Source organism: Teleopsis dalmanni, chromosome X (genome assembly GCF_002237135.1).
Source record: "Teleopsis dalmanni isolate 2A chromosome X, ASM223713v2, whole genome shotgun sequence".
In the NCBI taxonomy this organism is placed as follows: Eukaryota; Metazoa; Arthropoda; class Insecta; order Diptera; family Diopsidae; genus Teleopsis; species Teleopsis dalmanni.
The window spans coordinates 66,498,164-66,570,252 of record NC_051848.1 but is presented as its reverse complement, the minus strand read 5'-3'; the positions used below and the strand labels follow the sequence as shown (position 1 = coordinate 66,570,252).

Here is a 72,089-nt window from a genome sequence, read left to right as displayed (position 1 = left end):
GAACCCTTAGAAATTAGATAGGTTTAGAACTTAAAATGACCAATAATTATAACATCCAGAATGTAATATAATAATAAATGTATGTATGTAATGTGTAATCTATATACATATAATACAATAAAATATCTTAGAATCCCCAAGAATTAAAATTTGCATAGAATGCTCTGAAAATAGAACTTGAGCTTTTGATCTGAAAATGGAAAATCACCATACTCATATCATCTTCTGCGACTGCCAAAAACATTAAAAATTTAATGCCAATATTATTATAAAAATTAATCTAAAATGTCACGGATTACTATATATACTATAATCAAAACCAGCGGCTTACGCAGGTAGTCGGTGGTAATAAGAGATAGAACTCACTTTTTGACACTATAATACATAATTCAAAATTTTAGTTACTTTAAAAACACTACCAAAAAAATATTTTTCCTAACACGAATATATCTTCTCCTTGTCATAACCCTGGCTTAATCATTATGCAAAATGAAGTATTATTGTAAATGTAAAAAAATTATATCAGAAATCGACAGCCCCAATGTGGGACATTAATCCACCAAAACCATCTCTTAGGAATAAATGAAGATGATTTTCTACGCAATGCAGAGACTTTATTCACGTGATTAAGAGGGCGGGGGAAGATATGGTCGAGAGGTTTAATAACTAGAAATCTAAGTTTATCTAAATCAGAAAGCATGAACGTGGTACAGGTGAACGGGGAGTATATAGAAGGAGTGTGGTTATTGCACAAGCGCGGAGAAAACTCTGTGACCAGGATCACAAGAGTTTCGATAATAGATCGGGATAATTGAGCCATTGGAATGCCTCTCATCGAAGTATAGCGTGAAGTATTTGGGGACCTTTAAGCACATGATCGGGGGAAGCGTTACCCAACTGGATGAATTAATCTTATTAACTAATTTTATCACTCTACATAATCAGAGGAAGTATTTTCGATCTCGTATAAGTAAAGAAACACATAGCATAATATATTGGGCCCACAATCAGCAAAGAAAATATAAGAACTTTTGTAGTTACAATAGTAAGGCCTATGAAAAACAACACTAGAGAGAAAAAGAGGCAAAATGCAGTTTTGTTGTAGTGATAATTTGCATATACCTGTGATCTATCATAAACTGGAAAAATAACGTTAACCAGGTAATATATCGGATGGTTGTCTTCAAAACAAAAATTAAATACAGTATATATATTATATATATAATAGATATGTAATAGATATGTAATAGATATGTTAAACACCTGAAGAGTCAATATTTTGATAGACAAATAAAAGAATAATATAAAAATATAACTCATTCCACTGATGAAGCACCACTGGGAGTATTCGAGGGAAAAGTTCTTCGTAAGATTATTCGTTCTCTACAAGTTGGCAACGGCTACCGTGTCTAAATGAACCACGAGGTAAAGGCTTTAGATTTTATCCAGTTTCTTACCATTTAACAAGTAAAAAAATGTTTCTAGTAAACTAGAAGACACCACATTCGTATTGAGAAAAATATAATGATTGTAATTATCCTATTCATGAGGTCGTATTATCGTAGCAAAGAATTATCCGTCTGTAGCGTTTGGTTAAGTTGGATATGAATAATCTATTTTTAAACTTCTTTTTGTAAGCTATAAGTTATAATAAGTTATAATAAATGGAAATTGTCTGATAGATAACAATACTCGTCTAATAGCCTCTAAGGCTTCACACTTTCGTCGTAACTTATGAGATGAAAAAGCTGTATCAATGTTCTTCTCTTACGATCTTTACATTATAAAATCTGTAAATGCTTTAGACAGATAATCTACACAGTCTTACTTAAACTCTTTTCGAAAATTGGCGTAAATTCATTTAAAATAAAAATGAATTGTTCAATGAGGAAATTAAATCTTTATCCAAATGATATCCTATTGGGTCAGCTAATGGCGTAAATGTGTTCATGTCGATTGCATGTAGTATATTTAACATAATAATAATACCTGAATAATACCTGAAATGTGACTGTTAAACTTATTGGTTGGATTCAGATTCATAAATATAATTTTTGGATTTAAAAATGCACGTAATCCCGGCTGTTCTTATTTCTTACTCTTTTCATACTTTCATCTAACTTGATCTCTCTGTCATTTATGAAAATATATACTTAAGATTTCGATGAAATTTTATTTTACTACATTGAAATATTCGTTCGAATATCATTTACAGAATAGCTCACGGTATTGTATCATTTTAAATCAACTTTTCAGTATATTGTTAACTGTAGTTTGGCCATAGGTCAATATAGGTTAGGTTGTATCGGCGACCTAAAGGGTAGTTCATCCACAAGTTGACAGTCAAAATGTAAATGAGAGTAAATAATGCTTACATTAACATGATCTCTTGCGTACCTCACAAAAGAAGTTTATTCTCATGTTTCGGAAAAACTTCTCGCACAAGTAAGACAAAACAGGACATATTGTATAGCTTATGGAATATGGTAAGCTATACGCTGAAACCACATATATTCCCAATCCATTACTCAATTCAAGCAAAACAGAATTGGTCACATTGTGGACTTTAGCGACCCAAAATGACGGTTTTTTTACGAGCATATCACAAATTCTAACCAAATTTCATTATTTGCTGCGATTTGTGGTGACTGAAATTAGTTTTTAAGCAATTACTTGTGGATTTGCAACACATCCGATGCTACAATTTTGATTTTTTATATATCCACCAAAAAAAAATGAGTTTTATTACTACAGAAAATCTGATATGAAAAAATATCACCACTCTTATAGGAAGTGTCGCGTTCAAATAGTTGAAATTTAGGCGATAGTCTATGAATTTATTGATATGAATTGTTTGTTTTTAATTAAAAATCTTATAGTCAAATGATTTGATGATTTGAGACTACAATTCTAAAGGTGTATTTTATATTAAAACTTAAGAAATTTAAACATGTTCTGCGGTTGTTAAACATTCCACATTGTAAAATGGTAAGCCTTAGACTAATCATATGATGCCTTGGATGATTGCTCTTTTTATTCATTATTTTGTGTGACGCATAGACAGAGTACTACTATATCTGGAAAAATAAATGTATAACCATTTGCATTTACAAAAATTTTTTAAGGGACTTGACTATAACTAAATATTGCAACAGTACAGCAAGTAGGAATATCGGGTTTTTTTTACATATGTCAGTGCAATGATTCACGTAGGATATTTTAGTAGGTATGACAATGTCTATTTCGTATAACCCAACAATTTTGAAGTGAGTTTGGTCTTTTGGGATTGTTGTGATATGGATTTGATTGTAATACTTTTCAATGTCTGCACTATACTGTTCAAATCTATGTCGGTATTAATTTTGTAAAATTGTGAAAGGAATCTTTATAGGTCGCAGATATATTCCCATAAATAAAATAAATATCATATATAATCTATATTAGTTAAAGCATTTTTCCCCATAGGCTTTAATATAGCACTATAGAGAAATCACCACGCATATCCATATATTTAGCCTTAGAACTATGAGAGAATGTGTCTATGGATACAAGTTCGTCATTGTTTTTGTTATGCTTTGTTTTTTCTAATTTATTCTTCCACAATATCGGATATGCTCTGCACTCTATGTTAGTGCAAATAACGTGCGTGCCCTCAGTCTCATATCGAACGGTCATCGATAAACTTCTAAAGAAAGTAGGGAGCTCTTCTCTCAAAAAAAAATATTTATTTTTTTTTTGTGCTTCGTCGTGCGCGTCGTGTTTAAATTATTTTTCGCCTAAAAATATAAATTTTCCGCAAACTGGAAAAATGTTTCAAGAATTCTAAATTCTTTAAATTAAATGCAAATAATCTGTGCAAAATTGAGTAAAAATATATAAAAATGCTATATAATTGGTGAAGAAAACGCGAACATTGAAAAATCTTAGCAAAGACGTACCGAATCTAAAATATGATCGCGTTCATTGCTTTTTTCAATTTCTGAAATCTCAAAGAATATCGGAAACTTCGTAAAAAATGAATGTTTTTGTTAATGTTATCACAGCTATGGACGGCTTTTGTTTGTTTTGATACTCGTATATCTTTTTGGCCCGCTCTTTCCACTTTATTAATGGAACGCCGCAGCTGCTGATTCTGCTTTCAACTGACGAAATCAATGAAATATTCACGCACGTGTTCTATTTATTGCACATTATATATACAATTCACCTTGAGCTAACCTCATCCCATTTCCCCACCTTTCTATCTGTTATTTAACTCAGAACTGCAAAATGCAAATTCCTCAGAAAAGTTTGCTCAGAGTAATTTTCGTGCTGTCAGCAATTGTCACAGTAACAGGTGAGCATTCAGAAATATCATTAATTCTATATATACATATATATTTATTATATATACCTATATTCTTATCTATATATGTGGGTATACATTGAACAAATTTGCATTGGAACGAGATGAAATTCTCTTTTGTTTGTTGCATTTCGAATGTTATTGCATGATTTTCTATATATGATTCTCCTTTCTTCATTTTTCCGATTTGTTTTCTGAATCGGAATTTGTTTTTTATTTGATCAATAATTTCATTTTATACCCTTCATACTTAGTTTAGCAACATATATGTATATCAGTAGCGCACAATAGAGTGTCAGTGTCGCAATGCATAAAGGCCTTAGCCTAACCCCATAAACCATACCCTTCATATGGTACTTAGTTCACCATCATATATGTCATGCAATGAAAAAGGCTTACCGATTATTTTAAAATCTATGGGTAAATAATTGAAGATGATAGAAATCTGCTTTGCAATGGTGATCTGTCTCTCTGCCTGTACGTCTACCAATCTGCATAATATCTATGGGTTTCTCAATATATATTGTGATTATTATTTATTGGGTCTTTAACATTTATCACAATTATTAAAATCGGATGACTTTATACTATACAATTAGCTGCTAGTTAAACTGAACAATCAAAACTAATCTTTATACATTACTTAAAAAGTAAAGTTCCGCAGCTGTAGTTTCTCAACATATAGTAGTGTTAATTAAAACGGGTCTTGAACATTTATTGGAATTATTTAAATCGGAGAGCTCAATCCTGCAATTAGCTGCCAGTTAAACTGAACAATCGAAACTAATCTTAATTCATTACTTAATACTCTTCAGCAGTAGATTCTGATAGTGTTTATTGGAAAAGTGTAACATTTATTAGAATTATAAACAATTGGACATTTGGTACAATTGGAGCGAATATTTCTTAATTACTTATCAAAGAAAATAATGTAAGTTAAACTTTCGTATCTTGAATCTTATCGTCATAATGAAACTGGTATGAGAAGGTCTGTCACTGTCACTTTTTGGTGACAGTTATTAGACATTTAAAAAATAGTTACAATGCTGCAGGCTGACATAAAGCCGCGCTAACTACCATAACAATAGACGATAAATAATCTCCTAGATTTCTACACTTCAACCGCACAGTAACCGACACGATCACCAGAAGCAAACGCCGTTGACTCTTACTATTCTAAGTGTAGAGCATTCGCAGGCCTAGATTACCACTAAAAAATATCTGGGTGTCAATAAACTGCGTATGCAGAAAAATTGCAATTCAATTCATTTCATTTTCATCCATATTTATGGTATTTACCGCTTTCAAACCATCATCCGCAGTTGATACAACATGTAAATTCTGGTATGAACCTCAATTTCTTCCATTAATGTTGCTTTATGGCTTCAGATTTGTAAACAAACAGAGACATATTGGTCCGTATGTTATGAATATATTGGCTGATTGTTGATATTTATAGTGATTGATTACAATTCTATAAGAAATGATTATGTACCTATGTAATAGTACACAATTGAAATATAAAATCTCTTAATTCTTCTTCCACAATTCTGGAAGTTTTTGATGATTTTTTCAAGTGAACACTTCAATAAAATGGAATTATATATTTAATAAATAATATCGTGATAACATGTTACACAATGGAAAAATGTTGCGTAAATACTCGATGAGAATTGATCTAGATAGCGGTTCATGATATAGTGTTGAAGGAAATCTAGCACTAGGATGAATACTGTGCTAGATTTCCGCAGCCCTATTTTCAAAGTTGAAATTACCTCTTTGAAAAATTGGAAAATTTGCTAAAATCGTTGAAATTCATACATCAATCATTCAATGAAAGTTGGTTTGGATCAAATGGTAGCATTGTTGTATTTCACTCGATGAACCCAACATTAAAGTCAGCGAAATTCGATTTTGATTGATTAACAAGCCTTTTGTGTTTTTTTTTAATAATAATTAAGAAATCTCTGTCAACTGTAACTATATGTTTCTATAGTTTTATCCAATTGGCTAACCCTAACATTCCTTCTCCTCTGGACATTCCTGGTGACACTTCTAAATCCAGATGTGCAAATTATCAATGGATGATGCTGACATAATGACAAATCAATAGCTCAGGTAGTATTTCAGTGTACTCCAAAAATAATTACTCAAAATGTTTTTAATACCAAGATGTCGGAAAACTATTTCACAGTTGTTAGGAGGTTTCGAACCAAGTTGGTATTTGTTATTTTCTTACCAAGGTGTCGAGATACTCTTGTTTCTCTCTTTACTATATCCTAGTTATTTTTACTTTCTCAAACCATACACATAATTCATTTCTCGATTTTTTTCTCACATTATTTTACTCTATAAAAGTGTCACTACTTACTTAAAGTTTACTTACCTACTTACTTACTTCACAACCCATTACCAAGTTTCGGCCTGACACAGCATATCTCTCAGCCACTTCTGCTGCGGCATTCTCCAGTTTCATACATTAAGTTCGGTTAATGCTCACTTAACATGATCACTCCGCCTGAAAAATACTTCAATGATCAGAAAGAAAAAAATCTGCAGTAAGTAGATTTACTTAGTTCTTTCAAGAAAACTCCACTGTCTACACCACTACTTGTTTTAGATCCGGCGGTAAAAATCCTTACACACTCCCCTAAAGAAGATCGTCGCGACAATCATACGTCTCTATAAGGAAACTCAACACTTAATTTCCTTTCGAAATAATTGAGAATGGGAGGAATGTAAGCAGTGTTATTTGAAGTAAAAGATTTAGAAAAGATTTAGAATGGAGCCGTGGTCTTAGTCTCTAGCTTTCCATTGTGAAGTAGCTTAGAGGTTAAGAGCAGATGATTTCCCAATAATTCCTTTATAAAATCAAGTGGCATCAAGTGAAATATTGGTATAACGCAATGGATGATGTGATACATAGGGCACCACTGATGCAGAGTTCAGCTTTAAGCTGAAATCTGTTGAGTACCGTGCAGTTGGAAGACTTGTCTACGACCGTCCATTATACGGTCGATATAATGATATCACAGAACAATATAGATGTTATGACGGCCGCATAATGCATTGAATTATGCGTGGTTGTAGTTGCCACGTTTCACCAATGAGTTTTTGACATAGAAGCAGCGCAATGTTTGCTGTCCTAGGGCACTAGAAGTGTTTCCATCGGAGATAAGGTCTACAGTAGTCGTCGCCAACTTGTAGGGAACCAAAGTTCTTACGAAGAATTTCTATCTCGATAACTCCCAGTGCTGCTTCATCAATAAACTATTTATAGTTTATTTATTTATTACATATACATTTTGTTTAAATAAGTTTGGAGTATATTTAAGCGAACATATCTGTGTGTTGCAACTGTAACCAAATTACCAATCAAGTATATAGGTACAAATCAAAACTGTTTTCACAAAGATCGTTTGATATGATATGAGATTTATATTAGATTTTAGATTTCTTATTTCACACCAAGCTACATTTTTTGATTCCGCCATTTAACTTACTTATATTTTATTTTTTGTTAAACACAGATCTGCCATTAATCTAACAGTTTGGAGAAATTATTTTATTTTTTATATCGGATATATAATTCCCTGACATATTTCATTAAATTGTTGCAGTAATAATTTTTGAAACTTGTGTTAAAAAGACACCTTCTGACTAGGATACATAATTTATGGTAGTACTTCTATTTCTCTAGAAGTACTAGTACCATTTCTAACAATTTCAACCGATATTTGGATTTGTAACTACAGTTTCATATATATAAAATGAGAATATTGTGTATTTAGGCAACAACAATTTTTTAATCATTGCTTATTACTCCTAATCCAAATTTGTTTTTAAAATATCTTTATAAAATACCATATTACTATGTTCCCATTTAAAAAATTTCCTAATTATTTCGATATGGTTTCAGATTGTTGTTCAAGCCGAATTCTACTCTTAAAGGAACATACTCTTCAAGTTATCCATCAACAAAAGTTTCATAATCAAGGTCATCATGAGGAACAACAGAAACAACAACTCACCAATCAAAAAATTCCTGAACAACACGTCGATATTGGTATTAAGGTAGATTTCAATATATTGTTTTCAACTGAAAGCACTCCCACAACAATAAATTCCGACGAGAGTAACAACAGTACGAACAGTGAGGAAGAAATTTCAAATGATTTTAAAAGCACTGATACGTTATCCTCCACTACACCTTACTCCGAAGACGATAAAACAATAATACCAGAGACGTCGATATCATCTCAACCAATAGAAACGTTGAAAACGTTAAAGACTACAACGATGATACCAGAGACGTCGATACCATCAGAGACAGAGACAGAGACAACACTGAAAACAACAACAACAGATGTTGTATTTAATTTTGATTCAGTCACAACATCAACAGAAATTTCTGATAGTTTCACGATGAATCCAATAACCCACAATAGCAACAATAGTAGTGATAGCAACAATACAACCACTTTACATGGATTTTTAGTCGCTGATAACAGCTTTCAATTGAATTCGTCCATTGAAATCAACATCTTATTAAATAAATGCGATAGAGAGTATAGTTTGTATTTTTGCTTTAATAAAGGTCGTTGTTTTCTTTACCCGATTGGAAATGATACGATATACTCATGCGTATGTGCTGAAGGTTATGAGGGGGAACGTTGTGAATCGAAAAGTATTAATGGTAAGTATGCATATCATCTAATCAAATCAATTATATCACAATTGACATTTCTTCTCCATAGGTTCCTATGTACTGGCAAAACCACAAGATATACCAAGACAAAATATTCTCAGCGCTCGCATCATATTTTCATTTCCAATGCTTATATTTTTGTCCAGCATTTACATTTTTTTCGCCGCGAATATTGTCTTCAAATGCCCACAAAAAAATCAAGCTGCCGGCATGCTTGGGGGCTGAAGAACCGTCCGAGACTCAGCTTAAACGTATATTCATAAAAGCTTCGATTTCAAAAAATAAATGCCAAGCATTCGTAAAAAAATAATTCGGAATATCCTCACCAGCACAAAAACTTCGCAGTCGATTTGTAAAGAACTGTGCTGAATCGTTTTGGGGAAAATTTATTTTCTCACTTGCTCCTATGCAAATAATGTAGTTGTTACTTCCCCATTTTTGTTATATATTATTTATAAATATATATATAAGTAGGACTCATCTCATTCAATTGGGTTTATTCAAAATAAAAACGCGCGATTTGCTTCATAAGCAATTTTTCAACGTTATTTCATAAATAAATGAAGCTTCGGTTTAGTTAATCATTTATACATATATACATTCAATCGTGTATATATATACAATATATATATATGTACTACTTCTTCTATTTAGTACAATTTGTATGTTTGGCTTTATTATTGTAGTACCCAACTACCAATTTTCCTCAATTACTTTGTAATTAGATATAAAAATAAAAATTGTTGACAAAAAACTGTACTGAGTTTTTATTATTGAAATATTTAGGGCTAATGAAATTAAATATAGATTAAATATATCTCTATTGTAACAGGAGATACCTAGGTAACATAATCCCCGGTACAACCTAACCTGATGTATGTTATGCTTAATTAAGTAGTTTAAATCGGATGGGGAGATCATGTTACTTTTTTTGCATATTTTAGCTTTAAAAATAATTCTAATATTGGTCTACTTTTGCAGTCTGATTCGATCTAACTTATTATTCGGATAAATAGAAACCTAAATTATATATTTAATTGACTTTAGTTTGATGTTAATATAATCTAATATGTTTAATTAACTGTTTTCATTGATATTACCTTATAAAGCTGTTCGTATATTTAAAACGATATATAAAAGTAAACAAAGTACTTTTATCCTTTATCCGATATTTATCAGTTATAGTACATAACAGTTATATATGGTAAATATCAGAGATATTTATATATTTCAATTTTATATTTTAAAAACTTCTGAGTGTTTACGTATAAAAACATAAGTAATGCTAAACAATGTAATTTAGTGTTAATGTTTGCAGCTACAAAATTATTTAAAATTCTCATTCGGTTTAATTTATCACTCCATTAAATTTAAATGTAAATGTGTTATTTGTTAATCTTATTTTAATGTGTATTATGCTTGATTAGGTGGTTTTGATCGAATGGGAAATCCCCAGACGGAATGGTGTTGAAGTTTATGGAATATTTAGAAGAATAGGAAAGTTATATTGTGCATATTCCAAAGAAGTTGAAAATTTAATGCAAAACCAAATCCTGTCTTAAATTTAAATTAATTTTATTGATTTGGAGTATAGTTATGCTGTGCTTAGAATATATTTTTGTATTTAAAATATCCTTTAAAGAAGATTGTAATGCGTCAAATGGGTTGCATATTACCAAAACACAGTGCTAAGGTACTCGAGAATTATGTATTGAAAGCATATTTCGACGTTTTACTATTGCAAGCACTACTAGATTGTGATAAAGTGAAAAGAATTTTAATTGTCATTAACATTGGTTAGGTTAGATTGTACCGATGATCCAAAGGGAACCACTTAGTCCTACTGTGTTGCCGTCTAAGAGGCAACTGAGAAGTTTGAAAACCAGCTTGAACCTTTGACAGACCTGAAAATGGTATTTAATGAGAGGTCTTGCAGTTGACGAGAGCGCCGCGCACTCGTTGAAAAAAAAACAAAGCAGATGAGATTCACTTTTATCGGTCTCTCCATAACTGCGACAGAAAGGGAATAATTGAAAGGAAATTCAATATTTTTCCTAATATGACCAAAGACCTGTAAGTAAAGCAATGACCTACCACAAGACTGATATGTCTGCGGGGCTTCTTAAAGAGAGAATTGGGTTTCCTTTTAATGGGACGTGATTCACTTTTATCGGTCTCCCCATAACTGCGACAGACATAATTGAAAGTGAAATTCAATATTTTTCCTAATATGACCAAAAACCTGTAAGTAAAGCAATGACCTACCACAAGACTAATATGTCTGCGAGGCTTCTTAAAGAGAGAATTGGGTTTCTTTTCAATGGGACTAGTCCAAATTGCATATCGATCTCTATATATCACTGAGTCTGTTATTAAAAAATTCAGCATAAAAATAACTCAGTAACAGTTTGCATGCTGTCAGTAATATTCCCACATTGTTTAGTTGTTCCTAGTAATTACCTGAACCTCCTCATGTGGTTAGTTCGTCTGCTCTGCAAATGTCGAAAATATCTTTGTGACCGGGGACCCAGATTAGAACTGCGTTGTCATTTTCTTTAGAAATATGTAGCATTCAGAAACCGTCCTAGAAAAAATTTGGACTGAAGAAAAGGATTTTAACGTAACTGGACTGTATGATAGCGTGTATATATTCTTTATAAATATATCATCTAGTTTTAGACAAACTTTAAATACCCTAATAGCGGTCACCTCCGCCTGAAAAATACTACAATGATCAGAAAGAAAAAAATCTGCAGTAAGTAGATTTACTTAGTCCTTTCAAGAAAACTCCACTGCCTACACCACTACTTGTTTTAGACCCGGCGGTAAAAATCTTTACACACTCCCCTAAAGAAGATCGTCGTGACAATCATACGTCTCTATATGGAAACTCATCACTAAATTTGAGGAATGTAAGCAGTGTTACTTGAAGTAAAAGATTTAGAAAAGATTTAGAATAAAGCCGTGGTCTTAGTCTCTAGCTTTCCATTGTGAAGTAGTTTCCAATAGTTCCTTTATAAAATCAAGTGGCATCAAGTGAAGTATTGGTATAACGCAATGGATGATGTGATACATAGGGCACCACTGATGCAGAGTTCAGCTTTAAGCTGAAACCTGTTGAGTACCGTGCAGTAGGAAGACTGCACTGTCTACGACCGTCCATTATACGGTCGATATAATGATATCACAGAACAATATAGGTGTTATTACGGCCGCATAATGCATTGAATTGTGCGTGGTTGTAGTTGCCACGTTTCACCAATGAGTTTTTGACATAAAAGCAGCGCAGTGTTTGCTGTCCTAGGGCGCTAGAAGTGTTTTTACTTAGAACTTATTTTTCATTTTATTTATTTTAAAAATGTTTAATATTTCTTTGCTTATAAATTATTTATAAAATAAAATAAAAATTTTAAGAATTTATAAACAAAATGTTGGAATTTAATTCATTGATTTTAACACTATGCGTCCCTTAAGTATATTTTTTTTACTGGCATTATTTTTTTGTTGATGTTTTTATTTTTTTATTTTTACTGAAAAAATATATTTATTATTCTTTAGTATATATCTATTATTACAATTTGTTCAAATATACTAACAAGAACTATTATTTTAGAGTACTCAGCACTTAAAAACAAGAAACGGCTAGCAGAGCTGTTCTAGTAAAACTCGAGTATCTCATAGGTTAGAACTAATGTTAAGTTTTCATTCAGTTTTCATTCAGTTTTCTTTGGTTAACATATGGTATACGGTTAGAAAGAGTACTCTTATATTCTCTTAATTTGCCCTTTTTTTAAGACATTATTTAAATTTTCTCTTTTTGTGCAGAAATTTTATAACAACAACAATTGAAAATGTTCCATGCAGTCTGATAGGATTTTTATTGACCCGGTTGTTTGGTGATACACGAGGCACAGGGGAAAATTATTATTCTTACCGGTTACATTTGAAACTCACGAAAAATCGTTGCCAAATCACAGAACAGCTGTTGATGTGGATTTTTCCTACCAAAATATACTAGACTTTTAGGTTTGAATGGGTGTAGCTGTGCTCACACGTACGTACACCCAGCGAAACAAACATAGCGGATGAAATGGGTTGGTTGGTGCGGGTGTTGGATTGAATTAATGCAATCAGATGAGCACGTGATTTTTATGAACGTTTTCTTTATTATAAGAAAAAACGAGGAAGGGTTTGCCTTAAGTTTAGTTGGGTGCAAGGAAAAGTAGAATTAAAAATAAAGCTTTTATATAAATTCGTTTTTTTTTATTTAGAAAGAACAGGGAAAAATATTTGTAAAAGCGGAAAGTATATTTGGCCCATGTTAAACTAACATATTTGTGTTATTAGTATTGTTGTCATAGAAAGTGGAAAAGGAAAGAGAGATATTTGTTATATAGTTAATATTTTGATATACATACACCCTGCTTACGCTAGAATATTTAAACCTGTCGGAAAACGCACCTTACATATAAGCTAAATTTACTTTCACGACAACACCATGAAATTTACTATTTTTACCTCACTAAATGATTATGGGTCTCCGAAAATAATTTAAAGCAACTATGGCACTGTCATGGTCAACTGTGACACCTCCCTTTAAGTAACATTATAAGTTTTGGCAAAGGTTTTCAACCTTTCGAGTTTTTCTTTATACAGTGACTGATTGGGCCTATACACCTCACTAGATCCCTTTGGATCACCGGTATAGCCTAACCTGCCCTAACTAGGGTACCGCAGGCTCATATCAACAAAATGGGTTTATCTCACAAATTTTGTTTGAATGGCGTCTCTGTTTGTAAGAAAAGGAGACCTCTGTTCACATTCTCTCTCACTGTTTGAAGATTGTTGGGTTGACAATTCCTTTTTGCTTGTCCAAAATAGGAATGTCCTCAATAACTGATGTTAAGAAACTCATTTAAATGACGAAGTATTTTTTGAAAAGATCAATCATGGTGTTAGTGTTCCGTTTTCTGGAAGCCAGCACCTCGTTTATTTCCTATTAGTTATATTCAATCGTGAATAAATATTTTTATTAAGTTATAAGCTTGCGTTTTTCTCCGAAAATGAATGTTGCTTTATTCAAAATAATTCAAATAAAAATAAAGAGATATATCCTCTCCCGATAATGTGATCTGAATGTAATAACAACTACAATATTCTGATATTTGTTTATATTTTAGCAGTAATACTGACTTGAAATTTTTCTAAATGTAATTTTAGAAACGTTAGAGAATCTTGTCGATAGAGCTTCTTTTTAGAAAAGTTAGCTCTATAAACCTAACTATTCTATAGTTAGTTTGAGTTTCTGTGAAGTGATTAAACAAATGCTTTTGAAAACAGCGGCAATTGGAACTGTAGTATGTTTACATATATGCAGGATTGGCTATATCAGGTAGACCCACGACTTTATATCGACAGTCCACTTAGACCGTTCACTTAATATAAAATGTTGTTGTTGTTTTAGCACGGGGAGATCTATATAGCAGATAATATGAACGGAATTACAAATACGAATATATGGATATGGGTAAAATATGGTTAGGTGAACAGATTTTAGCATGAATGAAATTCTATAATTGAAACTAGCCTAAATTAAGGTGGAGAAATCCATTGATCTACGTCAATGAAATCTGATAGTTATTTCTGCACGAGCAAGGTGTCATTCTCTTCTAGAGATATCAGTTGGGTGGCTGTTCCGAACTTTGTTAAAATACAGTAAAGTAAATTGTTATAACTAAAACATGAATTAGTAGAGTAATGGAATATCTGCGAAAAATATGTAGTCAAGTTGGAAAGGATTACATCTGGAGCTTAGCGAACTGAGACCGAAGAGAGAGACCGGTTTTGTTAAACACAAAAACCGTTCTGGTAAGCTGTCAATTGTTGAATAACGCATTAAGGAAATTCAAGATTCAGTGATTAAAAATCATTGATTGACACTTAGAACTCTTGCTGATATTGTTAAAATTATATTTGCATTAGTCATGACTGAAACCTCGATTGATGTCAAAAAAATTAATTTTTCGACAAAATAGCATCAGAAACAGATAGAACACATAATAACAGAAGATAATACTTCGACCCATGTATACGATCCAAAAATAACTCACCGATTAAAGATCCCGACCAAAGTCATTGCTCACTAAGGCCATGTTAACATGTTATTTTAATTATCGTGCGGTACATTGTTATTTCCTTCTGACGGATCACTTTAACATGTAGCCATTTGCAAAAGAGGCCATAATTATGGGCAGACAGTTCTTGGTTTTTGCTCCACAATAGTATACCATCTTACACTGCATTGTTTTCTCGAGACAATTTTACTTGAATTCAATTCATATCATCTAAGTGCCATTGTATTCGTCGAACTTAGCACCGTGTGCCTTTTAGATATTCCATGAACTTAAGAAACCGCTTCAGAAACACCATTGTTTACAAAGACCTCACTGAAGATCGTCTTGGTAATTGGAAAAATTGTTTTCAGGATCGAAGTAACAGAAGCAGTAATAAAACTGTATTGTATACGGGTGAGGCATACATTGAAGGCGACGAAATAAATGGAAAGGAATAAATAAAGGTAATGTGGTTTACGTAACAGAAGCTTTATTAAATTTTTGTTCCTTTGTACAATCAAGTAATAAAATTAATTCATTTGAAAAATATTGACATATTCGTACTTCAAGCCAAATACTTAATTTGTATCGTATAAAGGTTAATTTTAAAATTCATCTACTGGGAAGATTTGAAGTCTGCACAAAAAATGGTTGTAGTTTATAATAGCAAATAAAAAATAAAAATAAGGAAGTTTATTATAACTTACGATCAAAAAAGAACGAGAATTAAAAAAAATCCAGAATTTTGATTTGTAATAATTAATTTATTATCGCCTTTAAAGTACGCTCTTCCTGCGGCAATACATGCATGTCAACGCTTGATCCAATTTTTCATACAAGTCTTATAGGCCCCCGAAGGTATGACCTTTAGTTCACGCAGCGAATTCTGTTTTATGATGTCAAATTCATGGACCCATGTCTCATCACCAGTTATGATGCGTTCGATGAATGCCGGGTCACTATGGACACCAAACAAAAACTAATCGTACGATATGCGTTAAACTTTGACAGAATGTGTATAATAGTGTTGCCAGCGTGAAAATAAAAAAAATTTACCGATTGGATTAGCGCGGGAATTCAAAAATTAAAATTCTCGTTCTTTTTTGATCACAAGGTATATCTGTCTTACCTTGTAAAAATTTAAAGTTTTACACAAAAATTCAGAAATTCCTAGTTATAAATGCCAATCCTCCGAAAAATATCAATTTGAATAAAGAAAAACAAAAATTTCAGCGAGAACAGATCGTTCAACGGGCGCTGTCAGCCCTAAAATTTTGGTTAAAATAAATTACTTTCAAACGATCATCAGTCACTTTGTGGAGGTCTTCTATGGTAGTATTTGTATTCTTCTTAATGTGGGAGTAGCGCTACAAGTACAAAATTGTTTAAATTGTTAAAGTATTTTTTTAATGAAGTATTTTACCTTTATCAATCCTTTAGATGGCGGCTCACCCATTTTTCTCAACTTCTGAGCAACATTCTTGTCAGGATTATAGCAGTAATCGACTGAAGTGCACTTCCCGAATGAAGATCGATGATCTGCCATAATGGTAACTGGGTAGCAAAAAATTTGAAATAATATATAAAAACCAAAGGATATATATATAATATATATAAAATTAAAATCAGAAATTTATTGAAATATAGAAAAATTCAAAGATTACTATTCTATTTTTATTTTCTATTATGTTTCATTGAATCTAAATAATTATGATTTCTTTATATCACACTTATTTTTATTATAGGTTCAGTACCATTAAAATGAAATGTGTGGCAGCACACTTGTTGAAAATTTTTAAATAAAATATATTTCACGCCACATAAAATTATATAAAGAGGTCTATATTGTGGCAACACTTTAAAATGTAGTGCCGTCATTTGCAGAACCAATGCTACCGGTGACACCATGGAACACATGTATTCCTAGTAGTACATCCTTTATACCAAATCCACATAAACTCTTAGGGCTGCCACATGAATAAGTGAACGCTGGCGGAAAATGGTGTATACTTTATTCACTATGTCTTAACTATCTATGGAATGTCATTTCATGTTTGTCGATCGCAAAAACAATATGGAACAATCACATCACGTGAAATGGTTTGGAAAGTGAAGTCTCGACTTAAACGACATCCACGTCGTTGTGATAATCAAATGTCCAAAGAACTAAAAAGTCGAAGGCATATTCCAAAATGAGCTTAAGGTATAGCCTTACAAGTTCCAAAAGACAGCAAAGCAATAAAAAGTTAGACTCGAAAGAGCAAAGGAGTTATTACTCTTGCACGAACGTGGCGAATTTTCAAATTCTCTAGTGAGCGAAATTTCTCCATTAAGCAGTTCGTAAACTCTCAAAATTGTAATGTTTACCTAACTAAACGCACTGCTGGAAATTTGAAGCTACGAATAGCCACACGAAAGAATTTTCCTTTTCCACCTCAAGTAATGGTATGGGCAGCTGTGACCGCTGATAGACGCTCTAAAAATCATTTTCTTCGAGCCTGGTGTCAAAGTCAATACAACATATTTTTGGGAAAATATTTTACAAGACGCTTTAAAGCCATGGGCGCGCAAATATTTCAGTCGTAGACTATGTACGTTCCAATAAGACTCGACACCGGTCTCGGTCTCATATGACTGAGACTGGTGTGAACCAAGAACAGTTAAAAAATTATGTTTCACACTTCATATCATCCACACAATGGCTTTCGAATTCATCAATTGCAAATTCGATGGTCTATTCTATCTGGGCCATTTTGGTGAGCAAGTTGAAGACTAAAAAATATGCCAGTATGGATGCGCTGAAGAAAGTCATTGAAAGATCACATTCGTGAAGTAGTAACTCATTTTTTAAACGTTTGAAGGCCATAGTCAAAGCAAAAAGTGGTTATATTGGGTTAGAATGAATGAATTCTGAAACTTTTATTATTTCCATAATTTTTTGTAATTCTCATTAATCCAAAATATTTCACACAAAAAGATATGGGCGGTTGAATAATTAACAATTTAATCGTCTAATCCTGTATATGTGCGTGCTTAAGCTACTATATGCTTGATTGTTCGAATAGTCCGTGATTCATTTGGGTTAAGGAATCGTTGCCAAACCGTAGTGAACCTCTTAGTATTCTTAGTCACTGTACAGAAGTTCAGCTGGGATGAGCAATCTATTAAGTTCGATATTGCTATCTTTGGAAACTATGTTTTGAGTCGATATTGTCAGAGTTAAGAAGTAATAAAAAAAAGTCATATCAAGAATTTATATGACTTTTTTGGAGATATTGTATCTGCTCACGACTAACTTGGAGTTATATTCTTATAGATATTGCATTCAATATTCAAATCAATAAAACTTTACTTCTTCTTGTTTCTCTCTCCTTTTCTTCTTTCTTTCATTCTTCTTTACTCTTCCTTCTTTTCTGCTTCTTCTTACCTACTTTTCGCTACTACAAGAATGAAGGCTTTTTTTTAGATGAAATGCATTGAAAGCCACAGTGAAAAACTTGAATCCACTAAAATCTTTCTTTTGGAATTGCAAAAAGCACAAATTTCAAACATTGGACTGCAAAAATTATATACTGAAACCCAGTGACGACGCGTGCCCTATTTGGAAGGGTGTGCGGCTCTTCTTTAATGTTTTTTTTACATGTACCACTTAAATTAAAATATATGAGATGTTTTATTAATAATAACCATATTATATTAGGCAACAATATATTCGCAATATTATATTAACAATTCATTAACAAAATAACATATTAAACAAATTAAATTAATAATTTATATATAAATTTAATATTATATCAATATGGAAGAAACAAAACATTTCACATAATTCTCGTAACATCAAACCAACTTTTTTCAAACAAAAGAGTTTGTACTTAGAAACATACATGTTTGTGCAGTGATCAAACAAAATCGAAACCACTTGCAATGTGCGCACAAGTACCCCGCACCATAAGAACAGAAATTCGTTGGTGCTGCTGTTAAAAGGGGAGAGACGAAATGTGATAGAAATGTATGGTGAGATGAGCTGCAAACTTCAGCCGCTCATACAATCACTTTGGCAAATCATCATGTTGGATTCGTATGTGTGCAGTTGATATTCGAGTAGAACAGAAAATTACTCTCATACAATTCCCACTATATAAATCTCTATTTCTGATATTACAAACGGGAGCACACGCACATTATTTTGTTCATATGCAACGTATGAATGTTAGGCCAACTTCTTTGCACACAAAGGGGAGAGACGAAATAAAATAGAAATGTTCTGTGATTTGAGCTGCAAATATATCAGCACACCTAACAAGTATAGCAGCTAGCAGAAGCAAATTGATTGAGTTTTCATAGACAATTATATTTAATTGTTTTTGCTAAAACTTTAAAAATATATATATGGAAATGTAATAATTAATAATAATTCTTGATGTGAAGATACCTAATAAATTTATATACCTATGTTATTTGACATTTTGCAAATTATGTTAGGGTGTTCACCGCACACCTCCGCACCTTAGAGCAATCGTCACTGCTGAAACCCCAGTTTACTAATTAAAGGAAAGGCGGACATTAAAATACAGAAGAATTAGCATTTAAATAACAAAAATATTTAAGCCTAAAATCCATGCAAATAAGAGGAGTAAAAGAGAGTATTTTCGCTGGATATTAATTTGTGACTAAGAGTAACCTCTGTGCAAGGAACTATAATAACCAAGATAACAGAAAGGTATTATAGAAGATTTGCGGACATTGTCGTGCAGATAAAAAACCAGGAATTTGAAAGACTTTTGATAATGCTTGTTTTTTGTTTATGGTGAATATTTTTTTAATATATATATAAATAAAGAGGTTTTTCCAAAAGTAGTAAGCTACAACAAAAAAATTATTTTTTTATATTATTTTAATTAATTGAATTTTTAGCTAACCATACAGCTGTTTCGAGTATCGCAAATATACATTATCAGTGGTCTTGGAAATAATTCTTGTATTTAATTATTCGTAAATAATTTTTGGAGACTGCAAGTACCAGAAATCACACTCGTGCCCTGCCAAATTTGAAGCTCAGAGTAAGTGTTCATTAACTCTGACCCAAAGTCGTACTTAAACTTTATGTTCGCACATTTTTCTGGAGTTTTTGTTAATTTGTTATATATATAAATATAAAATAGTTAAAATATGTATAAATATATATATTTATATATATTTATATATATATTTATATATATTTATATATATATTTATATATATTTATATATATATTTATATATATTACACCTCTTCATCATATATATGAACCCATCGTGAGAAAGCAGTTGGGTTGATTGTATTTACACTTTTGTCGGTCACTGTACTTATGAGCACACTCCCTGGTGTGAAAAAAGTATAACTCTTAAAACATACAATTTCAATGAAACGATAGAGGCGCTATATGCGGGAAAAAAAATTAATAAATGCTGTCACAAAAAAATATTGGAATTGCGTACAAAAAAAGAAAAACGACATGTAAAAGTGTAATTAAATGTAAAATAATACATGTTTAAATATGTTGTTATTAACAGTTGGTTTAGAAAAATAATAGCGCATAACTAAATGATTTTGAATTTTGTAGCCCCATCTCATGCGCAAATAACCAAACTAACCAAAAGTTTCTATACAAAAATACTAGAACCTAAGACACAAACCATTTGAATGTACATCAAAAAATTAACAAAGTTTCAAACCAAACATTTCACCCTAAATCCGCAAAGAACTGGGCATTGCAAAAATTGCTTAATTATTCGGAGTTTAAGAAATTTAATTTAAATGTAAATTAAAAATAAAATAAATTTTGCAATAATTTTCTTGTATTTTACAAAAATTTTTTAAAAAATTATTTTTATTTTTTTATTTATTTATAAGACATATAGAAACATAACATAACCATCGGTTAGTCTTTATTTTTATAACATATATAAATAAAAATCGTTTTATATTAAATAAAATCGTTTTATGTTAAAACTTAAACAAGATTTCGAAATTTCTTTGGCGTTTACTTTATAGCACAATTTTATAACTAATAATACTCGTACAGTCAGTGTCATCAGATAAACGATATAGAATCAAATGAGCTGCATTTACTCAACTATGTGATAATGTATGTATACTTTGCCATATAGGCTGTAATATCGAGAAGAGTCTAAATTCAATGTACCCGAAAGCATTGTACAGACCAGCCTTTATTTTAGTAAAAAAAAATGTGTGTGATTGTGCGTAAAATCATGAGTAACTGATATGGGATTAGATATTAAAGAACTGGAATATGTACAATCAGAAACCTACCTCACAAGCATCATAACAAATGTGAGCAGATCAGAGAAAAAACTTAAACAGATATAGAATTACGGACATATATTTCCCAGTACAAAACTTTTTACATCTAGGATGGTTTTTTGTTTCCTATACATATCTTAACGAAATAGCGACGCAGTTCAGCATTTCTCTAATCTGGGTTCCCGGTCATAGGTATATTTTCGGCAATTACAAGGCAGATGAACTAGACGGATGGGATGGCTCAGGTAATCACTCAAAACACCTAAATCGCTCACACTATGTAAATTGTTACTGAGATCTTTCTACGTTAAAGTTTTTAATAAAAGATTAGAAGACAGAAATCCAATACTTTGATTGAGATGTCCCGTAGACATATCAGTCTTGTGTTAGGTCATTGCTTTACTCAGAGGTAATTGCATATTAGAAAACCATGCAATAAGATTGAAACTCCCTTTTAATTATACCTGTCGCTGTTGTGGAGGGGACGATGAAAGTGTCTTTCATCTCCTTTGTTTTCACCCAGTGAATGCGAAGCGCCATTTTACTATTCTGGGGGCTTATTTTTTTAAGGATCTTGGTTAACTTGAAGACCTCATGTTAAATAGCATTTCAAGCTTTGCAAAGGTTTCGGGTGGTTTCTGAATTTACTCTTATTTGATAACACAATGGACTTATAGGCCTAAGTAGGTCAATAAAATATGAAAGTCATTATATTTCAAGGAAGTGAATATGAAAGAGTGTCTCTACACCCCATCCTTGCAAAATATATTATATTATATATTGTATATATTTTTCTAAATATAAGTATGGATTAGATTGAAGAATACTTATGTAAATCAAATATATTCCTGATTAGCATGACAATATGGTTCAGTTTTTGTCTGTCTGTCTATATTAATTTAAATTCTAATTACGCTCTCAGTTTTTAACTGACCAAGTGGGAGTTATCTTCGGGTTGAGTTTGTTAGTGCTTTTAGTCTGTACAGATCGTTGTATAAAAAGCAGAAGAGTACTTCTTCGTATATAATGAATTAATTTTGCCCAAATCTTTGTTGTTGTTTACAAAGCTATCTACTGACGTCTGAGAATATCAAATAACTGATTTATAACAAACTATTTCTATTTCTAATTTATACCTTTATAATTATATTTTTATATTAAAACTGATTTTTTTGAAATATAATTTTAATACTTGAATCGTCACACGTCACAGTGCTACAATTTTGATATTTTATATATATTATGTTATTTGCTGAACACAGAAGACCTTGTTGGGAGATTTTAACTCGGACTATGAGTGTCCTAATTCCAGCATGTACGCACATTTGTTTTAGGTCGGTCTTTACGCATATGTGAATAGAATCTGTTTATATATAAAATATATAATATATCGGGCATTTTCTTACCTGCATGAGAACTATCGAAACTATGTTGACATCATGAACCGTTTAACGCTAGATCTAAATTGTGGAAATTCACTTTTGAAAAAATAATTCTGTTCGCGAAGTTCATAGAGCACTTCGTCTAACAATTGTGTTTAGTAATGAAGTTAATTTTTGGTTAAAAGACTACGTCAATAAGGAAAATTGGAGTATATGAAGCGAATATAATCCTCACGCCATTATCGAATTATCATTACATCCATTAAACTTGACTCATTGATGCAGTTTATACGTTGGCGGCATTATCGATTCTTATCTCTTTCGAAATGAGAAAGGAGCTATGTTCACCGTAACGGTAAATTGCCAGTGGTGTCGAGCTATGCTGACCTAATTTTTGTCAGCAATTTCCAAAAATTAATCAGCTAAACATTGACGCCTTTTGACATTTCGTTCCAACAAGACGGGGCAGGGTCCAACTTGCCATACAGCGTAAACAATTTGGTAACAACTTTATTTTAAGAAGTAGTCCTGTTAACGGTTCTCGATTACTTTTCATGGGGCTATGTTAAGTCATTGGTTTATGCCGATAAACCCGCAACTCTTGAAGCATTGAAAGCCAATGTTCATGCCACCATTGATGTCATTATCGTCATATGGCCACATTTATTTCAAAAAATAGTCAGAAATTGGACTGATCGAATGAATCATGTAACTCGTAACAGAAGTGGATATATGCCAGAAATCATATTCAACAATATTTCTGTATTTTAATCATTTTAAGTTCCCATACAACTAAAAAAACACTCGATACATTATTGCCATTATAGTTAATGCCCACAGATTATAGATAGGGGCTTTATAAATTCTTGAATTGAATATATATAATTGAAGCACCGTTTAAACACAAATATTGTAGATTTTTATTTTATTTTAATGTATATTTTTTTTATTCGTTATAACGGAATATTACTTAATTCTTATTATGAAACACTTTTTGTAATTTTATAGTGCGTATATTATTATATATAATTTAAAAAATCTAAATTAAAAATATGTATAATTGTAAATAATGTAGGTGTTTTTAAAGTAATTTATAAACTAATATACATAGTATTATTAATATTTTCATATGCCTTGACTTAGGCATTTCCATACACGTAATCAATTAAATTCTCTGAACAAACATATTTTTGATATAAATTTTTTAGAAACGTGATATAGAATTACTAAATACTTTCTTAAATATTTTGTAAATAATTTTTAATTATTACAATTATAAAATATAAATTTATTTAAAAATGTGTTGCTTATTTATTTTTTGTGCAATTAAAACTTAAATATGTTATAATTAAATTGTTTGAAAATATTTTACTATTCAACGAGAACTATTGTGAAATAAGAAAAAATTAAAATTTTAAATTTATGAATTATTTCAATCACATTAAATAATAATCTACATTTAAATAAAATTAATTGTTTTAATTATGATTTTAATTTTAATGTTGTTATTGTTGTTGAACAAAGGAAAATTCATTAACGAAAAATCAAAAAAATAATAAAAATAATTTAGAAATAAAATAATTTAATAATAGAAAATGTACGATCAATTAACTTCGCTAGGTTTGTTGCTTTTAACTAAATTAAATTTAATATTTTACTTTACATTAATTATAATAGTTGCAGCATATATTGTATTACTTAAGGTCCTATAACAAAAAACTTTCGAATTACATTAATAATATTTTACTAAATAAGAAATCATTTCATAAAAATCCCATATCCAGCGCCGTATACAAAGCTCGTATATCACTGTGAGATGATATGCGCCAGAATGGGAAGTTCATATTTTTCGCAGCTGCCTCCTCTTCAGCTCCGTCGCCAACGACCACATAAGTGCTTTTGCGTCCAAATCGTGTCACAATTCGTTCATAACAAGTTTCCTGGCCTATTCAAAAACGAAAAAGAATTATTATAGTGAAATGTTTATATATCGAACTTTAATATAAAAATATTGAAATTAAACACAAATCCAAACTAAACAGAAGATCTATAAAAAGTTTTGTAGTCCTCTAATATATGTTCTAGAGCAGTGGTCTCCAAACGGTGGGTCTACAAATATAATTGACTAATAATTTTAAAAATATGTAAAAACGTTTTTAATGTGACAGAGTTTGTTAGGTAACGGCTACGGCACATACATCCTGGAATGGAATATATAGAATATGACTAACTCGAATATCCTTTTTACTACAAATAGATACCATAAATATGGTAATTAGGACAGAAACGGAGTTTTTAGCAAGTTATCTGAAAGAATGGCTTAAGCTAAATGTGTAATGATCTCAATAAGAAAGACTTGTTTGAAGTGACAGACTTAGTATCTGCATGGAAGGACTGAAAATTCGAAACACAGTCTTTATTTTTGTTTGTCTTGGCTTTACACTGAACAGTGAGTACTTGGCCAGAAGTTACTATCTTGTTACAAATTATATTCTCTTCCATAAAATACACTATTTTCATTGATAAGAAACAAGTGCTTTTATAAAGCAGTTATAAATGTAGATTTCTAGTGCTCTGCTCCACTGGGAGTTTAAATTTCTATCCGTTTATATTTTTTTTAATTCTTTAATCATAAATACTCTTCGAAAAATCTTAATAGTAACCTCAATAACTAATTATCAAAACGAACTTTATTGTTTCTTCTTGTATTTAGTAAAGTACAAGTTACATTACTTACCGATTTTGTGGGCGCTGTATATGTTATCAATCGAAAATATACTTCCCAAACCGAAGAGCAGGACTTTAGCTAAGGCGGGAGCTAGTTGTGTAGAAGTAACCAAAACGTTTACACAGTTTTCGCGTTGAGAAATCATGTTTAGACATTTTGTTGCAAGTGAAGCCCAATTGTCTGTAGCCATTTCAATATCAGCGCGTATTTGAAGCCAAGCATCGCGTTTCACCGGACCAAGTAAGCCACCTACACTGTTAAATAATAAATGAATAATGTTAATCAAACAAATCATTTTAAGTTCATCATCACATTCTATTTGTACTTACTTTCCCCTGTACGTATTATAGATTTCCTTAATTTTTCTGTAGCGGAAAGCCAACTTGCGCATCCAGTCTACACCACCACGCACACCGGTTGGTAAACATAAATTCGGAGGTGCACCAGGTGGAGCGCCCGTATGAAAACCGTCCGTTGCGAAATTATAATTACTTAAATCTTGGCCATTGTCATCGGATGATACATCATCAATATGCACTTGATCACATTCTTCAATTTCATTGAAGAAAAAGTGTGAATCAGCCATATTGAATACCATCTCTTCCATACGAAAAGCAATTGTCATAAGTCCGCTATGGTCTTTTGTGTATCGATTAGCAAACGAACCGGATAGTAATGTATGAAAAATAATAATTGTCTCATCTAGATCCCAAATAAATACACGTTCTGGAAGTTGTACAGTTTCATTATTTGGTGTTTCGGATGTAGCACTACGAGTTGGACTTGGCTGCTGATGACGTCGGCCTCGTGCACGGCCACTCTTACTTGTAGGTGTAGTTTTGGTATGCGATACTGATGTGACTGCAACAGCTGCGCTTAGTGCAGACACAGTATTTGGTGAGATCGGTAATGGGGTGTGTGGAGAATGTGTACTGTGCAAAATGGATGTGGTTGAATGTGTATCGGTTGGACTATCCGATAAGTTTGAAGGTGCAACATGGAAACCATGACCAGCACTGGAATTTGGTGAACTTACTGCATATGGAGAATAGTTTGCTGGATTATAGTAATTGCTATATTGATCGTTGTAGTAACCGCTGTAGTCTTGTTGAGCTGCTGCAGCTGCAGCACTGCCAAATTGTGCAAAATTATTATAACCGTAAGCAGATGGATACAGTTGTGTAGTATTATTATTGCCTGAAGCATACGAGGAGGTCAAGTAAGGTGCACTTGGTTCAATCTTAGTAGCTCCACGTGCTGCAGCATAGGGAGAGCCATATGTAGAGTAAAATGGTGGTGTATACTGTTGCATGCTATTATAATAATTATAATAATCATGTTTGGTGTCATATGCAGCTGCAGCAGCTGCGGCAGTGCTCGGATTTACTACAGCCATTGTTGCTGGTGAAGTGCCTGTAGTTGAACACAAACCGCTTAAGTTTCCTTCAATGGAAGCTGCCGACGAGCAGCCATACAGAGATGTTGCAGTATTGTTGCTGCCATTTGCCAAACCCGGTGGTGAAGTATCTAAATTCGAGTTACCAACACTTAAGCTGCCACCCAAAGTGGAACTGCTTTCAGCATTAACCGTCGATACACTAAGACTAGGACTTCGATTTTCAGATTTAACCGATGGTAACTGATTCTCTGACGAGGGTAACCAATGTGACATACCACCATTTATATCGGTGGGTTCATGACGCGAGACTCCAGCAGCAGACACTACTATAGGAGAAGTATTATTATGGGCACCGGCTGGCCCATCACTGGTTGGTGTAATAGAAGTCACACCGTGTTGATATGTTGAGAAACTACTGGTTACGGATGGTGTGAAAGAGCTTGCTGAATGTGCTAAGCCTGAGGATAGGTTGCAACTGGAATTTATATTTGTTGTGGCACTGTAATGATTGCTCAATGATGAAAGCGACGTAATTGTTGGTTGTAGTGCTTGACTTTGTGGTGGCAATGCTAAAGGGCTACACTGCCCTGCAGAAACGGTTTGCTGATGAAGTTGCGACTGATGGTTTTGTTGTTGCTGATGGGTAAGTGTTGTTTGTGGACAAACCCTATAATTAAAATTGAAATTAGTAATTAAATTAATTTCGAAGAAATACAATTAATGTGTAATTATTTTAATTTTATCTAATATATGATTGTATCATATGATTATATTATATGATAATTTTATTGATAATTTTATTAATTTTATTTTATAATTTTTTATTATTGTTCAAATAATGTTATAAAAATATTTTTCCCTGTAAATAAAGGAAATGCTAATACTAATAACAGAAAGTTTTTTACAAAATAGTCATGCCAATAGTTAAGCTATATATATTATTAATCTTAATTTTGTGTCCAGATCTTCAGTCACTAATTGAACTCAACAAATTAAGATTCCAATCTTCTTATTCTCAAAAACATGAATTCGTTTTGTGATCCCTGGTAATATTTCTGTCTTTTAGTTTACTTTTTTATAGTGTCACTGCTGTTAGTGTATCAAATCTAACGAATTGATTTTGGGTTATCGTATTCTGTCTATTATTGTATTTCTTATACTACATCTATAATGTTACTACTCTCCGTGTGTTGAATCTGACTACATGCTTTTTCTTTGTATTAACCGATCCATAGTTTTCAATTTATAGTTGTGAACGTTCATCTTCTTTAAGCTCAATTGCTTAGGATTCATATTACCAATCTTTTAGAATTTGATTTGTGGCATGTTTCTATCCTTCATAAATACAACAACCTAATATTATCTTGAATGTTGTGATTTCACATATCGTATAATTTTATTAATGTTAACTAGCTCTCTTCGAATTCAAAATTCAATAGTTTCCGGTATAATTCTTCATCTAAAAAGATTCCAAATATTTTTCTATAAGCCTTTATTTTTAAAAGCTGCTATATATTTACCAAACCTCCTAGCCATAGATTAATACAAACCAGAAAAATGTTTCGTATATGTGCAGTTTTGTACCTCTAGGCAACAACTTGGACTGATCCATTTTAGTGCGGAAAGAATAATTTTTTTTCCATACATTAATTTGAGTTTTAATAGCAGATATAAGTCTTCAGGCTCCTTTGCTGGTTGCCACCTTGTCGTGATAAAGGCGCTCAGTACGTGTCAACAACCTAAAAGCAAATTTCAAGGTAGTGTAGCTACCGGTAGTGTCACCCATGCTAATAAAGTCTAAGGTTGAGGGGGAGCACGAAAACTAAGCCTGACCTAACAAATAGAAAACCTTAATGCCATTTTGGGAACCGAACTGCTACTAGTTGGGCGTCAAGTTAGACGGTGCTTTTAACCATCAACCTATGAACTCATCATTCACTGATTGGCACTGCTTGCGGCCTACCCAGACATGAATTCAAACCAAAAAAGAATTCGTCTCCAAAGGGTGCATGGTCACCAGTTAATCCTCCTGCTTTACTAGCAGCAAACACATCAAATTCAAAGTTGTAAACTCAAGTCAAAATATTCGGTCGATGAACGAAACCGTTTGCAGTAAGTAAGTAAGTATAAGTCTTCAGGACTAAGGGATAAGAGAAACTCATAATTAAGTGAAGCTTAAAAAATGTTTGGTACGTTGTGATTGTGATCATTTAAGCATGTATTTAGAGAATATCTCTTCATTCAGTATACAGCCATAGTCAAAAGTATTTACACAACGAAAGTTTTTGTACATATTGCATAAAAACATGTTTTTATTGTTGTTGTTGGACGTCAGTTGCAAAAAATTTTTTTGTTGTCACTTAGTTTTATCTATGCAGAATCAAATAAAAAAAGAATTGGAAAGATAACTGTTCATTTGACAAAAATATAAGCAACTGCGCTGATGCTTATTAGTAGTCAAAAGTATTTACACACATTTTTTTTGCGTCAAAAGTATTTACACAAAACGTTAATTTCATTTTCTTCTTCTTAATTGATGAATTTTTAAAAAATTTTTTTATTTTTATTTAATTAATATAATTAATATTTGGTTACACCACCTTTGGCATCAATAATTGCCCGTAACCTAGCTGGAATTGATCGAATCCAGCTGCGAATCAATTTGGACCGAATATTCCCTATTTCAATTATGCTATCACTACATTTTGGATTTTTATCAGTAGTATTTTGCTGTTTTATGAAGTCTCAAGCATATTCAATGACATTAAGACCAGAGCTCTGTGCAGGCTATAAAAAAACAGTAGGATTTAACTCTTTTAAAATTGGATTAAGTCCACATCCTTGATGACATGGTGCATTGTCATGTTGTAGAACCCAGTTATTGATTGGAAAAGGTCTATTTTCTGACATTAAGACATGGTTATATAAAATACCAATATAACCGGACTGATTTAAGGTGCCATTTTTCGGTACCAAATCTCCAAATGCATTGTTTGATAGACATTCCAAAAACAAAACCGTGCTACCTTCAAATCTATTGAGTAGCTGCACTGCTTTATGCTTTTGGCGTTGTCGAAAATGCATGGAGTGGTTATCAAATGAATCCTAGAATTGAAATTCAGACTCATCTGTTCATAACATATTGTTTCGAAACTGTATAGGTTACTTAAAATACTTTAAAGCAAATGAGAGAATATTTAATAAGATCGTTAGAGTAATATTAACTATTTTGTGCACCACATAGGTATTGATATTAATATTTTTCCACCTGCGATGTAGTGTAGCATCACTAATAATCTTGCCACTCAACTTTTCCGATGACATTGCTATTTTGACAGGACTTATTGTAGGATTTTCTACGACTACTCCTAATAATCTTCTGCATTCCCTTTGATTCATGGGAGGTTTCTGCCCAGTTCTCTTCAAATTTTTTAAATTTTCGCATGTGTACTTATTTTTAACTAGATTTTACACCGTTTTATATAAAATTTTGCATAACTTTACTAAATTCGTCGCCGAAATACCACTCTTATATTAGGTAACAACCTCAGTTCGCATCTCAACTGATAATTCCTTGGTTTTTATCATTTTCCTGAATAATTTCTGAAATTTTGAAATCTCTAAACTTGTGTAGTTTGTGACAAAAGCCAACAACTGCACTTACTTAAAGGAAATCCTACAATAAATGCTAATTAATATTTTGTGTAAATACTTTTGACGCAAAAAAAATGTGTGTAAATACTTTTGACTACTAATAAGCATCAGCGCAGTTGCTTATATTTTTGTCAAATGAACAGTTATCTTTCCAATTCTTTTTTTATTTGATTCTGCATAGATAAAACTAAGTGACAACAAAAAAATTTTTTGCAACTGACGTCCAACAACAACAATAAAAACATGTTTTTATGCAATATGTACAAAAACTTTCGTTGTGTAAATACTTTTGACTATGGCTGTAGTTCAATGGTATGAGAGATCTGTGTAAATTTGAGATGCATTCTTTAGCTAAATTTTATTAGTGGCTTGTATGCAACCTTAACAACAAATTAAAATTGGTTCGCATTGGATTACAGATTGGTGTACATTTATTTATTTCTGTATCCATCTAATGCTATACGAATTACATCCATGATTTTTCAGCTAAGCGAATTATCGAGCGCTAATCGGCAGACGCGTCAGGATCCAGGCAAATAAAGTTGAGAAAACTATTAGTTACAGAATGTAAAATTTGATTTTTAATTATGATGGATTATATATAAAATTTATAAAAATTGTTAAAGTAAATGGAATTGATTGTACAAAATTATCTGCTTGATATTAATTGCATTATTGGCCTTTCTAGTTTTTATACTCAACTATTAATGTTTCTCAAATCTTCAGTTAAATTTAAGAATATATATATAAATAATACACACTTCAGTTGCTATTCGCTAAATATCAAGTGTTTTAACACTTTTGACAAACACTCACATATGTGAACCTTGCAACGAGAAAATTCATAATTCAGTAGAGATGAAAAGGAGAATATTGTAAATCAAAAAATCTAATTACTTAAGCACTTATGCCGTGTCAAGTGACAAATAAAACATTTTGGAAAATAGTTTCGGAAAAACTAACAAATTATATTTAAGGAGTTACCTAGAAATACACTTGGACCAATTTGTTGCAGCTATTTCAGGGCACAGGCGTTCGTTTGTACGTCACATGTTCACCAAATGTTCAAGTTACGCGTATTATAAACCAACATACATTAGATACTTTTTCTTACACTAGTCGGCATGTAAGTCAGTGTGAATGAAGGCTATCTTTTGCTTCTTCTTTAATCTACACTTAAACTACTTTTTTAGAAAAGATACGAAAAATGTTGAGGAAAATTGAAGTTTGATTGTAAACTAAATAGCAAAAAATCAATTGATTTAAAATTAAAATTAATATCAGTTTTAACTCCAATTTTTCTTCATTATCGATAATTGAATATATATTATTTTACCAGTTATTAAATAAATACAGACAAATAAAAATCCTTCCCTAAAATTTCCATTTGAATAATCTTAGCTATTAAATAGATGTCTTATTTGAATGGATAGAATATGTTGATGAAGTAGACTTAGACTTGCAAAGCACAGAGAAGACTGATTTCATTGGGAAGCCATAGTACTTACTTCCACACTTCACTTATCATAAACTGAAATTACATTGTATTCAAGATAATAATATATAATAAGATATACGTACATAAATAAACTGTCACCTTTGAAGATGAACGGAAGTCACTATTAAACAGTTGTGTTGAATAACTTTAAAATACACAAATAAATATACAAATAAATATATAAATGAGTAAATAAAATTAAATTTCGATTTAAACGAATTTATTTACATAAGCATTTAGCCCTCTGATTAACGACAGCAGTAATATTATTGTCACAATGACGGTCATCTTTACGAATTGCTTCTCATAATAATCTTACAGGCAAATAATCCCATAAAATATAATAAATCAATTGCAACAAATAAATAATATAAAACTGTATATTATAACTAAATAATATAAAATAAAAATTTTGACAAACTCATAATCAGTGATATATGCTTTTATACTTATTCTTACTTCAAGAAATGAAGGAATAGGTAAATATGCATATAAAAGTATATGTAGAGTATATCTCACAACCTTTCTTACACTAAGTTTTCGGTTATTGAATCAACCAGACAGAAAATCAAACGTCGATCAGAACATTTTTTGTCACATTATAAGTAAGCATCATAAGTCCAATACCATCATGCCTGTTTTTGAACCCATCCTACAAACACTTTTTATTCATTGATTGAGCTATGGTCTTCAACTCCATTCGATTTTATAGCAACAATCGGTTAAAAGCGTAAACCTCGAAGTGTTGATTTTAGTTTTAAGAACAAAGAAAAGGTACATGGAGGTGAAACGATTAAAATTTCACTTTAAAAAAGGTTTCACATTCATCAATTATTTTTCAATTATTCCCAATTCTCTTATATTCGGGAAATTCTTTTTAGAACTCTAAACAGGTGATAGTCTCTTTGAGCTAGATCTGGAGCATATTTTGAGAGTGTAATTCGTGCAATTTTTATCTTTGTTGTAATCAATTTATCATGTGGTGCATTGTGTTACTGATAGAACCCATAATTTCCATGTATAGATAACGACCTCTATTGTATGTTTAATTTTACTCGTGATAATCTTTAAATAAAACACCATTGACATTCTAAAATACGAAGGTCTACGAAGGACTTTAAGCTAGACTTAAGGGCCCATTAGACAGCAACGTTCGTTGTCAACGCGCGCTTGCCATTACACAAACAATTTTTTAACAATTTTTAAAACACGCCCCAGATAAAACAACAAATATACTAAAAAATCGCTCTCACATGAGAATTTTTTCTCCTACTTTTCTCCTACTTTGTGAAATGCGAAATTTGTTCGTGTAATAGTAACATTTGAAATTTTAAAAAATGCGTTGACGAAAATCAAAAAATTTTGATATTTCTTCAACCACGATCGTGTTTTTGCATATACAGTCGGATTTGGTCGGCATGCAAAATTTTATTTATTTTGAGAAGTAGAAGCGTAAACATCGTTTAAATGCACGCATGATTTGTCGTTAGCATGCCATGCTTTGCAAATATGAATGAATTGTATCTTTTATTTTAAATATTTGTATTTTCTACCTAGGTAAAATTTTTAAATTTCCAAAACATGTTATTAAGAAGAATTAAAATATTAATAACCTTGAGCTAAAAAAATATAACCAAACATTAAATTACAATAAAAATTTTGTTTTAAATATTAATTGCATTGTACACCTACGAAAAATTTGTTATTAAAAAATACCAAAAAAAAAAAAATTAAATTATATAAAATATAATATATATAAAAATAAATATATAAATTGAAATCATAAAAATAAATATAAATAAATAAATTAAAATTATAAATTAAAAGTAAAACATTATTTTTCGTAAGGAAATTACGCATAGCAGCCGCTGTCGACACTTCAGCGATTGCTTTAATACTGATGAGTGAACAAATTTTGCATTGTTTGCTGGAGGCGTGTTTAAAAAATTGTTGGTAAATTTAATGTGTAATAGCAAGAGAAGACTTCGTGTGTTTGTCAACGTGCGTTGCTGTCTAAGGGCCACTTTACGGATTGCTGTTTACCCAGCTGAGAGCTGATTTTACACTTCGATCACAAAATTCACAAAACACTTTATAATGCGCTCTCTAATTCTTGATGAAACAAGTGGGTATAAAGTTTCTCAATGTTGAACCAAGAGATGAGACCAAGAACACACTACCGATTAATTGACCACAACAGATTTTATGATAACGAAACAGCTGACAAAATTATTAATATAGATGTCATTAAGTTGTTTTCAGGACCCTTACAATGCAAGTATTAAACAGTATGGTGCTGTATTAGGCAAGTGCAGTATTAGCTCAATCGAGTCAAACACAAAACTCTTAACAGGTTTCTAACTGTATATATGACCTCAGATTAATAATGGGACTCTCAACTGCATATATTTCTACTAACTATCACCCTACTAACTATTATGTGAGATCAAACGACAAATCTAAAAACTTTATGAAATTTCATTTAAGACTATCGTACATCTTATCTGTTCGGGTCTTACCAGCGAACGGATTCAAAACCATCATATAGGTTTAATTAAAATGAAACTCTTGTAGAAGCATGGGATATTGTAATAGGTATGAGATAATGTAAATTTTATCAGTAGCTGAAACTTGTTACGGATAATTTAGTAGATGCTGTCCAAAAATGACATTCTAGTTCTCATGGGACACAGTACACCTTTTTTGCTTCTAGATAATGAAGCAAAAAATGTCATAAGAATGTATGAAATGCTCCAGCGAAAGAGATATCTGAAGCGGTATTTGAGAGATAAATGTGTAGAGGTAGACTAAACGGACTTGATGTACAAGACTGGAGAAGGCGGTCATGCTGCAGAGGCATCTGAATATACATGTTACGTCAGACCGAAGCCCAGTAACGGGTTGTTATATCCAAATAAGTAAGTAAGTGCTTTTAATATCGAAATGTGGATTGATACTTCATTATATTTCATTATAAATGTCTCTATATAACACTTCATAACATTTATGGTTATTCAGTTATTGGTATTCGAGGTTTAAGTTCTATATCGGATCAATCGGCTTAACTTATATATATATATATATAGTATTAATATATTTTTTTATAAATTTTTTATAATAAGCAAAAAAAACAAACTTAAACTATTCTTAAGCTGTATCGTTAGAGGACAACCTTTGTTACTTTGAATAAAATTATTCAAACATTCTTTGCAATTTAAATTTCTGCAGAATGTAGATATTGTTAAAATGTAATCTCTCACTCCTTTCTAAATATTCTCTTTCAAAAGATTTATATTTCATTTCAATGTTTCAACAACATTAATTTATCATTTTCGGTTCTGACGGTGTAAGGTAAAATAAAATGCAAGTAAGATTTTCTGGAAGGTATAAAAACCGTACAAAAATTCAGGAAAAAGGAAAAATTCGTTTACAAAATTTTTAAAATTTCGTAGTTTCAAATTTCTCAGTTTTTAATTTTTTTTTTTTTTGTGTATTTAATTTGAGCTTAACAAATGTTTTACAATACATTTTTAATTAAATATTAAATAGCATTTGCAAGTGTACTATGACTGGATTTTTAGTTTATTCTATTTAATTGAAATAAATTTATTTTTACACGTTAATTAATTCTAAAGACAATAAACTTTTCAGTTTTGTTATGTAAAAATTGTATCTGCGTTAACGAATTTTCGATAATTACAATCATATCTTACACAGGGTTATACGTTTTGTGAATAATCCCCATCAAAACGCTATTCTTTGAACGGAAAATTAGCCCTAAATGACAGTTCTGTTTGACACAAGTCACTGAAAAAGTACTGTAGTATTATGGAGTAGATAACCTTATATATTATTGACTTCAAAATGTTGAAAAATTTCCTAAATGTTTCAATATTAAAGAAAAAACTTTAAGTTCTATATACACGGCTAAACCAAAAGTTATTACGGCTAAAATAACTTAATACCTATTCTTGCAGACATCAGTGGGCTAAGATTTTAGAAATATTTGTGATGTTAAAAGGAAAACTCATCATCTTCGTACTTGGTATTCATCTAACGAACCCTATCTCACCACATCCCTAGATATCGGGTACCCTATCTATGTGCCCTTGATAGGGTACCCGACACCCTAACTTATCAAGCTACTGTGCAATAATTACGAGAAAGGCATTTCTTCTGTAACAAGAGAAACCCGATCTTATTAATGATAATGTTGAAAAGTTTTCGTATCATCTATAATCTAATACAGTTTTGAAAATCGCTCGTTAACCGGTCGGTAAGGAAACAGTTGAAACGTTTACGTATGAACCATTGCTATAATCTATGGTTACCTGTCTGAACTTGCAATCTACAGTATAAGCAATAGCGATCTATAAGTTTTATATATATTTTCTTAGAATATTTAAAAATATTTTAAAATAAATATTGAGCATTATAATACGTTTCAAAATATTAACCGATAGAGTTGTAAAAATAGCATTAAGCTAACCATTACACCAGAGAAGCAAATGAAAAGGGTTTGGCCACTCATTGATTGCTGTTCACTAAACTGACTTCACTCTTGGATCACAAAATTTAGAAAACACTTCATAAAATGTCAACACTATCAAATTCTTGGAACAAAGGTTTTCAATGTTGGACCAATAATCAAAGGTTGAATAATGAAAGGTTCAGAAAAACAAATAAAAAGCATTTGAACTGTTATAACTGCTTTTAAAAATAGATAATGAAAAGAATTGGGCATAAGCTTCAAAAAGTAAAAGGTTTGATACCTCCAATATCAAAAAATGTTGTACAAAATGTTATTATAAAGACAGGATGCAACTACTATTTAGCCATACAACTTTTATGTATCAATACTTATTTCCTGAAAAGAATAAAGATTCATACCTTTTCCGTAGCTCTACGAATAGATCTATCCAAAACAAGCATGACACACTCTCTTTATGATAACACTTATCGAACGATTGTCTCAATAGCTCGGATGCTACAACTATAAATAAATTATAGGATTTCCTGTGTACCAAATATAACCCATTTTATATAACAGGGTGAGGGTGCAGTAATATTTTAATACCCAGCAAAAGAACTGAGAGTTTTAGTAGCTAGGCTTATGTTATATGTATATCTTTAGTTAGGTTTCAATTTATTGGTATATTTCTAGAAAAAAAATTTCATTTTTTTTAAAATTCTATATATAATATATATTATACTAATATATATTTTTATAAATGGATGTACAACCAACATGCCCCAAACGTAAATATATTTTAACCATGACCCATCTTATAAACTGCTACAACAACCAAACCAACGACACCAGCCTTTATGAATCAGCTTAAACATGTTAATTATATATCTTAATTACTCTTCAGTATTGGAATATATCGGAGATATATTCATCTTTAAGGAGATGCTTCGTACATATTGCAGCCAAAAAATAAAACTTGCAGAACTTGAAGAGCGTACCCAAATCGAGCTACAAAAAATATAAGTAGGATTAAATCGGTTAATCAATGATATATTTATATTGCACTTGATGATAGAACCTAACTTAAAAGTAATAAAATAAATGATAATTGAACGATATACGATTTATTGAATTATTCCGGATATTTTCTATACTTATTGTAAATACAAAAAAAGAAGGAAAAAAACTTTTTTTCCTACATCAAAAAACAGTAAGAGACACTTTTTTGTTTATATCTCTTAATTTCATATTTCTTCCGTATCAATATATGTATCTGTGGATCGCATATAGAACATAAATAGCTTCAATTATCTGCTTAAATGTTTTATTTCTTTTTTTTTTTCTGTGCCTTCCTTAATCTCTTCAGATGTATAGATGTAAACGCATCTTTAAACATATTAGAGCCTCTACATATGAACTCTAAGCGCATTAATTTTACTCGTTTCTGCTCTTTTGTCAGGGGAAGTGTTAAAAGTGCCTAAGTGTGACACTTATTATGAAGTGCATTATGTTTTGATTCAATAAAAAAAATGATGCTGCATAATTTATCCGGAAATTTTACACATGTTCTTTTTTTTGTTACTCTGCCTTTAAACACTACTTATGTGCAGTAAAAAAAAAAAAGAAAAAATCTATGGAATTCGAAATATTTTTTAAAGTATTTGAATTGCTTTCTAAGTCTCTTTTTAAGTTGTTTATTTTCAAACAAATTTTCCTTCAAATTTGTCGAAATTCAAAGAATTCCCTGTGCACATGTATCTAACTCTGATCAGATCCCGTCACACGAAAACGGGATGGCATTGTCTCGGCTAACGGTGTGAATGCGATGAAAGATGTCTTTACTTTAATCCTCTTACAATAATTCGTGTAGATCTTTAGGGCTTAATGGCAAGCCTAAGGTCAAAATGATTACGACTATTATTTATTTTATGGAGAGTGTCTACTGATTGTTGCTTAGGTAATGCGGTTGATCAATGTTTAGTATTTCTTCTTAAACAAAGTTTTTGGCACACGTCTACGTCTTCTCGAATCTTACATTAATTGGAAATAATGTATATTTGATTTTGTTCTAGTGCAGCACAGCAAAGAATTTGTTCATTTACTTTCACAGCTAATTAACAAAACTTCAAGTTCGAACTATAAGTCAAGTACGGCTTTGGGTCAGTTGGATAATTAACACTGACTCTGAGCTTGAATTTTAGGAGGGTACGAACTCAACACTTGGCACCAGCAGTTTCCAAAAATTATCTACGAATAACTAAATTATATAAATAATTTCAAGACCACTGATGATGGGTAGTTGGCAACACAGAAGAGCTGTATTATTAGCCAAAAATTCAATTAATTAAAAATTTAGTACAAATTTTTGTTGTTGCAATTCAATACTATTTGAAACCTCTTTAGCGCTATTACTTCTATTTGGAATGTAAAATTAGGCATTTCTATTTTATTCTTAGTGATTTGGATATATACTCTCTTTTCCAATAAGCTAGAAATATATACATTATTACATCTAGTCTTTCAATTTATTTTGTACTTCTTGTACAGTATTTTGACACTTATTTATCTGCCAATAAATCTGTTTAGTGTTTCACAAAAAATTATCTCAAGTTAGTAATCTTACAGTGGCATTAGTCACTATAAAATATGTTATTTGCGATAGACCACAATCGTTTGTCTGACACTCACTTATTTCGTTATAAGTTTAGGGTTATGAGAACTATTCTTATTAGTATTCTTAAACGTAGTCTATATACATATGTAGTATATGACATCTGTTTAAGTATGTCATAAACACAGCGTCATGCTTAACCAACTCTTCTCATGTTATTAGAGGTAAATGTATGGTATTACTTGGTGCACTTTATAAATCTGTTAAGGGGCTTATAATAGTAATGATAAGGTATTATATTATCAAAAATTATGTTTTAATCAATATAGGTTGAGTACTCAAAAAATAAAAAAAATGTTCTTTGGTTATCTCCAAATAAAATGGTACATACATAAATTAGTCAATGAGATGGGTGGGACCCTGCAGTATCCCCAGCTATCAAAGAGTAAAAGTGCCCAGTTGCGCTGTGTCGAAAAAAGGACCAACATACATACTACTTAAAGAATTTACCCAATCTATGGTTGAATTGATTATTGATGAGATCTTGTCACTTGCCAATGTCGCTGCATGCAACACAATCTCAGCTAATTAAATTCAAAGACAATTACTAGGTCACTGTCAAGGTCAAAACAATTGCACAACGTTTAGTACAACATTATGGGGACGACTACTACTAAAGCTGGGTTTAGATATTTTTTATTAGATGTTGCACAAGTTTAAAATCAATACAGTCATTAGACTGAGAATACCTTGAAGTTGCTCTAACTCTCTAAACTCTCACATGTTTAGGTTAATCCAGTCGTTGCTCTGAAACAGTTCTCACATATTTTGGGCAAATTGAACCCTCACATATTTAGATTTAATTAAACTCTGTGCTCTTATAACATATATAGTTTTCTTCCATAATACACCAAAATTCGTAATGCATTCGTACATGAGTGCTCTATCGATGGTATGACCATTGACGTTTTTAATGGATATCTTTACTAATCAAATAAAGAATCACTCTAAATAAAGGATAATGGGTGAATAGAGCTTTTATAATATATGTAAAATGCATTCCAAACAGTACTGAATTGCTGTATTCCTATATTCTGCGCACGATTCAAGATTTTCGATAGGACTGATTATCGAGAAATGGGATTATCGACTTCAGTAATAAATACCAAAATCTGAGTTTTATTAAATTATTATGTAATAATAAATTCCTTCCAACCAAATACACTGTATTTATTAAATTTAATTAGATATTATATTATTATATTCTCTTTAAAATAAAATTATATATAACTACTTAACTACTTAAAAGCACTTTGAAAGCTAAAGCAATAATAACTTCAGTGGTTCACTGAAGGTTCAAAAAACCAAAGTGCTTTATATATATATATATATATATATATACACATATATATATTATATATTATTGTTATTATATATATTTATTTTATTATAATAATTATTATTAAATATTATTATATGTAAATTTATATATAAATTATTCTATTTACATATGATTAATATTAAACAATCGATTTTCTTACCGATTACGTTCATTTATGTCTGAGTGCTCTGTCTTAGGGCGTTTAACCTGCAAATAAAGTAAAATAAAATTTTAATTTTTTGCAGATTTTTAAAAAAAAGATATTGTAATCAAAAATAATTTAAATCAGACGGATTTTGTATGACATTTTTTTTATTTTATGTAAGTTTTTTTAAAAAGTAATATACATTAAATTTTTATAAATCCTTAAAGATTTTTATTAATTTTAAAAGAATCAAATTGATAAAGATAAATTGAAACGATTACGGGTGAGTGATCTATGTAGATTTAAATCATCTTAAATATTAAATGTAATAATATATATATATAAGTTTTTTATTTTACTAAATTTATATCATAAGTATAAAAAATTAAAACATATAGTCATATTCATGATATTATTCATTTTACTTTAATTTAATTAATTATCAAAACAATAAGAGTACCGCACCCACCATATTCTACTGATCTTACATCTTCTAATTTTTATTGAATCCGATCCCTATACGATCCCTATATTTTTAGATGGTAAATCATTTGCTTGGAGTGAGGAGATCAAACATTATTTCAATCAATTTTTGACAGAAAATAATAAAAGGATTTCAAATATGGAATCATGCTACTTCCAGAAAGTGGTAAAAGGAATTGGACCAGAATAAACAATATGTAAATCAATAAAATATTGTTCACTATAAGGAAATCATTTTTCATTTTCATAAAAAGAACGAAATTAATTTTCAAATAAAATAATATGTTGAAGTTATTATTACATATTTAAGTTTCTTCTTTTACTGATGTCTTCCCACGAGTATTGAAAACTAAAGGTCTTACTCTTAGTACACATTTCACCTAAATAAATACTCTAAATACTCTTAAATAAATTGAGTGGTAATTTTTATTTAAAAAACTTCAATTTCAACTATTCAGAAATTTATTAATAATAGAAACTTATAATAATAATACAAAAAATAGTGTTAAAATTGTGAAAAGTAATCATTTATGGAAATTACATTAATTTATGTAGCTGTGGTTTATGCGTTTTTTTCGAAGTTAGTAAATATGGCTTATTATTTATAGACGCTTAATGAAAATTTTTTTTTATAATTCATTAATAATAATCTTATGCTTCATTCATTTTAAATGAAGATATAATTTAAGCCAAAGTCTTACTGTAACCATGCGAAAGACAAATTTCTTATAAGAACTGGTATGAATTGAAGAAAAGTGACATTGGCTTCTTAAAATTTATAATCCTAATGATACCGGTAGTACAGTGAAATTTACAGTAATGTAGGAAGGTATTTGTAAAATCTGTTTTGCTATAAGGTGCAGAATTTTGTGGAATGCCCAATAGTGATGAGAAGACATTACAAGCATTCAACAGAAAAATTCTTCGGAAGATCTACGGTCGGTAGCGATAACGATAAATTGTATATGCTATATCGTGCTATTAATATAGTTAAGTATATAAAAATTCTACGCCTTCGCTGGTTTGGTTCTCATGCAAATGGAAGAACATGTTTCGGTTAAAATGTGTTGGATTCGCTGTACATTTTGAGAAAATATCTACCCTATTTAAATAAAATATAAATACGTTTATAAACGTCCGTATCTTCAGTAAAAGGACTAGATGACCAACGATATAAAGGTACTAGGTGGTTCAATAATTACCTGACTTGTATATCTGGTAAGTTTTAAACGACAACTTTGAAAGTTTCGACTTCATCAGAGTTTTGGTTAGTTTTTTGTAAATAATTGAAATAGTGCATCTTGGTGATTTTTTATGAAATGGGAAAAATTGAATACCCTTCAGAAATAAAATTCCTCCATTTGAAGGGAAAAATAAATAATGCAATCAAAGCTGAATTTAAACGTTTTCGTACGAATGTTTTTATTGAAGAGCATCCAGGTCGACCAAAAGAGGTCACAACTAAATAAAAAAATTTGGAAGATATTCATGATATTGTGTTGGATGAACGTATATCGATAATTTTTCGTGCCCAAATATTCATTCAAATGCTATCGGTAAGATGGGTATCGGCTCTGTGTTTGCGCACAATTGTAATATTTATGCAAAATCCAACTGACTGTGAGCGTCGAGTAGTGGCAATTGATGAAACATGGATTCATCATTTTACACCTGAGAGAAAGCAATAAGTCAGAGAATGGATAGAGCACATGGCTACTGCTTCTAAACGACCACGAACTCAACGATCGGCTGATAAAGTTTTGACTTTCGTATTTTGAAATACAATTTGCTTCGGGGTTTCGAATTGCTTCCTCACCCACCGTATTGTCCAAATTTTGGTCCCAGTGACCATAACTAGCTTCCAAACTTGAAAACTTGGCTTCTTGGCAAGAACTTTGCATTAAAAAATGAAGTGGAATGACATATTTTAAAGGACTTGATAAATCGTATTATTTAAGAGATGTGCAAATGTTGAAGGATCGTTGGACTTGGTATGTCGAGCTAAAAAGCAGACTATATTGAAGCATAGAATATAATTTTCCAAAAAAAAAAAGAGTTTTTATTACTTTTTATTACAACTGATGACTATAATAACCAATTAATAAAGTAGGTACATAGCTAATCGAAACTATAAAAACTGATAGTTAAGTTTAAAAAGTGATTAGAACAAAACGAAGGTATAAAGTGGATTGAAATAATAATAATAACCAAAAAATCTACTGAAAAGTAATATTTAATTCAAACTCTGAGAACTTTCTCTTCAGCTAGTCTAATAATAATTTGTTAGTTATTACATAAAGGATAGAGCCCTGAAATTATTAGCGAAATCTGACAGACTTACCAACACAGCGTTATCAAATCTTAGAATGGTTACAGGCTCCTCTGGGAGGTATGCAGATCTGAGGTCAATTATTGCTTAGTCTGATGAAATGACAAACAATAATACCGTCAAGGTGTAAAGAGGGGTTTTGAATATACCTCGAGTTAAGAAAGAGTAAAAGTGGTCAAGTGCACCGGCTCAGAGAGCTTTAACATAATAAAATAATATGTAGTAATATTATTATAATAGTTATAATATAATATATAATATAATATTCAAATATAACATAAAAAAGTATAATATAGTTGTATATTGAATTGTATTAAAATATAATATAACTATATATTATATTATATTATTAATATATCTATCAGTTAGCTCTTATATTTTTATAACCATTAAACAGGTTTCTAATTAGTCGACAGAGATGAATAATTTTTTACCGACTTCATTCTCAACAAGAACTGATTTCTTAATTCTTTTCATATCGTATTATCAAGACTGCTTCTCCAGAAATGAGACTTCTTCATATATAATAAATATTAATGCTAATTTGATTACATATAAGTCATATTATCGATTTAAGTTTAAAAAGAGGAAATATTTTTGAAAAATTGTAATTATTTATTAATTAAAAATCAAACTAACTCACTAACTATGTATTAAAAGATAACTCATTAACCATTGTTAATAGAGTTTAATACTGGACGAACTCGTATGTGTTGAGTCTTACCTATACCATAAATTACTTATTAAGCTATAAATCCATAAGATCGAGCAGTATTTTTTTAAGACAAATTTAACTATCACAAAAAAGTCAATAAATAAATAAACAGCAAACCGAAGTGGATTAGCTCTTAAGTCCAAGTTGATTTCGATTTTGATTTTGTCATTTGCCGCAGAAAACAAATTTTATTGACGATTTATTTATTTTTCTCTGCATTAAAACAGCTGTACGGCGATTTATTGTCTTGGTTAATAAAAACAAATGTTAAAAATTTCCCATTAAAATAATGCGAATCAAAAAATCACTTCTTAAACATTATTTTTTGAGCTGCTATTGTCAAATTTTAGTTGGACAAACATAAATTCTAATTTTTTATTTGTATGAAAAATTTTTGCTGTTTAAGTATCTTTTTTGGAAAAAAATTCATTTTCTCAAGCTCATTTTTCATATGGTGCTAGCTTCGAAGTGCACGGACATACGACATTGTCCATACGAGTCGAGAAAACTTTTTTTATTTGTTTAAACACACTTCCTAGTTACCAACATTTTTTCAAAATATTTATATTATTATTGCACTCTTCATACTATTATGAAAGGTATACTAAGTCTGGCAAAGATTTCGTTAATTTGTGACATAGAAGTACATTCTGAAGTATGCTTTGAAGTAGTTTTCGAAACAGATTAGATTAGATTATGCTGGCAGGCCAAAAAGGCCACGCGTAGACCATTAAGGTCCATTGCAAAACCAGATCAGAGTCTTGTTTTAGCGATTGTAAGCATCACTTAGGATGCGCGTTTCGTTAGCAAAATTTTTTAAGATTCCAATAGAAACCTCAGGTATATACTCCAGTCCTGCAAAAGTGAAAGCTCCCAAGTATTTTTGTCGAGTTCTCGAGAGAGCCGGGCAATTACACATCAGATGCTCTAGAGTTTCCTTTGCATCCGGCTCATTGCATTTCCTGCAAGCATCGTTGTGAATTAGGTTTAGTTTTCGGGCATGTGATGCAACCAAACAGTGACCTGTCAACACACCAATTAATGTTCTACAGTTCCTTCGGTTAAACGATATAACATTCTTGGTGTACTTTTCTTCGTATATGTGTCTACACATAATTCTAGCTGTTCTACAGGTGGTTAAGTTCCGCCACCTCACCGAAACAACTTCACGATAATATTTTCAACAAGAAATAACTGGAAAATAACTAAATTTCGATCGAGTTCTGGTAAATTAGTTTGCACGCATGGCTTAAATATAGACTATGGGAGCATTACAAAACTACTTTCGCTATTCTCGAGCACAAAACACCGAATACATAATATAATATCCTTCGTATACTCAATGAAACCACAGCTTTCAGTCACCTAACCAACTAAAGTCAAGTTGAAGACTAATTGATTGGAAGATTATGACAGTAAATTGCAAGCTACCTTCTGCTCAAAAAGAACTCGTATTTTGTAAATAAAAGACACAAATTTAAATTTTATTCCAAATTTATTTTATCTCCTTCAAAATATGATCCTTCTGAAGCGAAACACATATGCCAACGCTTAACTCAATCTTCCATACACTTTTCGTAGGCCCATGAAGGTATGGCTTTTAGTTCCTTTAGCGAATTATCTTTTACCGATTCAATTGACTCAAAACGCTTACCACGAAGGGGTAATTTGAGTTTCGGGAACAAGAAAAAGTCGCACGGATCCAGATCTGGCGAATATGGTGCCTGAGCGATGACAGTGGTGCCGTGTTTGGGTGTTTGGTCAAAAAATCGCGTACAACAAGAACTTTCCATAGTAAAAATCGCAAAATGCATAAAATTAAATTATAACTAATCCGACAATATAAAACACAACTACACATACTATCTTAGTGCTCGATGATTAGAACATCGTACCTGTTCACATTTTTCTGAAATCCGTTAGGAGAGTTACCTATCTACTTTTTTTAACTAACATCATCCCAATTGACCTAAACCGACAACATAAAACCCAAATCCACAACTATTTGGGTTCTCGATTATAAGAACATTTAAAACAAATGTTCAGATAATTTGGTTCACAGTGACGCTTCAATACATATCTTCCTAGGTATACCGGTTTGCATTTTTCAGAAATCCGTTAGAAGGATCACCTACGTCTACTTTCCGTACTTAACTTTTACTTTCTTTACTACTTTCTCATCCCAATTGACCTGACTTTAGCACAATAATATGAATCCTTGAGAACTTATTAACAAAAGTCGAGTCCATACTACCGGTTAATTTTAACTCTTATCGGCCATTGCTATATTGACACCCATGCATAGATAGTTTGCATTCCATTGAACATGTGTTGGAAAGGTTGTGGAAACTTAGATAACAAAAGTACAATTACAACACACATTTGCTCTGTAAATGTCGAGCTTTGGCTAACACAAGTGAAATGTTTTTTAAATGTTACTATTCAGTATGGTCAGTAACCCAACAGAAAGATTTTCTTTTAATTGTAGGGGCTTCTTACGACAAAATCGGTGTTTTTTTTTTCTTTTTGTTTTGTACGACTGGGAGGAGGGGAATGCATACGCTCTGACCCGGAAAATAAGCAAATGCAGTATTAAAACGGCGAATAATCTTTTATAATAAGAAAGGAAAGAAAGGAAAAATCACAAAATATCTTAAAACCAAAAAAACAAACCAATCCAACATTATCTATTAATTTGTATATTCATTAAGAGAAGTTGGTTTATCATTTTTAACTTTTTAATGAAACTTTTCGAAAAACTTAACAGTCACAGTCACAGTCATTCTCGAACTTACATTTAACTACTAAATTAACAATTATAGCAGATATAATAGCAATAACTGTACCAAAAAATTATACAATAATTTGCACCACCACTTCACTGCCAACTAATACAATACAATGAAAAGATTGTAGAACTACCAGAACTATCAGAGAGCTGATAATAAAGTAGACTTTGAAACAGATTTTTTCTTTATATCTTGTGTTGAACCTAAGTCCATAAAATAATTGAAGCAATCATTTATATAATACCATAGATTTTCACTATATCCGCCTATATAGTAAACAATACAAAAACAATTTTGTTTTTCAGATCTCTAGGTTGACCTGGTCTAACATCTCCGCACGAGAGTATCAGTGTTGACAGGCCACTGCAAATAGAGTGGCTTGCTATTAGTCTAGGTCTACCCTATAATGACTTTTGTGTCACCTGTGGCTTTAAAGATGTGGAGGAAACTGTGCTCGATCTCATGTGTCAGTGTCCATCTTAAGCTAGGAGAATATTAAAAATCATCTGGGCCCCTTTTCTCACAGATCTGACTGAGCTATCATACTGCAATGATAGGGACTTTGCCAAATTCATATAACTGTCAGGTTGGTTTTTCTTTTATCTAATGGGGGAGTCGTTTTTCAGCATTGATTGCATACTGACCTTTTAGTCTATGTACGAACTAATGCTATTCCTGTGACACCACAACGGGTCATTATTTGTGCTAAAATGGGCTTTCTTGGATGAAAAGCCGCTACTCAAACCTAAACTAACTTACTTAACTTTATAACGTCTCTATTAAATATTTCATAATTTCATGTTTTAATGTTGTATTTCATTTAGACTTGAAATCTTAGAGCATTATTTTGACAATTAATATTATGGAACTACACTACTATGGAACTATTCGAACATAGCCAGCAATTATCATATACAATCTGCACTATTGCAATACTGCAGCTTAGTACACATCTAGATTACATTGAGCTAATCAAGCTTCAACAAATATAAGGATAAGTCGACTGCATAATGCAAGTAGCATTAACAGCAGATTAGAGAATGAAGTATCTCATGTTAACTAAAATGCATTGAAATATTCATATATGATAAAAATGCTTATTCAACAAAAATTAAATATGATAAATGCAATAAATTTAATACTTACAAATTTGAACAAAGAAATGAATACTGACCTAAAAAAATTAATTTGAAACGCAAACGGTTTGTACAATCATCGGGCAGTACACGAGTACATATTGATATATGTACATCATATCATATCAGCAACACATTTGAGCGGAAAATAATTTAAAAAATAATTTTAAAAAATACCAAACTGAATAATTAACAAAATATTCTATGACTTTGCCGACGCTTAAATACCCTTCACACAGAAATGTTTGAAAATTTTTTTGAATTATATATTATATTAGAACTAGTTCAAGAACAATCATCTTAGGAATGAAAATTCATGATACCTCGTGACACACAAACACCGTCTACCTTAGCCAAAGCAAACAATTGAAACTTATATATATATATATCTATTGGTTGCTTGACTCCAACTCAGCGCTAACACAGTTCACGATTTACAAAACTGTTATTAAACCAATATGGACATATGATCCATCAAAATAGACCTATAACGATCTATGTCAAATGAGAAATAGAAATAGTTGACCGGTTCTCTCTCTAATCAATAGTGATACGTATAAGAAAAACAAACACCGTAAAAACAAAGTATATTATGAAGAACAGGCTTAAAAATTGACCCAATCTAAATTCAACCATAATGAGAGATAGTTAAACTATCTTCGTAGTCACCCGAACACTTTAGCCCATGCTTTACTTCGGTGCGTGAAGTGTAACACTCTTTTTCTTTTTGTAAAAAATCATCCAATTAATTTAATATAATTTATACAAAAAAGATTTCTATGTATCCAAAGACTGGATCATCAAATAAATGGAAAAGAAAGAAGAAATCCGTTAAATAAAATTTTAGACATCAATATTTCGTTTGGTTTTAATTGCTGAATTAATTATATTAATTATATAGTATATATTATTAATTATATAGTAGACACATTTATGTTATAATAACAAAAATCTAAAGTATCAAGTTTTAGAGGAGTTGTAATGTTGTAATAAATGTAATGCTTGGATATATGGAAGGGAAAACTCTATCTCCACTTAAATTAATCAAATACCAACTGTAATTATAAACCCTGAAATCTTGATTGCATTAATAATATTTGCTCTCGATCACCTCAACATAAATATCAATACAATGTATTGTATCCGGAACGAATAACATTGACTGGGTTACTTTGTAATCCTATGCTATAGTGATAGCCAAAGAGAAATCAATCTGTAATAGAAATGGTTCCGAGATTAAGACAATGCTATTTAGCTGAATATATCGAAATCTGCACTTAAACAGTACTCAAACCCCAGAACGAAATACAACCTTGGAAGTTTGAAAAAGAAGAAAACTTCATCAATAGTCAAAATAGAACTAGGCTTAAAAGAATGGTCAGTAGAGTGGATTCACTCACTCTTAAAAAAAGTGAAAAAAAATTTATTTAAAAATTCACACAATCGAATAACTAAGTACTATCACCAAGTATGATGGTTGGAGGAATCGCGATGATCAATAATCCATATTTGTTTATATTTTTGATCTTGATGCCATGGTTAATATGAATGTTTATCGCAACTGACGTTTAAAGGTCGTGTGCATCTAAACTTCTCTGTGAGAGAAAATGTATGCTTCAACTTAATGGGAGAGATCCGACATTAAACCGGACACTCACACTCCATTTTGACGGACAGTATACTCTACAGTAGCTGGAATGTAACAGATCCCAAAATTATCTTTTTTTGAGTAAGATGAGTAAAAATTTCTCAGACTCATATGTATGTAGCGTGTGACTCGTTTTTTGGATGTCATTGTTGTTGTCCGACTCTTTTTTTACAAATGATTCAATAAAAATAATGATTGTTGTTAAATTTAATTACCCTGTATAAAAAAAGGCAAAACAACTGCAATTTTTAACATTTTTATCGCTATTTGATAATAAAATTTGCTACTAAAATATATTAGTATCTTTAAATAAATAGACTCGTTAGGTTAACTGCGATTTTACATTTTTTTTTAACAAAACAATTTTTCAATAAAAATTGTTGATGATTAAAGAAATATTATTTTTAAAAAGAATTTTGTTTATTTATTTAAAGAAAAATATTAACCAGAAATTCTAATAAAAACTTCGTTGATAATTGCAAAGATATTTCTTTAGCAGCATTGCGCTTTTTATTGATTCGGAATCATTCTAATTAGTTTATGCAACTCTAAGATCATATGTTCTATATATATTAGCATTATCAGAATTATATGGATTGCAAAGAATAATATGCGGAAGAAAATGTATGCTTCAATATTCCGCATGACTATATTAAGAGCAAACCTGAAATGTGAATTGATTACACAAGTGATATCTTTTCATATCTCTTCAAAATCTCTTCATTAAAGGGGAAAGAATCAATAAAATTAATAGATTGAATATGAATGCAATCGAAATCCTATATTTAAGCATATATCCGTTATGAAAAGTGTCTACCCAGCTACTGTCCTTTGGCTCAGAGAAATTGTTACTTTAAGTTTGTGAAGAATTAATAAAAGAAGATTTTAAGAGATATACATATATTTTTATATACATAATTTTTAAGAAGATATACAAAAGTATACATTCCTTTTTAACGCCAAAGTATTCATAGTTCTGTCATCTAAAGCAATTAGTGTATATGAAATATTATGGAATATCATATCGATTAAATTGAGTCAAAATTAAATTATCAGTTTACTCAAGTTTCTTTGCTTTCATCAATTGTTTATTGTCTTTTTCGAAATGATCAATTCTTCTTAAATTTTTAATAGATGCCTGAACATTTTCAATGACATTTAGTTCCGGTTCAGTCTGCGCTCACTCTCATCATACCAACGGGTTAAAAAATGATAACAGCTGTATCTTTATATATACTATACACAGTCAACGGGTTATCAAGACGGGCTGGGAACTATTCTCGAAACTTTTGCTATACTGCTACAATTTACTTCTACAGTGTGACAGAGCTGAGATTGCGAATCATTTAAATGATAAGAATTTACAAACTGTTCTACTCAATCAATAAGATATATATGTACTTGGTTTTTCCTCCGATTCACATTAGAAAGTCCGCATACTAAACACCGAACACCTCCTGTTCACAAGATTTTCTATTGTTTCAATATTTCTGCTGCGATAAGAACTAACAATTTTAATTTTTTCTAAAATATTTTTCATTTTTTCTTAATAAAAACTTAAAATTTTTTTGTTTAAGAAAACCTATTTATTTTATTCAAAATAAACCACTACTGACTCATCATAACAATTTGCTGGATATAAAAGCATTGCAAATCGAAAGAGATGTTATGTAGAATGTCGACACAAGGGTTTTGAAAAACTTCAACGCCCAGATAGAACTTTTTTTTTCAAAGGCTAATGCGATTTTCAAAACTACGAAAACCCCAAGGCATCAAATCAGATGAAAAACAGAGGATCGCTGTTTTCACTAAACACAGCTATCTGAATGGTTTAGAGGTATTTTAAATAATTATTTCAAATTGTCGAATGGGATTATCGTTCAAGATGTTGGCACAAGACTTTTGAATCACCTTATTGCACATATAACATTATCTTTTTTATTTGCAAATGCAGTTCTCAAAAACATACGATAAGGAACTGAGGAATTCTTTTGCACGGTAAGGTATTGACGTTAGAGGAATTAGTTAGAATTCTTTCTTCTAGAACTCATCATTCTTCTTAATTAGAAGAATGGCGTTAGTTTTCACTAGAACACCATTAAAGATATATATGTCTTTTTAAAACTATCTCATAGTCTATTCTAGTTTTGATTCTGGGAAGATCACAAGAGTACAACTTGTTTTAATCAAATTTAACATACAATCACCCAACCTATTCCAATTCGATGTCCCACACAGTTATTCGCTTTAATATAGAGTATTATTCTATTAATAAATCTAACATTTTCTAAGAATCAGTCTTTCGTCAAAATGAGGATAAAGTCATATCAAGTACAAAAAGTAAAACCTCCGTTTATTGTTATAAAACTGTGTCAAATTATATGTATATAGCGCATATGTAATATATATTTATTTAATAATAATGTATTTATACATATACCATATAGATCTATATGATCTATACCAATATTTGATTCTTCATTATATCAAGTCTTCGTTAAATCGAAAGTTTGGTTCTTTGCTTGAACTCCAGATTATCCTTTTTGTTTCAAAGCTATTAGAAAGCATGTATGTATATATATCAAATATTATACATGCTTAAAGCATATTATATTATATATGCTTATATATCAAAGCATCATATTTTACGAAATTATCACCAAATCTGTTAAGTGGGTGTACCTAGAAGCCACGTATAGCCACGTATGTATATATATCAAATATTATACATGCTTAAAGCATATTATATTATATATGCATATATATCAAAGCATCATATTTTACGAAATTATCACCAAATCTGTTAAGTGGGTGTACCTAGAAGTCACGTTATATCAAAAATTCAATGCAGATTTTGAACAGCACTAAATGAAAAGCTGTGATGAATTAAGCAACAGTAATAATGTAGCGTACAGCAAAAATTTAACTACCAACCGCTGTTAATAAGGGACCTACTGTCGGCTCATTTATTTCATAATAAATGCATATTTATGTATGTCTTGCAATTTGAAGATTTATTGATGTACTTCTTGACACATTTATAAGAAGTTGTAATCGAATTCTATTTTTTTACTATGCCTAAATACATATATAGTACATATAGTATTTCTCTGTTCTCATAATAGAGTTATCGTACCTATAATTTTACTAAAATTTCGGTACTGAGTTTTGGAATTATGTACTGAAACATTTAACGATTAATGTAGTAATGTAGTAAATTTGCGATATGTAAAGGTTATTCAACCAACGGATATTGGTTGCTTTTTAATATAGTTGATGGAAAATTAAGAATTTTTAATATCTGTAAATAATTTTGAGGCTAATAAAATTTGTGTAAATACTTTTGACGCCACTAAGCATCAACAGTTTTCTTTGTTTTTTACGACACTCTCCAACTACACAGTAAGCACTCTTTCTGAGATACGTGAAAACACGATATTAGCTTTGTGTAAACGCCTTGGCTATGGCTCTGTGTATAGCTGTGTATGGGTGCATCCTTCTATATGGGCACTACGTGCGTGTCGAGTCCGAGTTCGTGTGTTCCTCCGACAATTCAAACTCTTATGTGTTTACATCGTTCATTCACATTCAGTTTATGACACACATCGACAATGTAAATAATAAGAGTTATAAGAAAAGAACAATAAAGACCTGTTTGTGCATCTTTAAGATGTCTGTGATCGTAATCTTTTGTCTTTAATTTCGTAGGATTTGTATTATTATTGCTGTTGGTTTTGTCAAAGTTAGTTTTGCTTACACCTTTTCTTGGGCCATTTATTTCGTGTTCCTCTTTCTTTCTATCAAATAAAAATGACAAAAACAACAACACCAACAACAACAACAACAACAAATATCGATAAGATCTTTAAAAAAAGGTTAATAATAATGATAATAAATTTAACTCCGCTGGAATGTTTTTTCTTTTGGTGGGGGGTCAGAAAAGCACAGAAGTGTGAGTTTTAAATTATACTGTTTGCGTGACAATTTTTTATAAATACATTCTTTTCTGCATTTAGTATCATTTTTTTTAACTATTTATAAAAGTATTTTGTTGAAATTTGATAAGTGATCAATATAAGTAATACTCGTGCTCTAGGCAAATTCCATTCAGATCACTTTGGCTTGGATATAGCTGTCATTTAAGCACGAGTATTCAGATAAATGTTTTTACAACGAAAAGTCTTTTATTAGTCAATTTAATTTCACTAAATTTCGATGTTAACTATTACAACATTAATACTTGTAATATAAAATAGCGATCTCTAACATTTGTCCAATTGCTTATCTTGTGTTTGAGCTTGTTTTTATCACAGTTTAATAATTAAATTTCTGTGATAACACTTATACAATAAACAATTAGGATACGTGTACATGCTTATATACATCATGGACACAGAACCCTTCAGATGTATGATTGCAGATATATAATTGCATAGCTTAGCTAGGGAAGCCAATAAGATCGAGACCTATCAAGCAATCGCCCCACGCGCACAGATATATAAGATACCTATATGTTGCATGACAGCTAGGGGAACCTAAGAGACAAAGGGCATACAAACAAATTTAATATATGATTTAAATATATATCGCAGTATTTAACTACAAAAAAATAAAAATGATAGGAATGAAGATTAAATTAAATTCAAAATTCTTGTTAATAAATATTACTTTTATTTTAATTTTAATTTTAATTTTTAATCTTCATTTTTTTTTTTAAACCAATAAGACAGACGTCCGAAAAGCAATCAGCCCATGAGTGCAGAAGGCTTTAAATACATGATTGCATAGCTTTTAGTATGTTTCCACAGCTTACTTAGCAATTCAACCTTACTAAGTAAATTTCATTAACCATAGAAAGAACTTCCGTGCTTTTTAACTTACATAAAAGTAAATCAAGGAAAATTAGATCAAAAATGACGAATGCGATTCCTAAACATAAATTTCTAACAAGGGAAATTTCAAGTATTTAATACAATCTTTATTTTAATTAATTGATTATATATATAATGTTTATAATTTAATTAATTATTTAATTAAATTAATTATTTGATTTAATAATTTAATTATTTAATACATCAATTATATATTAAATTTTTTCTGTGATATATTATTAGGTGAAATATATTTAAACGAACACAAGCCTTTTTTGAGTTGGATCGGTCGTCCACCTAACGCACGTACTTGGCCCATATATATAGTATTTGTATCGAAATACTATCATTGTCACATATTTAAAACGTATCTTTACTGTTTTAAGCGTCTTCCTAACTATGATTGTATTCTTCATTACTTTTATAAAAAACATATTGATTTAGAAAAGCATCTGTATATATACTATACAAACAACTAAAACTAAATGTGCCTATCTACATTTGATACAAAGTCGAGGACGGAAACACTTTTTTAGAACCCTCTTTTTATATTTTTCCCATCATTTTAAAAAATTTTTTTCAATTTTAAAAACTTTTACTTTTTGTGCAACATAAATAATAAAATAATCAACGAAAACATATGTGCATCTCCCAAGGGTCGTATTAACAAATTAGGCGCCCGTAGGTTAATAAATACAAAAAAAAATGCACGTGATAACTTAAAAAGGCAAACAAACAAAAAAAACTAAGATATATATATATATAAAAAAAACTCAAATAATCTCTAAAGATAACCAAAATATCGGAAAATGATGTTTTAAAAGAAAACACTTTGTAAATAAACAATAAAACCATACATATTTAAATAATATATACTTTTAGATTATTAAAATATATATAATGTAGTCACTAAAAAATTAATAATAACAACAAAATATATCTCTAAATATAATCGCTATCCCAAAATGTCCTCTATCTTGGGATAATTGCCCATTATACCATGTGTTTAGCGTGATCATGTATCTATCTGTCTCTCACACTCTGTCTTAATTGCTCTACACAAATAGCCCAACATATATGAGAAAGATATTTCTGTAAAAATTAGACTTTAATAACTCTATATAAAATAACTAAGCAGACTTTTATTTGTTGTGATGTTTCTTTTCACTTATTGGAGCATATAGACACAGATCAAGATTTTAAAAGTTCAAAAAACAACTTTTTCCCAGTCAAACATTATCTCACAAAGATATTGTAATTTGCTCTTTGAACACATATGAATTTGCCTAATTTACCTAAATTTTTTCTTTTCATGAAAAAGCTTTAAGCTCTCATATTCTCTCTTTAGTTAAATATCTGTGTTCTCTGATTTATAGTATATGGTTAATTGACGACACATTGTTGTAGATTGAACGGTAATCGAGCGGTCAAAGTTCAAAATTTTGATGGCCACTTATATATTATGACATTTAATATATTTATATTATACAAGTTGTTTGTGATATTAAGGTCCTTTTTACTATCGTATTCAGATCACGACTATCGATTTATGAGAAATGTCTACAGATTCTTTTATTCCTACTTCTTAGACATAAATCATGTTAATATATAATTAAATGGTAGACTAACCATAACGTACTGGAATTTAAAAATGTTCAACCTGTGAAGTTAAGCTAGTGTGGCGCCAAGCCAAAATTAACATATTGAATTTAATCCTTAAAAAGCAAAATTGTGTACTCATGGACAGACGTAAATTCTTCTAGATGTGAGTTAATAACAACATAAGGTTTCACTCAGAAAAATAATTTAGTTGATTTAACCTGATTTTAACTAAATCTGAGGTCAAAACATTCTTAATCGACACATCATGTTGGTTCAACCATACTACATGTTGGTTTTTATATCTTCTTTACCACATGAGCTAAAATTTTTCTAACGAAGTTATCAGGTCAACTTGACTAGTATGAGGACAAAGCATATTTACTGAGTGTTCATTTGGTGAAATATGTCATCACTGCAACTGCAGAGATATAGCAGTTGAAAGATCCATGCAATACAACCAAGCCTTTCTCTACAATATATGGTACATCGGTTGAACACAAACATTTTGATTAAAAGTAATAAATAATATTTAAAAGATATCTAACAGTTTATAAGAAACAAACAATCTGAACGTCTTAAAACAATATCGCAAAACTTGAAATCGATTAAAAAATAATTTTTCTGTTTTTATTTGGTTTATTTGGTTTAGAAAACTGCATTTGTGCATTCAACCGGATGTGATTTCGTTTCATGTTCGCTTTACTTATCGATTCTTTTCTTACTCCTATACGAGTTATTACTATAAAAACAGAGGTAGAACACGTAAAAAATATAAAGCTACGACTAAGACGGGAAGAGTAAAATTCTATTATTTCTGTTCATTAAACACAGAACACTTTTAAGATAATAAAAAAATAAAACTTATTTTCAACAGTCGTGATTCAAGCCATTAAAAAGATTTCAAGGTATGTAAAATATAACTAACTTTATATAAAATATAAAAAAATATATATTTATATACACTATATTAAAATATTGTTATAGTGCTCAATATAAAAGTATGTAATAAAATAATCTCTAGCTTTGATACAGATCCATAGAACATGTATCAGAAATATTGTATGGAGATATATGAAGAAATGTAGAAATAACTTATATAGCATATTTATTCAAATGGGATCCTAATAACTTCATTTTTTAACAGCAATGTTTGTATATATACTTTTAATACATTTTATTTAGATATTCAAAGATATTATGTACTAAAATCGCATTGGTTATATAGCAGCTATAATCGGATATTATAGCTCCCGAATACAACAAGCATTCCCTTGAAGTACTGTTTACAGAAAGAACTTATGATTAATGAGCATAACACAAGGTATATAGTATTATGTAGAAGCACTAACAAAAATTTCAGATAACCTTAAGATGAAAGACCACAATTTCAAGCCAGTTGAAAATTTACAGGAGGTGATTATTCGGATATTATAACTCCCGAACTCAACAAACATTCTCTTGAAATACTGTTTACAGAAACAAATTGTTATTAATGAGTATAAGACAAGGTATATGGTATTATCTAGAAACACCAACAAAAAGCCTAGAGGACTTTTAAGTAAGAGACCACAATTTCAAGATAAGTGAAAAATTGAAGTAGTTAAGGACACACTATGAATGGCCTGGTCAATAAAAAGCAGCGTGTGGTATGGTTGAACCAACATGATGCGTCGAGTAAGAATATTTTGACTTGAGATATAGTTAAAATCTAGTTAAATCAACCAAATTATATTTCTGTGTGTACTTATAAATTTAAATTGCTTTGTTTAAATTGCTTTTAGCAGTTTTTAAGCTCAATATCCTGTACAAAATGGTTGTAAAACCACTCGCCAACAAAGAATATAAAGTATGAACAAAGGCAAACTTTTAAATATTTTGGAAGACAAGATCAGAACAAAAAATCTTGGTCTTTCTCTGGATAAGCACGGAGATTTTTTAATAAAAAACAATGCTGAGTTACTAGAATTAACCAAAGACAAAGACATTTTTTGATTTATCACAACTAGTAGATAAAAATGGATTGATAAAACTCTGAGAATGAAGAACAAAGGACGCAGATAATTATTTTAGATAAATCTTTTAATAGACTATATTGTAAATGATGCAAGCATTTTAACTCTGCGAGACTAGGGAAATAAAATAAGAAACAGGACAAAATAAATAAAAATACTGGATAATGCTAAAGCCCATTCCATTTTGTGGAGCTAAATGATAATAATGTTTATTACATATGTTAATTAGCACATGATTATTAAAATGGACAATTACGCACAGTGATCTATTAAATCTATTATACCTGACAAGAATCTTACAAGCTAATCCTGGCAATTTAGGTGTTCAAGAACACAGACCTCATTTGTATCAATGAAAATATAATAGAGATACTGGTTATGTTTTAGTCTACATTTTACAAAATTCTACAAGTGTCTTTACATTTCGTACGACCATTGAAAAATCAGTTCATTATCAGTTCATAAATGCATTGAACACCTAAGATTGGATATTCAAAATAGTTGATATCGGTGTTATGAACCATAATGGAAGCATCTCTAGTTGAGTAACCAGTGACTAATTAACCAGTGAATTGTTTACTTACTTCTGTTATAAGTTATAACAGAAGGTGGTTTGGTGCTTACTCGTTTGTTGAAACACATAAGTATTAATCAAGTTTTAACACTAAAGAAAACCCAAGTTGGGTCAATATACTCGTATGTAAGCAAGTATGCCCGTAAAAATTTTCTTATATATATACATATATCTTAACCATCACTTAAAATACAATTTAAAGCATATATATACCATCCTCATTTACCACAAGTCAAATGTCAATTAAAAAGTTTATAAATAATAAAGATAACGAAATTCTGATTCGCCACTTATCATACCAACTATAGACATATATAATATTCAACCGATTTTGTTCAAATAAATAAGTATTCAATTATTTTAAAAAAATTTATGAACAGAATCTAAGATAAGTATTATTTTGTTTTGAAATATAAAGGTTAACTACAGACCTTCAGAAAGACAATTAGATAGAGAGGCAAACCTCTCTATATCGCTAAGTCATATAAAGTTGTTCAAAGAATACCCAAATGTACACTCATGGGGTGTATGGCTCTTAAATTTCAAACATCAAACATCTCGTTAAACTGATTATGCATTTTTTACAGTGCATGCAAAGGGCATAATGGGCAATTTCTCATTATAGGTTTTTTTTGCTATAACTCAACAAGAAAGCCCATAAATGCCATAACGTCGGTTGTTTAGCTTGCAATACATTAGATCAGATGAATTGTTGTGCATGAACTTCGATGTTTACAAGTCTTACCGTAAAAGTAAATTCATTAAGAAATAAAATATACACTTTTTGTTTTTTGTGTATTGTAAAAAATACACAATACACGAGTACTTACAAATATACATATATATATATATATATATATATATATATATATATATATATATATATTAATATATTTGTATGAAATTTGTGCTCTTGAAAACTATCCAAAATATCAATGGAATATAAATGGATAAAAGATGAAGACTATAGGTTTATGGTACGTTTATAAGTAGACCCGTTAGGTCGCATCTCTCGCGTTGGTGTAGCAAAAAATATTAAAAAAATTATTATCTAAAAAAATAAAACTTCTGTCATGAAAAGGACATAAAATGGGTGCAATTATGAGATAAATACGAGTATATAAAGAAAAATAATATTAATGAAAATCGTGTTTAACGTCGTTGGGGAATTTAACAGAATTCGGTTGACAAAAATCATAGCATATAGAACACCCGAACAACGTAGTGCGCATATTGAAGTAAATGTGTTGAATAGCAAATCTCTTGTGAAAAATAGAGTAAATTTAAATTGTGAGCCTCACGTAATTAATTATATAGATGAAAATTGTAAGTGTATGTTGCAAATTGACTAATATATTTCTCCGTCGGAAAAAGAAGTCGTCAAATTATGGCATTTGGTCACAGCAAAATTAATATGGGAATTACCAACAGTTTATGGTAAAACTCGGTAAATTTAATTGTTTTCAATTTTAAAATTTTTGCTCAAAAGTCATAATCTAATCTAATCTAATGATGAGAAATTTATACTATCTCACCATTTCGGTTTTCACAATTAACACTGATTTGTAGACTAGATCTAAAGGATAACAGGCATCACCACAAAAGGCAACAGAGAAAAAGAAAGTATGCTCTGTGATTACTTCTAGACGTATTTAGACAAAGTTTGTCATTTAAGACTACTTATTAAGCTGCACACTTTTTTGTCAAAATCATATTTAAAAATTTTTCCATCATATCTCATACCTTATATTTTGAAATTTGGTATGAGGATGCATAGTCTTATGCAAGATAAATTATAGCAGGTGATCTACAATGCTATACAATTATGGCATCCTGAGACCATATAACTGTACTTAATTATTACTAACTACTCAATAACAGTGCATAGTTGCATAATTGTATTCTTTACTGATAACATGGCACTACAGACAATTGGTGAAAGATTTGGACTATATACGGGAAAGTTTCAAGAAGCTTTAAATGAAATTGGAATGGTTTTGTCTAAAACATAACAACAATAAATCTGTATATATAGATTATAAAAAAAAAATTGCAACATTGCTTATTGTAGGTGGTTTGAATATATCTTACTTAAACACCACAAAATATCTCAGTATAAGCTTGGACACAGAATTACATTAGAAAGAATACATCAAAAAACATTAGACATTAACTAACAATATATGCATTGGCTTAGGGTCCGACGATCATCTCTACACCAAGACAATAAGCTGTTTATCAATAAATAACAAATTCTCAAACCCCTACTACGGTACTATGGTACTATTCTATCCAAAGATGCAGTAGTCAGACGGACAAAAATCTAATACAATGATTTCAAAATAAAGTACTTAGAGTTAAAATTATAACTTTTTGGTGTATTTGAGGTACTGACATTTAGAGGGCTCTCAAATGTTTATTAGTCAAAGTTGAAATAAAAAGGTCCAGCAAATCATACTTCTTCTGTACTTAAGAGATCCAAAAACTTGCTGAGAAGGTTGAAAAGGACTAACGGTTTCGTTATGAAAGTGAAATGTATTCAACGGTAATTATTGTTTATATATATTATATTATAATCTTGCTAGATAGTCTAATTCAACAAACTAATTGCAATGCAATATATTAAACAATATAAAAACGTAGTAACTAAAGGGTATTGACTCTTCAACGTATTAAGGCTAACTCTTATTCCTATGTTATATTTATTGCTGTAGTTTAAGAATAAATTAATCAATCAAAAACTTATAATACCTATAGCAATATTTATATTTTTTATTAGATTTCGGCATATCTGATTAGATTTAAAATGAATTTAAAATACAGAAAACGAAATGTCGGGTATTTAAATTGACGTTGGGTGCCTATCTGTATGTCGGTTTTAATGCAAAATAGTTTTTTTTTTGCTAATAATATAAAATTTTTTAGGGAGACGTTTTATGGCCGTACTTTTATGAAGTAATAAAAAATTTTTATAAGCAATGTCAAGTAATCAACATTAAATTCAAAATATATTGTAACTCAGTCAAAAAGAAATACTTCGAAATATATAATATCTTCGCTAATTTTTTTAACAAATTTCAAATTCAAAACAATACACATTTGGGTTATTTAATTCAAGCTGAAATTTTATTATTTATTATAAATTTATATTTGTACGGGTAAATGTAGCCTCGCTGTTGATTATTGCCTTTAATAAGACGCAACAGTGGATGTTTATATAAAGATTTCTTATGTTAGTTAATTTATGACAACATATATTTTTAAAATTTTATAGATAGATTATTTATAAACGTTACAATACAAGATCTCAAAGGGACACTTCATCCACAGCTTCCTTCAGCAACGGTACAACCCCCGATATCTGATCATGCCTTTTTTCAACAAATCTCTTTCAGAATCTTTAGTCATAAGTTAAGTTCGACTTTTTCCTGATTTTAGTATAATTTTAATATTTGTTTACATTAGTTTGTTATTAGGAGTCGTATACTATATAAATGGATTGACACTATCTAAAGGTAACACGATTGAAATTTTAAATACGAAGCAATACTTTTTTTATAAAAAAGTATTATAAAGTTTCTTTTAATTATAAATTATAATTCAACTAAAAATTAACTTAAAATATTTACGTCATTAAAGGTTGATTAAGTTTGTATGATGAGAAGTGTTCCTCATTTACAAACGAAGTTTACTTTTTCTCAACAATGATTGATTGCTTAAAAATGAGAGTTTTAAAAATTTTAGTTGTAGTTTACTTTTTATCATAATTACAATAGTAAGTACTTTCTTAAGTGTCTATAAAACTGCCAATCAATCAGAACAGAAGCTTTATTAAACCGCATAAACTCAACGGGATTTTAGCTTATTTGCAGGGATTTTGAAGATGGTATTAAAACGACAAATAATTTCTAATTATGTAAAAAGAAAAAGTATCTGCAGATCAGGCCTTACATCAACTAACCACTCTCGAATACATTTATTTCATCCATGTTTCAATTTGAAATTTCTTAAATCCCTTTAAATTATTAATTAAGTGAAAACCTTAAAAATATTCACTTCGGACAGATATAATCTTTAAATTTGTCTAATAACTTAAACTTTCTATCTAAATTTTCAACTAGGGAAAAATTCTAAAAGTCACTAGAGACAATATCTGGTTGTTGTAGAAGTAGCCCATAACAATCAACCTGTGTAGTCCCTTTTGTGAGTGCTGGATCCTCAAAATCGACGAGTGGCTCCGGCACTACAACCCGATTGGTCTTGAAACTACAATATCCGATGATATTGTAAAAATACTTGTGCCACTGTGACTAGTAAATAGTAACCGATCTTAGTGAAAGAAACTTGTATACTATTACACATTAGAACACTTACGATATTGATTTCATCTGACAATATTGCTTAATATAATCCATACATTTTCTTTATGTAATCTAGTATTGTGTGACTATTTCAGACATTATTAATTAACATTTCACTATTGGCATACCAAAAAACTCTAGTCATGCTCTTCCTAATTGACTACATAACCTTAATCTTCTTTTATGCTCTTTTACATTATAATATTACTGTTTATGCTTTAAACCCAGGAATGCACTTTAGTAGACTTAAAAATTATTCAATAGTTACTAGTCTACGCAAAAATCCATTTTATTTCACTAAAAGTGGATTCTCAAACATAGCTTTTGCAATGTTTAAGCATTTGTGGATTAAACTTAGTAAATACGGCTTAGAAATCTCCAGTTACAGGCTTTGTGACTGTCCTACTTAATCTGGGGCAGAGGGAAAATGATGAATCGGAGGTTTGTTTTTTATTCTGAAATGTGGATATCGCTAACATTTTGGGTTTCATTTGAAAGAAAGAGTGTCTTCTGTTCAGTTTGGGTCGGAAAGTAGTACAAACGGTCAATATAGTCGCAGTGTTCTGCTTTCCTAAAGCTAGTACCACGTTTTCATTTTCTATGCTAATCCATTGTAGTACACACAGCACCCAAAATGTATTATTTCTCACATGTGGTCAAGCGATACGTCTACACGTCCAACAAGCTTCCTTATTCTTAATCAGCCAACATTTAATATCATTTTGTCAATCGATATGTCTACAGGTTCAGCAAGTTCCCTAATTTTTAATCAGTCATCATTTAATACCATTTCTGGATGATCTTTATGAACTATATATTTGTTTATAAGTTTTATTGTTGTATATCATAGTGCAGTACCCATACAAGCTTTATTAAAATTTAAATAAATTTGCAACTAACTATTATTTTATAAATGCGAGAACCTAATCAATTCGCAATTATTATTGTTTTCCATTTATACAAAAACTTGTAGTCGTTCAATGAAAAAAATTATTAAAAATTATTTAGCAAATATTAGCAGCGACATCACATTATAAAGCATTATAATGTGTAGCATTTGCTTAATGGTCAGGCAAAAAACTTTTGAATTGCCCTACATATTTGCTGTGATAAAAGTAATGGTTTGAAATAATTTATAAATATTTACAAATGTTTAACAACTAAGATGAACTTAAAAAGAATTTAATTCAATTAGACAATTGGAATTAATTTAAATTATTAATTAATCAATTTAAATTATTCACTTTTATATTTCAACCACACTATTATATTCTTCCACTTTTAATAATATTTATTTATTTATTTTTTACATTTAACTATTAACTAATATCATTAATATTACTTACATTGTAAGTAAAATACATGATTTTATAGCTGTAATTAAAATTGTTTAATTATAAAAAATATTTCTTTATTATTATAACACAATTCATTGCTTAATTTGATATGATATAAAATATTAAGAGAGGATATTTATTTATTTCACTAAAATAACCATTAACCCATTTCTGGTCAAAAGTGGACTCATTCGGCTTTCATTTCCAGCAGCTCACATTCGAAGGTTTTGGAATCAAAGTTTGTTGTTGTTTATAAGGAACATCTGTTACGCATGTACAATTTTTTTTATCTTTTAAAAGACTCTATTCAGACATTTTATACATTATAGATAGAAATTAAGAAGAACAAATATTACAATATTTTTTAAATTAATATATTTCCATATTCATAATTTTCTCCTATTATTTATTGTGTTGTTTGTTCTTAAGTTAAAAAATATTTTTAATTATATTCACATTTGCTTTATAATTAAACGGTGGTAATTTGTTTATTGTTATTTTATTTTTTTTTAATTAATTTTTTATTTATTTGTTTTTTGTTTTTAATAATTTAAATAATATAATGAAAAAACGTAAAATTTGAATTTTTTTATTTTTACCTTAGGCTCTATCATTTTATCAATTAATCCACAACGAGGTGCAGAGAAATTATATGGCATTATAGTCACCATATTACACTAAATAATTCACAAATAAGTTTTTTTTTTTTTGTTATTATTATTTTAATATTTTAATATATATTTTTTTTGTTTCCTTTAATAGAATATTGTAATATATATTTATTTTACTGTTCAGTACATTTTTTATTTATTTTTCATAAATCATAAAACACAAATCGTTAAAAATTAAATGAAAACGATTTTTTTAAAAAGATTTTAATCACCGATTTGAATACATTTTTAACAGTTAAGTTTTCGTTATTTGAATTTAATTTCTTTATTGACACATTTGAAGACAACTAGACCGACAATTCCATCGCTTTGAGATACTTATGAAAACTGATTTTGAGTGTCAGCAGACAAGCAACAAAACAAAATAACTTTTCCTCAAATGCATGCCAGCAACATCGAATTTGAGATTCGCATTATCACTCAAAACGAAAGAGATGCATTCACCGTATAAAGCCATGTGAGTGAAGTACTACTTACTCATCATTCGTTTTACACTACTCAAGCGAAGCACTCTTGTTTACTGCGAACCACTACCAGTTGCCAGTTCTTTCAAGTAGACGACTTTTTTGCAGACTGTTTTTGTTCCTGTATTGTGCGCTACGTTAGTCGGTACTGCGCATGAGTTTGTATAACTGGTTTTTGTTTGGTGGTTGTTTGTTTTTCACTCAAGATGCGTTGCAGGGCTTACACAAATATGTGTATACAAAGGGGAAGTTATGCTCTTACTTGCACCAATGTCTTAATTGCTGTTTCGGCAACAATACGACTCCGCCCACTTTGTGACGGCTAGTTTCTACTACAAACATTAACAATGAAATCTTTTACTGAGTTTCTTGCAACTCACAAAAATACTGTAATATTTTAATTATAATTATTATTTAAATACAAAAATAGACTTACTCTTTCTTTGTTTAACAATTAAACATGTTTTATTTTATTTTTATACACACACACTTACATATATACATATGTGCTCTATAGAAAGCTAAAACCCGACAACACATAATAAAGCCACATGTTCTCCTACGGTGGCTTTTTCTGCTAAACAGAAGATGTTAACAGAGAATCATCGCACCATGCTTTATTCGCACACAAAGTTGACTAAGAGATTGCGGAGGGGCGGTTCAACCTGTATGACGCGGTAGAGAACTATTAGAAGACTAATTTTTAATTTTTATTTATACTTAAATATTAAAAAAAAAAATTAATTGCTTTTTAGCAAAGTAATATACACAAAAGGGCAACCTGACACCTTAAAAAAGAATGCATTTAAGGAAAACCTTAATTTGTTGAATTTGTTAACTACAATATTAAAAATAATAGATAAAATTATAACAATATTAACACATTAGTTAAATTATTGTTGTACTATAATTAAACTTTTTTTTCAATTATTGAAATTGTGAGAGCTTAAAGAAAGTCTATTGTACAGAAGGGGGCACAATAGACCCGATAGTTGCAATGTCACATCTCCTGTTATATATAAATAAATATTAAAAATTATAGATAAAATTATAAAAATATTAACAATATTAACTCTTGTTAAATATAAATATATAAAATTGATTTCTCATAATTTTTATTTATTTTTTTTAACAAAATATAATAAAATATATTCGAAAAATAAAATTATCTCTTAATATTTCTATATTTTTATATAATATATAATATAAAAAGATATTATAATATTAATAATATATATATAATATATGTACATATATATAATACATATTTTAATAATATAATACAGTCAAACTTCCATAACTCGCTCTTCTATAACTCGAATTTTCTATAACTAGAACTAAATGGTGGGCAACAGGTTTAAGCAGTGGCGTCGCTAGGCGTCAGCGATGTCGGCGACCGCCGATGGCCTCGCGCCCGCAGGGGCTTCGCAAAAAGTTACCGACTGTGGATTCTAAGCACTTAATAAATATTTTGAGCAATTTGGTTTGATAATGGCATTAACTATATTCGAAGTATTCCCTAATGTTTATATAGTAGTCAGATTCATGTTCACAGTTCCAATCAGTATAGCTTCGACGAAAAGAAAGAAGCAAAGTTAAAATTGTTTAAGACGTACTAGAAAAGTATGATGGTCCAAGAGAGACTATCTTCATTATGACATAATTTAAAAAAAAATAAGGTGATAATAAAAGTAGGAAAATTCATTTATTTTAATTTGTGTATATTTTAAATTGATTAGCAATAAAACTTTCAATCATGCTTTGTCGTATTAGTGAATGTAACTTATTTACTTTTACAACTGGGTTATAAAGGGGGACTCGCAATTCTGATATCACCGACGTGCAGAATTGGTCTAGCTCCGCCACTGGGTTTAAGAGAGCACTTACAATCACAAAAAAATTTTTTGGCTCGAAATCTCCATAAGTCTTTATGGGTTTACTTTCAAAATTATTTATCTTAACAATTACTATACATAATAGTCGTATACTACCATTTTTAATTGTTGACAGTACCAACTTAGGCAACTTCGTATTTATTTCGATCATCCATCTTGAGAATATTCACTTGTATCAAAATTTACTCCTACTTACTTACTCTTATTATTCGTAACAGTATTTCATGTTATAAAGCCAATTGAGTCCGACTATCTCAATCTGCAAAGCCAATCCTAATCCCGAAGTTACAAATCTAATTTATCGAGTTTTTTTTACCCACGGATATCGATACGGCTTATTGAAAAGTTTGCGTAACCCCATCATCAATTTTCAAGTAAAATATACCAACACAATAGCAAATGTTATGCTATTCTGAACTATTTACCATATCTCTCTCTTCAAAAAACTTCCATGGTAATGTGATTATAAAACAGAAAAGAAAACTCTCTCAATGCCTTTTCTTGATAACTTTGTCATGATTGTTCTTGTTGCCAGAAACGATTTCCGATATAATGTATACACTTTTAGTGTGATCATACTCTGCTATGATCTAAATAGATCAGTAAAAATAAAATATTCTATAATGGGTAATTATTGAAACAGTACAAATTTGATGTTATAATAAAAAATTTACAGACTGTTATAAATATCCGAGGTAAATAGTGAAATATATTGTCTAATAACATATATAGTTATTTCTATTTTCTTTTTTTTTTTTTTTTTGATATATGAAACTCCTAAGCATTATTCTTTCGATATCATATCTTTTTCGTCAAAGTTCGCGTCTCACTGTCTTGCGACGGACTCTCCAATATTATAATTGGTATTGGTATTTACTGAGCTTTAACTTTTCTTTGTCTATCCGAATTCTTTAGATATTTAGATAATGTGCAATTACGTGTTTATTTTTAACGCTTCGACTACGGTCAACATATTAGTCGCAGTTTATATTCCAACGCAGTGCTTCTGCCATGTATTGTCCTTAATCAGATTTACTTTTATTTCTATAAGTACATTTATTTTCTACTTGTGAGTCTGGAATCAATATTGTAGAGTTTTTACACATTTTCTCCAAGTTTTAACTCAGATCGGGCTATAAGATGGATACCACATTCATGCAACAGTAGTTAAAATTATTTACTTGGAATTTATAAATAAATCACGACATTATAAGCTATATGATAAGATATTATTTTGGAGGCAATTTAAGCAGGTTTACATATATAATCTTGAAACTAATTAAACAAATTTCAATTTATATAAGAAAAAATTATATTTACATATATATTCTTGTTGACACTGCAGTCAAGTATGGACTTTGTTAGCTTTTAAGACCTGTTCACATTTTGTTTGATTAGCTGATAATATCTTTCAGTTAACAATTTTGAGAATTTCAAACCTCGATTTCTCATTGTCGTCGACTTAACATTAGCCCTTTTCAGAACCACTGTTTGGGGAATAAATCATAGATATAAACAACATTTAATAAATGTATGCTACTTTTTGGAATGCGTTCCGACCCCTATATAAGTCAAATATAAGGTCATCAAAAAATGTGAACAATGTAGAACGTTGATAGATGCCGATACTTTTATACTTTTATAAATATAATGTATATAAAATTTTATGATACCGCAAAATAATTCTCTATAATTTTAGACAAGTTGAAGTTAAAAGTAACAAAAAACGATATCGAATATCAGAATAAAAACGGGTCGTTTGCAGTTAATCCAGGAGTAGACAAACTTGAAAAATTTTGCAAATTGTATTCCATTTAAAAATATATAAGAAATATTAAACATCTTTAACCCGAAAGACTGTTAAAAATAAAAATTACCAAAACAGAAGCATACTATCCTTAAATGTACTAAATCGAGCACTTAATGGACGAAATGAAAATTTACTTTAGATTCAGATTTAACCCAAATCAAACAATCAATTATAAATTTTTAAATATAACCAAAAATGTTAAACTATTCATCAAAATTCATTTTGTCCCCTTTAAAGTAAACATCATTAGACACAATAAACACAATACGAATTTCCTTTTATCGCTTCAATCCTCGAAAAATGGTTTCACGACGCGATATGAGGTTGAAATTGATGGGACAATAAAGGGAGCCATTTCTACTTATACAAATAATCCCCGACAAGGACAAATACCGCATAAGGAAATTCGCCGATTGCACCAAAGATCAACTTGTTTGCTCAGCTGTAGCAAAGCAAAAAATAGAATGACATATCCCAATGAAACTTGACACGTACGCCTATGTCAGTGCTATTAAAACAATTTTATTCCTATATCAAGCACCGTTCTGGGTCATATGTAAACTAGTACAACTAAAAACAAAATTTAACATTATTTTTGAGGAATTAATAGTTTAATTTAACAAAGGCTTCAATTAATTTATCCATTAGGTGCCCATCTCTAAAAATAGAGCGTTATTAAACTGTGAGTCCAATAAAATAATGCTCAACCATTCTCCTTCATATGCAAATAATCCATTAAACTTGTATGATTGCAATTCTTTTTGGTGTGATAAAAAGTGAAATGTTTATCACAACATTAAAAATGTTTATTGAGAACTTTTCACTTAGAAATGTTTAAGCAAAATAAAATTCTTGACGTCATTGGTATTTATAATTCGGAGAGAAATCTTACTTAATCTTAATATCGGAACTTATGCATCTATAGTAGCAGAACTTTGTATGCTTATAGTAGTTTAAAAGTGAATCCACAAACAGTAGAAATGATGTTGCTGTTGATACTATGTAATTGAAAACATAAGTCGACCTCTCTACCGCCCTTGTATACAAAAGTTCAGGAAATAGAACTCTATCTTACTATCTTCATTATACCAAACTGTCTTCCTTTAATTCTACAAAATTCAGTCGAAATATTATTATAGCAAAGCAGTTAAGAAAGCAGTTACGGCAAGTTACACCCGTAAACAATCAATATGTAAAAATGGGGCTTCTAACAGAAAATAGTCTATAACTTCCATAACTTGGTCGTCAAACCGGTATTACTCAATGGTGAAGACATTTTATGTTACACCCATCGCTCACAATGAAGATTATGATCTTAAGATCCTGCATTTTAATTACAAGATGTCTATTCCTTCAAAAACACTACATACTTTACTTAATCGTCTCCTAATCAACTTAATAGCTTTAGCACACACAATAAATTTAATCGAAAAATGGGAATCACCTCAAAAATATTTCAGCATTCTAAAAAAATTTAATATATTTTTCAAAAGATCGACTTTCCACCACACAATCAAAACAACTAAAACTTATAATAATATTTAACATTACACGCTTCACCAAGACAAGATGGGTGGCAAAATAATTTTCGCGACCTTTACGATCAATATAACATTAACACTGACGGTTATACCGGCGGCGATCCCAGGGGGATCCACTTAGGCCTGACGGCTCCTTACTAGATAGTAAAATTGAGTTTGGCATTTCTTTAGTAATAAACACACTTTTAGTATTATACAGAATATCAGATTATGTCAGAGTATATCATGCGGAAGTAATGCCATTTAACGTTGTTGCTGGTATACTATTGGAAAGTCATATTTAAGAAAATTATATTATATTTTTTATATTCTTGAACTCTTGATATATAAAATCTAAAGTAATTTTGTAATATATCATCTCTAGAGATACCAACTGGATACCATAACATAGTGACTACTGTGGTAACTTTATTGCAGTAGTTTTATAGCAGATTTTACATAGAGTAATTTTGCCCTATGTCATACCGCCAGGAGAGATTAGCAGACATGATAACGTATCCGTCATCTGGATTTGAGAACATAATGATTACCATTGCAACTTTATGACAGTAGTTTTATAGCAGTACTTTACATAAAATAGTTTTGTCAGACATAATAATGTATCTGGGTACCAAGACATAGTGACTACCATGACAACTTTATAGCATATAAGCTTATACGTAAAAGCGCAATCAATACCTTTAAACCTAACATATTATACATTCATTTTCAATCAAAATTACACAAATAGGGCAAAATGAGAAAATTTGTACAATAACTAAATAAATCTATTCATCCATAAGTCTATGTAAAACTAGATAACTAATTAAATTGTTTAGGACCGAAATCGATATGATAACCTCTAATAATCGTTCATTGCTTAATACAGTGGCATCCACAGATACTTGGAATTCTAACTAAGAATCTCTGCCGCCTATAGCAAGAAAAAAAGAAAAAACTGACAAAAGATATTGTCTTAGAATAACCAGAATTACAGTTCTTGGGAAAATCTTTATAGAGTACCTCTATAAACTCTCAGAAACGCTCAAAATTCACAAAAAAAAAAATTGGTTAAAATAATATAATTAGTTCATAATTCTGAAATACATGTATCATAAAAAAACTTGCTAG

At 30.3% G+C, this 72,089-nt stretch overlaps 2 protein-coding genes and 1 long non-coding RNA gene across 4 annotated transcripts; 1 reads left to right on the top strand and 2 right to left on the bottom strand.

The window, feature by feature from the left end:
• Positions 1-3,668: 3,668 nt before the first annotated feature.
• Positions 3,669-9,761, top strand: LOC119689415 (protein gurken). Its single transcript, XM_038104242.1, has 3 exons — positions 3,669-4,336; positions 8,265-9,041; positions 9,103-9,761. Exons 1-3 carry the CDS (start codon positions 4,270-4,272, stop codon positions 9,276-9,278), a joined length of 1,020 nt encoding a protein of 339 aa, XP_037960170.1. The 5' UTR covers positions 3,669-4,269; the 3' UTR covers positions 9,279-9,761.
• A 5,961-nt stretch (positions 9,762-15,722) lies between these two features.
• On the bottom strand, positions 15,723-16,752 carry LOC119689416. Its single transcript, XR_005253423.1, has 3 exons — positions 16,590-16,752; positions 16,296-16,533; positions 15,723-15,802 (listed from the first exon to the last, which is right to left on the bottom strand). It is a non-coding gene; the product is annotated as an uncharacterized LOC119689416 (long non-coding RNA).
• A 7,658-nt stretch (positions 16,753-24,410) lies between these two features.
• Positions 24,411-65,309, bottom strand: LOC119689323 (developmental protein eyes absent). 2 transcript variants are annotated; one of them, XM_038104125.1, is made up of 5 exons: positions 65,198-65,309; positions 40,757-40,803; positions 25,912-27,648; positions 25,592-25,836; positions 24,411-24,799 (listed from the first exon to the last, which is right to left on the bottom strand). In XM_038104125.1, the coding sequence occupies exons 1-5, from the start codon at positions 65,267-65,269 to the stop codon at positions 24,618-24,620; spliced, it is 2,283 nt and encodes a 760-aa protein (XP_037960053.1). In that variant the 5' UTR covers positions 65,270-65,309; the 3' UTR covers positions 24,411-24,617. The 2 variants fall into 2 exon arrangements, with proteins under 2 accessions (XP_037960053.1, XP_037960054.1); XM_038104126.1 differs by lacking the exon at positions 65,198-65,309 and adding an exon at positions 64,608-64,663.
• Positions 65,310-72,089: the final 6,780 nt, after the last annotated feature.

Excerpts from the sequence above, each read along its gene's own strand:
- LOC119689323 (XM_038104125.1), bottom strand. The coding sequence starts at position 65,269 with ATGGTGACTATAATGCCATATAATTTCTCTGCACCTCGTTGTGGATTA. Across the intron at positions 25,837-25,911 it reads TATAATACGTACAGGGGAAA|TGTAGGTGGCTTACTTGGTC; the intron begins GTAAGTACAAAT and ends ATTATTTAACAG. Across the intron at positions 24,800-25,591 it reads ATACAGCGCCCACAAAATCG|GCCAGGAAACTTGTTATGAA; the intron begins GTAAGTAATGTA and ends GTTTTTGAATAG.
- LOC119689415 (XM_038104242.1), top strand. The coding sequence starts at position 4,270 with ATGCAAATTCCTCAGAAAAGTTTGCTCAGAGTAATTTTCGTGCTGTCA. Across the intron at positions 4,337-8,264 it reads AGCAATTGTCACAGTAACAG|ATTGTTGTTCAAGCCGAATT; the intron begins GTGAGCATTCAG and ends ATATGGTTTCAG. Across the intron at positions 9,042-9,102 it reads TGAATCGAAAAGTATTAATG|GTTCCTATGTACTGGCAAAA; the intron begins GTAAGTATGCAT and ends TCTTCTCCATAG.